At 46.7% G+C, this 57,246-nt stretch overlaps 5 protein-coding genes and 3 pseudogenes across 7 annotated transcripts in view; 4 read left to right on the forward strand and 4 right to left on the reverse strand.

Moving 5' to 3' along the window:
- LOC101700590 (uncharacterized) overlaps positions 1-8,121 on the forward strand; it is an 8,440-nt gene extending 319 nt beyond the window's left edge. The window contains exons 2-3 of the mRNA XM_087198766.1: positions 1-42; positions 1,629-8,121. The exon at positions 1-42 is cut by the window's left edge and continues 19 nt beyond it. Of these exons, the coding sequence (XP_087054892.1) occupies positions 1-42; positions 1,629-3,870 (2,284 nt within the window). The 3' untranslated portion in view covers positions 3,871-8,121. The remainder of the gene's footprint in view (positions 43-1,628) is intronic.
- A 5,166-nt stretch (positions 8,122-13,287) lies between these two features.
- Positions 13,288-14,947, reverse strand: LOC147821914 (ubiquitin carboxyl-terminal hydrolase 17-like protein 13). The gene has a single exon (XM_087198774.1). It carries the CDS (start codon positions 14,945-14,947, stop codon positions 13,994-13,996), a length of 954 nt encoding a protein of 317 aa, XP_087054900.1. The 3' UTR covers positions 13,288-13,993.
- On the forward strand, positions 14,939-25,609 carry LOC147821915 (ubiquitin carboxyl-terminal hydrolase 17-like protein 6). Of its 3 annotated transcripts, none has more exons than XM_087198768.1 (4): positions 14,939-16,673; positions 17,240-17,300; positions 23,447-24,934; positions 25,076-25,609. In XM_087198768.1, exons 2-3 carry the CDS (start codon positions 17,273-17,275, stop codon positions 24,901-24,903), a joined length of 1,485 nt encoding a protein of 494 aa, XP_087054894.1. In that variant the 5' UTR covers positions 14,939-16,673; positions 17,240-17,272; the 3' UTR covers positions 24,904-24,934; positions 25,076-25,609. The 3 variants fall into 3 exon arrangements, with proteins under 3 accessions (XP_087054894.1, XP_087054895.1, XP_087054893.1); XM_087198769.1 differs by having other exon boundaries at positions 14,939-15,792; XM_087198767.1 differs by having other exon boundaries at positions 14,939-17,300.
- LOC147821916 (RNA-binding protein 25 pseudogene) lies at positions 20,366-22,950 on the reverse strand (annotated as a pseudogene).
- A 556-nt stretch (positions 25,610-26,165) lies between the features above and the next one.
- On the forward strand, positions 26,166-38,105 carry LOC147821917 (ubiquitin carboxyl-terminal hydrolase 17-like protein 6). The gene is made up of 3 exons (XM_087198770.1): positions 26,166-29,793; positions 35,943-37,430; positions 37,572-38,105. The coding sequence occupies exons 1-2, from the start codon at positions 29,658-29,660 to the stop codon at positions 37,397-37,399; spliced, it is 1,593 nt and encodes a 530-aa protein (XP_087054896.1). The 5' UTR covers positions 26,166-29,657; the 3' UTR covers positions 37,400-37,430; positions 37,572-38,105.
- On the reverse strand, positions 32,860-35,647 carry LOC147821918 (RNA-binding protein 25-like; annotated as a pseudogene).
- Positions 38,106-41,688: 3,583 nt separating the features above from the next.
- Positions 41,689-50,597, forward strand: LOC147821919 (ubiquitin carboxyl-terminal hydrolase 17-like protein 6). Its single transcript, XM_087198771.1, has 3 exons — positions 41,689-42,289; positions 48,435-49,922; positions 50,064-50,597. Exons 1-2 carry the CDS (start codon positions 42,154-42,156, stop codon positions 49,889-49,891), a joined length of 1,593 nt encoding a protein of 530 aa, XP_087054897.1. The 5' UTR covers positions 41,689-42,153; the 3' UTR covers positions 49,892-49,922; positions 50,064-50,597.
- Positions 45,356-48,118, reverse strand: LOC147821920 (RNA-binding protein 25 pseudogene; annotated as a pseudogene).
- Positions 50,598-57,246: the final 6,649 nt, after the last annotated feature.

The raw sequence follows: 57,246 nt of genomic DNA on the forward strand, positions 1-57,246 counted from the left end.
GAAAATTGAAGATGAGTTCAAAAACTGCAGGAGAAATCTAAGGTAATTTATACTCACAAGAAGAATGTTCCTTAAGAGTCAAAAATATGAAAACCAAGCAAACTATACAAATGAAGCTATGTTACAACTTCTTTTTCTCACAATATTTCTCCAAAGATCCATACATGTTGAGTACCTGTAGTATGATAGTTGAATACTTGAAATATTACAATATTTGAAATGTAGGCAGTACTGACATTATGACATGACACAGGTGACATTATTTAATGTAAAAGAATAAGCAAATTATTTTCCATTGTCAAGATTATAGTTTTTGTATGAAATTGCATTTAGGCATTGACTATAGGAGTATATTAAACAAATTTTGTGTTTAGACTGAGAGCCAAATTCAGGATATCTAATTATATATAATATATCTTTAAAAGACTACATTCATGTCAAACATTATGTAAGGAATGCTGTATGTATTTAAATGTGCTATATACATTCAGTATTTGCAAAATTGTTGTCCTTGTGAACATTTTGAAAATCCAAATTCATGCCACTATTTTGATAATAGTTATTTTCAAGCAATCCTCCAAATCATTCAGTCCATTCATGTAACAAAATATTAGAAGGCACCCCATTCCATAATGTTTGTTGGAGTGTCATTTGTAGTATACCATCCATAGAAATATAGAGAGAGAAATCTCTTCTTGGCCTTTTGCTAAGATCAAGTGTAGAAATGTATATAGAGATTCATCAAAAAAAATAAAAACAGAAATTCCATTTTATCCAGCCATACTTTTGCTGAGTATATTCCCTCTGAAAGTAAAGTAATCATATTACAGTAATGCATGCGCACCTTTCTTTGTGGCAGCACAACTTACAAAAGCTAAATTGGAGAAACAGCCTAGATGCCCATTTGCAGATGAGTTGATCAAGGAAATAAGGGATAGCCTGTGAATGATGGTGCTTGTGTGGAATCATAGCACTCTAGAAAGCTGAGGCAAGAAGATAATACATTCATGCTCATACTGGACAACTTAATGATTAATGAGACTATTTTAAAATACAAAGTAAAAAAGGCTGGGGATGTAGTTCAATGCTAAAAGCCTGGGGTAAATCTCCAGCACTGAAAAAATTATAGTGTGTATATGTAAAGAAGAATGAAATTATGCCAATTGCCAAAAAATGAAGGATCTGGAGTCAATAATGTTGTTATATAATTATATAGACACAGAAATTTCAATATAATGTATTATATTTTTATGAGAAACCCAGAGTATTAATTAGGTAATAAAATAAAGGAGAGATAGAAGAAGAGAGGCAGACATTTTGGAGTGTGTGAAGAGACAGTGGAAGGGGGAGGGCATAGATTCAGGGAAGATAGGGTATGAAATATAATCAAAATATGGACTACTTATGTCCCAATTCCTCAAAATGAAAGTGTTATGTATTCAAATGTCAGTTATACCAAATAAATATTACTCTTTTGGTAAAAGTTGTTTTGAAGCCATGATCCAGAGTGTATAGTAAACTCATGATCAAATATCCTTTGGGGGCATCAAACCAGATCTCCTTCCAATACACCATTTATAAAAAGATACTTTTAAATGTGATTTGTTGTTTATTTTATTCCTTTACAGCAGTGAAGAGGTAGCAAAATGCTATGAATATGAATTATGGTATCAACATGGAGAAATGATTTTCTGGACTACAGATGATAATGTGAACACAAAACCAGTTGATACAAAACCAGGTGAAAACCTTGGCTCTAGAAATCCCCTGATTGGTCATTCATCACCAAATGTGCACATCATAGCTAACACTGAAGTCAAATTATATGAATATCAGGGTTTTGAAGAGAAGCTGTCTGGCTGTAACAGATTTGGGAAAACCTGCACTGACTTCCAGTCCTCTCACAAGCATGCAAAGGCAAATCCTGGAGAGAAACTTTATGAATATAAGCAGTGTGGAAAATTGTACTCCGATTGCACTGAAGGAACCAACACTAAAGGGAAGCCCTTTCTATATGAGCACAATGTGAAAGCCCTCAATATAGCCAACTATGTTCAAATCTGGGAAAGAAATCACAGTGAAGTGAATATTTATATATGTTCAGAATGTGGAAAAGGTTTTACTCCTCACCATTTTATTCAGATACATGAAAGAGTTCACACTGACAAAAAACTGTATGTATGTAAACACTGTGGGAAATCCTTCACTAATAACACTTCATTTGGTAATCATCAAAGAACTCACATTGGGGAAAAACCCTGTGTATTTAAGCAACATGGAAAAGATTTTAGCACACACAGTGATTTTCAAAGGCATGAAAGAACTCACACTTGGGAGAAACCTTATGAATGTAAACAATGTGGGAAAGCTTTCAAGACACACAGTGATTGTCAAAGACATGAACGGACTCACACTGGGGAGAGACCCTATGAATGTAAGCAATGTGGGAAAGCTTTCAGCACATACAGTAATTGTCGAATACATGAAAAAATTCACACTGGGGAGAAACCTTATGTATGTAGGCATTGTGGAAAAGCATTCAGCAGACAGAGTAATTGTCAAATACATGAACAAATTCACACTGGGGAGAAACCCTATCAATGTAAGCAATGCGGGAAAGCTTTCAGTAAACCCAGTGTCTGTCAAAGACATGAAAGAACTCACACTGAGGAGAAACCCTATGAATGTAAGCAATGTAGGAAAGCTTTCAGGACACAGAGTGATTGTCAAAGACATGAACGAACTCACACTGGAGAGAAGCCCTATGAATGTAAGCAATGTGGGAAAGCTTTCAGCACACAGAGTAATTGTCAAATACATGAAAGAATTCACACTGGAGAGAAACCCTATGTATGCAAGCAATGTGGGAAAGCATTCAGCAGGCGCAGTAATTGTCAAGTACATGAACGAACTCACACTGGGGAGAAACCCTATGTATGTAAGCAGTGTGGGAAAGGTTTCAGCAGACATGGTGCTTGTAAAATACATGAAAGAACTCATACTGGGGAAAGGCTCTATGTATGTAACCAATGTGGGAAAGGTTTCAGCAGACATAGTCAATGTCAAATACATGAAAGAACTCATATTGGCGAGATATCCTATCTATGTAAGCAGTGTGGGAAAGCTTTTGGCACACACAGTGATTGGCAAAGACATGAAAGAGCTCACAATGAGGAGAAGCTCTGTGTATGTAAGCAGTGTGGAAAAGCTTTCAGGACACACAGTGATTGTCAAAGACATGAAAGAATTCACACTGGGGAGAAACCCTATGTATGTAAGCAATGTGGGAAAGCATTTAGCAGACATAGTAATTGTCAAACACATGAACGAATTCACACTGGGGAGAAACCCTATGTATGTAAGCAGTGTGGGAAAGGTTTTAGCAGGCACAGTGCTTGTCAAATACACGAAAGAACTCATACTGGAGAGAAACCCTACATATGTAAGCAATGTGGGAAAAGTTTCAGCAGACACAGTCATTGTCACATACACGAAAGAACTCACATTGGGGAGAAACCCTATGAATGTGAACAATGTGGGAAAGCTTTCAGCACACACAGTCATTGTCGAATACATGAAAGAACTCACACTGGGGAGAGACCCTATGTATGTAAGCAGTGTGGGAAAGCTTTCAGCACACAAAGTAATTGTCAAGTTCATGAAAGAATTCATACTGGGGTGAAACCCTATGTGTGTAAGCAATGTGGGAAAGCTTTCAGCACACGAAGTAGTTGTCAAAAACATGAAAGAACTCACAGTAGGGTGAAACCATATGTATGTAAGCAGTGTGGGAAAGGTTTCACAACACAGAGGTATTGTCGAATACATGAAAGAACTCACATTGGGCAGAAATCCTATGTATGTAAGTAATGTGGGAAAGCTTTCAGCAAACAGCAATTGAGAAACCCATAAAAGAACACATGGGAGAAAATCTATGTAAGCAGTGTAGAATAACTTGTAGCACAGTGTTTGTCAAAGACATGAAAGAATTCATTGGGGATATATCCTGTGTTTATAAGCAATAAGGAAAAACTTTCAGTACATACTGGTATTGGCAAATACACGAGTCATTTAGGATATAAATGTGTATGTAAGCAACATGGAAAAACATTCAATTATGCTAGGAATGATCATAGACATTAAAAAACTTAGAGAAAGTGACATTTGAATATATAAAGTGACTTGCATTGACCTGACCAATGGAGAGAAATCCCTTCTTTGTAAACAATATGAAAAATTTAACCCTAACCTTAACTTCACTAACCTCTCAGGCCAGGCTTCTTTTTTGTTTTTTTTTAACTCAGGATATTTGGTTGAGAGTTGTGCTGTAATCTACCTGAGTCCTCAGTTATGGGATTAATATTCCTGTGTATGTTATGTTGGTTTTCTTCGTCATACCTTCACAAATGTGAACATAAAACCACTCCTCTCAAGAATAGCATAGGATTTTACATAATAAGTAGGATAACTGCTCATTTGTTAGCTTGTATGCCTGTGTTTTCTTTCTCTGGGTGTCTAATCTACTCTTCTGATGCCCAGCGGGTAGACCACTGCTTGTTGGATGTCTAGAGGCCTGGTGATTGCAGTTGTGCTGCTGTTTACCATGCCCATACTGAAAATGTTCTCATTTTTTTCTGTTAGAATGTGGACAAACATACATAAATCCACAGTGACTTTCCACATGGTAATTTAGTATTTAAATATTTTTCAATAAATTTATTTTCAAAAAAGTTTCTGGTAATAATAATAATATCGTGGGAACACAAACTTATAACTGGGCCTTGGACAGTAGTTAAGAATAGCCAGGTGAAATCCTATTGGACTTACCCTTGTCTTCTCCTTGGATTACCACTCTATTGCTATTTTTCCTAAGTTACCATGTGTTATTGTCTTTGTGCAGTATTCTTTCAGTTTTGACCTACTGAAATGCTCATTGAGTAATATAGAAATTATGCAGACAGATTTTATGTGGATTCTTTGTCTCACTGTAGTTCATATGTGCTCATGTCTGAGGTCCAAATGCTTTCTCATCCATTACAATGGTTACATGGTTGAAGCTTTTTCAAGTTTATATTTTATAGATGTGGTTTTCTTTTTTTAAAGAATCACATTTGTCTTCAGAAACAACAGCACAACATATTTTCTGAACATTGGAATAAAATCACTGGTCTGTAGATTTTGTTCCCCAAAGTATAGGATATGACTGTGGAGTGTGTCATTTGATCATTTATTCTTTCTTAAGTCTACTTCCTAGTAGACTCCACCATTCCATTTCCTTTGGCTATATCCTCAACCAAGGTCATGGATCTTGTTTATATTTAGTGTTTTCTCGAATTATATGTTTTATTTTTCTTATGTGTTCATTGGTTTACCCACTACACATATTCTTTTTATTGTATAAAGTGCAAATATATATATTTTTATTGTCTCTTTTACCTCTCTCAATTCATATAGATTTAAATTTCTCCCTGTAATTCTGATGGCTTCATGATTTTCTAATGGAGAAACATTTTTTTTCACATCCCAAAGTTATTTGACTAAATTCTCAAAGTATTTAAGTTTATTGTTAGCATTCCAAAATGTAACTTAATTATACATGGACTATGAAGAACAAAGTGCATGTTTTAGTGTATGTACCTGCTTGTCCCTGCCTCCTATATTAAACAGATGGTTATTTCTGCCATTTTGTACAGTAAGAGCTCTACCATGAATCAATACTTACATGTAAGCCCATCAAAGATTGTCTTCCTCTTCATTCTCACTTCTAATAGATTTTGAATCTCATATATATTAACCAATGTGTCACCTTCTTTACTGGTTATTGAACATTGTAAAACATTTGTTATATTGAACAGTTCTAGTTATTTTTGCCAAATCAAAGGTGAGATTTGGATGTGACAAAAATTTGTCTACAATTTTTCCTATTATTAGTGCTTATTAGTTTAAAATATTGGTGTTCGTTACATATATATTTTGATCACATCCAATCCCCTATTTCTCTCCTTTATGGCACCTTATAAATGTTTTATATCTGTGACATGTGACCTGTCTTTGTCCTTGAGCTATAAGATCATGTGTCTTCCTTGGTCTAATTTAATTGTTCTTAGACATTCTGTAATTAAAACTAATATTTTTAACAGTTTAAAATATCATTCATTAATTTTCCTTAGTATTCAATTAAGGTTTTGCTTTGCAACCAGGTTCAAGTTTCAAAATTCTATCTAAATGCAGTCTGGGAAGTAAGGGATCAGTTCCTAAATAGTTGAGAAAAGACATTTTCTATGATGTCAGAGCCATCCATTATGTATTTTTCTACTTGAGTTTTTTACTTAGATGCCAATCACATCTCCCTCTATGAACCATGCTGTATAAACAGTAGGTGTAGAAAACTGAGGTTAACCAGCAGGAGAAACAGTTGTGCCATTCTGCTCTTGCTTTAGCAATGAATTCTAATGTAGCACCAAATCCCTGTGTGAGATTATGTTTGATGACCAAGACATGAAGTAAATATTTGGAGGAATCTGCCTCATTTCAGCTTGTGAGTAGATGTGAGATGTTTCAGATGAGTCTTGATCATCTTCCTGGATATTTATGTCTGCTGATTTAGGAGGCACTGACCTGTGAGGATGTGGCCCTGAACTTCACCATGGAGAAGTGGGCTTCCCTGGATCCATCTCAAAATAAGTTCTAAAGAGATGTGATGTGGGAAACCTTTAGGAATGTGTCTTCAGTAGGTAAGGATGATTTTCTTTTTTCATTTATGCAAGCATTGGTTATTTTGGGGAAGCATTGGCATTGTTCATCAGTGCAGTTTCCTTAAGTGGAATATGGAAACATTTCTATGTACGGTCACATGTTCCTTAAATAGAACTTGAATCTCTTAATTTTTATGTAATGGAGTAATTCATCATTATATTTCTGTTTCTATACTTTAGAAAGAAACTGGGATGATGGCCACATTGAAGATGAGTACAAAAAATGCAGTAGACATCTAAGGCAATTTGCAGCCACAACAAAAATACTTCCTCAATAGTATGTGAATAAAAACATTAAAACCAAACTATACAGGGCCGGGGATGTAGCTCAGTGGCACTGCACCTGTCTGGCAAGTGCAAGGTCCTGAGTTCAATCCCTGATACTGAAAAAAAACCTACAAATTAGGCCATGTTCAGATTTCTTCAGTCTTACAGTATTTCTCCAAAGATGCACAGATGTTGAGTATCTACAACCTGAAAATATTTGAAATATTCCAACATTTGAAATATAGGAGTGCTGATATGACACAAATGACATTATCTATTGTATCCGAATAAACATTTTCCAAGCTCAAGATTATAAAAATGTCTAAATTTCATTTAGACATTGAGTATATGTGTGTATAATATATTTTTTGGCTAGGAGCCAAGGTAGGGATATATAATTATATAAATTTAAGTATTTTCTAAAAGCCACTTTATGAAAGACCACATCTATGAAAATACTATAAAGACTACATCTATGCAAATATCAATTTATGTAAAGAATAGTATATGTATTTAAATGTATAGCAAGTTCCTGACTTATGAATGACTTCCTTTCCAGGAAAATGTTCATAAGTCAGATTCATTTATAAGTCTGACAGTGAATCTTATGTACCTTTGACACAAATATACAAGGTAAGGCATTAAAAAACCAAACACCATAAATACAGTAAGTCCCTAACTGTACTATACTACTGTGCGCTATCATACTGTGCAGTAAGCACACAGCACAACTGTCACAATGTTTGAGAGACACGTGAGCTACTTCTGCAATTTGTTTGGATCTGGGAATGTTCATAATGCAAGGTCCATTTGTATCTCTGAATATTTGCAACTTGAATGTTTTAAGTTGGGGACTTACTATACACAATCAGTATTTGCAAAATTGTTAACCTTATGGGAGTATTCAGAATCCAAGTGAATGCCACCATTTTGATAATAACTATTCAAATAATCTTCCAGGACTTTCAATTCTTTCATATTCCAAAATATTAGAATGCACCTTCCTATATTGTTGCTGTGAAGATCATTCTGTCATAGCATCTGTAAAAATGTGAACACACTTTCCTCAAACAATAAAAATAGAAATTCCTTTTTGTCAGCTAAATGGCTAAATTCCTCCCCACCTTTAAAGTTTTTGTATTAAAGTGATAGGTGAATACTCATCTTTTTAGCAGATGTGGAAGCAGGATAGATACCAATTCATGGATGTCAACTTTCTCCCTGTGATCAAAAGGCAAATGCACATGGACACTACCTAGATAGTATGGAAACAGGCCATTCAGGCAACACGGTGGGGAGAGACCCAGAAGGTAAGGAGTAGAAGAAGTGAGCAAGACATTGTACACACATGGATCCAGTGCTGAACTGAATGGATTCCTCATGTTGAACACATGCACTCACAAAATTTTAACAGAAAGTTGCCAAATGCACAGGTTGAGAGAGCCTCCACATACCCTGGGCCAGGATGCCAGGGTTCTGCCCTGAATCTTTCCTGGCAGAAAGATGCTTCCCTCTCTCACAGACTCTTGCACTGTGCACAACTTCTATCCTCCATCCTAGAGTCAGCACATCCACTCAAGACAACACTTTCAACTCCTGGGAGAAATACTTTCTGTGACTTAGGGAACAGAGGGTGTGGTCATCCAAATTTCCAGTGAGTCCTTCCACCAGTTTCGATTGAAAAACACCTGAAGCCCATTGGAAGATGAAGATTTTCAAGATGAGAGTGGAAGAGGAACCACCTCCTCGGTGGGCATACATATACACAGATGGCACACCCATGCAAAGGATGGCAAGAAGCCACCCAAGAAAATGTGAAGTGCTCTTCAGGAAGGAGTCTTTGTTCATGAGGGCTCTCAGCTTCAACACTGTCAAGAGCAACATAAAATAATCGAGAAACAGCAGTTGATTCCATTGAGGATTCTGAGGGGCATCTGGGGAACAAGATGAGGACAAGATAGTGGGTTAGGAATGAGAAGCCAGGATCAAGATATGCTGTCTCTGTATCATGAGCCCAAACTGAATGGAATCATCATGTGTCCACACATGTGCTGCAAATCATTAAAAGGAGAAGGTTGCTGAATGGAGACTCACCTCCCCTGTTGGCTGCCTTGGCCTTCATGTATCCCACAGCAAAGAACCAAAGCTCTGTGTTCTGAAAGATCAACAGAAGAAAGACGCTTCTTTGAGGTGGGCTTCTGATGGCAGGAAGTCCCACCCACTCTATCCCTCATAAATAAACCCATCCACCTCTCCACCCAACTCCTGGCTTCCACCACTCATGAAAATTACATTAGAGCTTGGGCATCATAAGCTGAAAGAGGAAATTCAGTCACTCCAAAGCCAGCTAGAAAAGTTAGTGTCATCTGTTCAATACAAATTCTGGGGACAAATGAGCAGAACAGTTCCCCAAACCCTGTATCAGAACATCTCATAAAAATTCAAGTAGCTTTTCCACAGCAGTGTGCTATGGCTTGTATCTACAAGTACCTCCAAAGCCTCATGTGTTCATAAGTGTGGCTTTCCAGAACAGGCTGGAACTATGGATGATGCCCACAGAGATCAAGGAGGTGACAGTGGGATGGATACATGCAATCCTGAGATTAAGGGCACTAGGATAAAGGGTGTGGGTGGCATACACCCCAGAGGCAATAGAGTGTGGATGAAGTGGAAGGGAGAGAGAGAAGGCTGCCAATGTGGCCTTTGCAGCCTGGTTTGCTTTTGCTGTTTCCTGCCTACCATGGACAGTTTCTCCTCTGTCATGCCCCTCCATGATGTCAGCCTGCCTTACGACTAGGCCATTATGGGCTAAAAGTTATAGGAACTGGGAGAAACTTTTCCTCCAGGAAGTCTGGCTGTTGCGGATTTTATCTCAGCCAGAAAAAGGACCTAAGAGAGATGACCCACATGTGAAGCTCACATAAGCAGGGGATGATATAAATCTCAGAGTCCAAACTGACCATTACCAGCCTGTATTGTTTGCACAGTGGCCCAAGCTCACACTCTACTCTTTACTTCTCTGCTTATTTGACTTGCTCCAAACTTGATCTTCAAGGCCCACATCCTTTCCAACCTTTAAGAGGCCCCTGCTACATTTTGTGCTTCTCTTGACCAAATCTTTGCTCAGCATAGGAAATACCTGGAAACCATCCACAGAGGGAGACTGGAGTACACCAAAACCCGAAAACGAGGGTGTGCTCACCCTATTTCACAAGGAGTCTGGGGGACTCCTTTCCCCCGTTTCTAAGCATAAAACCACTGAGGCATATTCAAATAGAAAATGTGCAGAGAGGGCTTTTGGAAAGTTATGGTGTTGGGGTGGATATGGATCCATTGTTTCTAGGTCAATCCCAAATGAGGAAGGAACCACCAAGTGTAAGGGGAATTGCTCCTCCAGAACTTGCCTTCCTTTACCATCACTTCAACATAGACATTCATGTGCGGAGTCCGTTGCCCTTGGGACTCACAGGATATTGCCATTCAAAGGAACTCTTCCGTAGGAAACTCTGTGTGGTGACAGCCCACGTTTTGACAGTTCCCGAACTCCACTGATTTTCTTGAGTCTGTTCATCAGGTGGTATTCCAAAGCAAACATTTGAGACTGAAGGTTTCATCCATTGCCAAGATGGGATCTTCACTCGGGTGATTGTTTCCCTTCAAGAGCAGAGTCTGTGGCATGATGAATTTTTAGGGCTAGACACTCGCTATGGATGTAGTTCAGGCTCATCTTCCACTCACGATGTGGTCCAACCTGGCCAGGAAGGCACAGCCAGCTCAGTTCCTCAGGCTCCTGAGGGCAAGCGTGGGAGATGTGTGCTGCCTCTCACAGCAGGAAGTGCAAACACTGTGGGAATCCTGTGATGCCCCCCATCTGTCTATTCTTGGGGTGTGGTTGTGGCTGACTGTGGTGTGCTTCTAGATTTCTTAGAGCACAGAAAAATCTGGTCGCTCATCCCAGCCACTGGAAATGCCTCCCCTAGACTTTCACCTGGGAGTGTTCATCTTCCAGAGCGTACCGTGAGGGTTTTCAGCAACGGACAGTGGAAAATTTGAGTTGCTCTTTTGTGAGCTCTGACTACAGCCTTGCCCAATGTGACAGGCATTTTGACCCCAAAGAACACTCTCCTTGTGAGATGGGGTGCTTGGGAGAAGCTGGAGACAAATTGGCCCCGAGCTGTAGCCCCTGGAGGTGCCTGGACGTGTTTTCTGTACCATCATGTGATTCGTGGTAATGTGATCCTGTATTATTTTGGAACAAGGTAGAAGTTGCCTTGGTATAGAACAGGAAACCATTGAAATATGTCTCTCTTTCAAATGACCGATATGACCCCTATCATCCATCATCCTCCAGAGTCTGGCCAGCTCCCTAGCCTTCTGCAGGTGCCGGGCTCAGACCCGGGTCCTGCGACTTTCAAGCCTCTCTCAGGCTGTGGCCACATGGGTGGTGCCTCATCCCTGGAGATTTTGAGGCCACGTACACCTTTCTCCCTCAAATGTGGGCACCAAACTGCTCCCTGCCTTCCTTCCCATCAGCCTCACAGAACCTGCGTGTCCCTTCCACCACTTGAGCCCCGGTTCACACTTAAGCAAGGGAAACTCAAGGAGGCCTGGCTTCACCCGGGCTGCTTTCCTCTTCCCCTCTCTCCACCTGAGGGGTGTTCTCACTGCTCCATTTCTGTATGTTTTATAGTTTTTAATAAAGTACACTTGGTTTTTATTGCTTTCAAGAAGAATCTGAGGACTGATGGTTTTGACAAGATGCTTTCCGAGTTTTACACTCAGTTAGAATAGGATGCTGCCTCTGTGTTTTCCAACGTAGGTAGCTGTTCTGTCTCAATGTCTCAGTGTCTTTCTCTTGAAGGCGCTCTTCACCTTTGATGGGTTATTCAGATAGAAAGGTGAAGATCTTCTCACATTTTTAGCACTGCTACCCCTTCAAAGTATAATACATCACAGTTTTGCATGTATTTGAGAATCCTTCATTCCTAAAATAATGGTGACTTCCTGACAGTGTATGATGTGCCCAGTGTATGTCTAAGTTTCTTTGTGAGGTTTTCTTAAGAGGTTTTATTCACTCTTCTGTGAGGATACTATTTCTTCCACTCAACTATGACTTTATGTGGAGGTGATATTGGGCTCGGCCAATGATTTTGTGTCTAATGTCATTTCCAAGACATTTACTTCTCTCAGGTAAAGTTATTTTAAAGAAAACATAATTCTCTTGACTCTATCTATCTTTCTATCTTTCTGTCTGTCTGTCTGTCTATCTATCCATCTATCTATCTATCTATCTATCTATCTATCTGTCTATCTATCTATCATCTATCTACCTATGCATGTATCTGAGCCAAATAACAGTACACTTTTTTTCTCTGGTCCATTTCATTAGTCTACATTCAGAAATAAAAATGTGTCTGATGCCTGTCTTCCCATTCTAAGTGAGAAGAGTGTCTCTATGAAATCAAGCTTAAGACACATTTCTGTGTTGTATGCCTGTGAAACGCATAGGTATGATTCGTGCTTGTTTCCTGTCTCTCCAATGACACATTCTCTTGCATCTGCTTCTCTTCTATTTTGCCACCGTGAATGAATGAACCTAGATATGTGAGGTTGCAGTGTGATTTCTGCCCTGTCATGGCTTGTGTTTCACTGGCACCCAGACCCTCGTTTGGAGGAGGTGGGGCTTTCCCTCTCAGAGGTGGCTGAGTGATTCTTTTGGCACCACTCCAATCGCCATAGTTTGGATGGGATCAAAGGGGCAGGAAGAGGCTGTTATGGCCCCTTGTTGCTTTTGCTCCCTTCTGCCCCCATGAGCAGTTGCTTCTCTGCCACTCTGCCTTGGGGTCAGCCAATTATGGTCTCCTACCTCTCCAAACTTGAAGCCAAATCAACCTTGCCCCCTTTCATGTTGGGTGCCACATATTCTGTCTGAGCAAGGAGACAAGGGGAAACATAAAGGATACATGGCTCCACTGTACTTAGGGTGAATTTCTGCATTTTTCTCCCTGCACACATCCCCCGAGAAGATTCACCCAAACTCCCTTCATGCTTTTTGCACCATGCATGCTCCCAGAACCCAAGTGTCATCAGAAGTGATCCCCCCGGGTCCATTTGTGAAGTTTATGGTTTGGAAGGCTCCTATGGTAGGCTGAGCGACCCGATGCTGGGGTGAGCAAGTCAGCATAGCTGCACCCCAGCCATGGCCATTAGGAATAAAAGCAGCAGAAATGCGAGACATTTCAAGGAAACAGCGCACATGGTGGAATATCGTCAATGATTGATTTATTATGAATGTCACAGTATAAAGGTTTACAGGCACCACTGTGGCAAGCTACCACACTCAAGAGCCCCTGGCTGTTTCAGGAGCTCTGACACTCAGGCCGGGTGAGCAGTTGCATTTCTTTGACTCTAAGTTGATCAGCGTCTTCTCATAATCCACTGAGCATCACAACCCATTTGATCTACAGCTCCACATCCCTGGAAATGTGGAATCCTCTGATGCACGAACCCTGTCATGTTGCTTTTCTCTCATGTCACCAAGACTCATGTGAAACTGTTCCGATTTCTCAACTTCTCCTTTGCAGAGAACCTTGTAGAGCCGACCATGCAAAACCCCCGTCTTGTGTCAGTGTTCTACACAGAAGTGTTGCTGAAACGTGGCCCTGTCCATGTGCCTGCCCCAATAGCATTCACTTGGACAGAGGCATAAAGAGTTCTGGAATGCTGATTGCTCTGCGGGTTTCACTTCATCTGCCTCTGTTGAGCGTCTGATACACTGGGTGGAGGTTGCAACACTTTCCTGAGAGTAGAAAAGAAGCCCGTGAGGATTGTGAGCAACATTCTTGTCAACCCGAAAAGGCAAGGAAAGAATGGAATGCCTCCAATGGCATTCTCACTCACGGTGTCCCATATCTCAAACCCACCACATGAGCTCACTCACCTGCACACAGCCTGATATTGATGCGCGAGGACTACAACACCAGCACGGTTCTCTTGCCCTGCTTGTTCTTCTTCTTCTTCTTCCTCTTGGAATCTCTGGCACTTCCTCCTAGAAATGGAGCCTGCTCAGCGTTCGTGGCCTCTTGAGCTGTCAGGACCCTGGCCGAATTGGGGGGGAAGCAATTCTCTTGCTCTGGGTGAGTCGCTCGCAACTCCACTGTGTATTTCGACCGGTGGATCACGACTGCATCGGCTGGAAGGTTACTTTCGACTTGCCTGAGGTTCAGTGCGGTCTTGGTTCGGTTTTGTTCTCGGAGGGATTCCCACTCCTCGAAAGTGCTCTGCTCCATTTGTGTTTCCTCTCTCTGCACCCCTAGCTTGCTATGTTCTCTGCAGGCTTCCGTCGAGAGCTCCCTTGGGCTGGCTCTCCTGTGCTCGGCCTCAGAGCCCAGAGGTTTTGCTTCCGTGCCAGCTGGTGGAGCACCGCTGTCCTTTGGGAGGTTAGTCTTGCGGACGTAGAAGAGGACATAGGCATCTTGCGCCAGGACACAACGTGTGTCACAGGCAGTGACTTTGTTGTCATTCATCTGGTACCAACGGCCATCCCCGGCTTTGACGTAAGAAAAGTAATGTCCACTGTGACAAGTCGAGCCAGCGTGGATCAGCACCGCATACAGGGTGTACAGCAGTGGCCCCCTGTTCTGCTCCGACATATATGGCTGCATGTCAAGGCACTCGGAGTACTGCACGTGCTTAGCAAACTTCTCCCCCGTGAAGTCCGAGAAACGTTTCAGCACCAGGATGAGGACCTCGGAGGAAGTGTGTAAGGACATGGTCTTGGTAGCAGGCATCTTTTGGAGACACACGCTGCAGTGGTAAGCATTGTCCCCGCTCAGTTCCTCGGGTGCTATGGATCGGGTCAGAGCTTGCTTCACACTCTGAGCTGCCTTGATGTCCAGAGTGATGTCCAGATAGGGATCAAACATTGAAAGTTCAAAGTATTATATTTTGAGTGGGTGTGATGATTGTATGTGGGAGGGTGATAGAGGTTTTGCAAAGTGGAAGTGTTTGTCAGATTGGGGAGCATCTTTCCACCAGATAAAATTTAGGGCAGAACCCTTTTAGTCTTTCAATGTGGTGAGTATACAGAGTTTCTGTAGCTTTATTTATTGTAATTCTTAGGATGAGGCACTGTGTTTGAATTATGGGGATTCCATTCACTTCAGCTCCAGATCCATTGAGTATCACATCTGGTTCATTTCTTCTCCTGCTTACCCTATGGGTTTCTCCTGTTCGCTGGATGGCCTGTTTCCCCAGTATAGAGGTAGGGTCCAGGGAGTTTAACCGACAGCCTTTGGGATCACAAGGGAAATACTGACATGCAGGGACTTCTGGGAAGTGTTTTTGAAAGAGCTCCAGAGGGTTGAGACTCGGTACACTCTATGTGGGGCCTTTTGCTCCTTAAGGGCACTGTTCTTCTTATGGTCTTCCAGGAACTCTATTAGTTACTTTTTTGGAAACTGAGAAAAAATGCTCCATGCCCTAAGTGAAGGGATATCACAGTGGGTGGAGTTTTCAGGCCTTAATGGGCCAGCTCCAAGACAGGACGGCATGTTAGAGGAGAAAAAGTTCATGGGGAAGGGAAGGCAGCAGAGCAAGGAGTCACATGGCAAGCCTCTTTCTCTCCATTGTATGATACCCAGTCTACCAGGATTACGGTGGTGCCAGGGCCATCAGTGGACCAGCTTAGTCACCTGCCCTTAATCCCAGGACAAAGATCTTTGATTCTTTGCTCCAGGACACATGGAGGCTGAGTCAGCCTACAGGGCAGGTGAGTCTCCATTCAGCAACCTTCTGTTTTTCAGGACTTGTTTCTTTTCAGGGAATGTGTGGGATACATGATCATTCCATTCATCTTGGCCTTGTGATCCACCCACAGCACATTTTGATACTGGCTCCTCATCACTAGCCCCTGTCTTGCTCGCATCCTGTTCCCCAGATACCCACAGAATTTTACACAGAATCGATGGCTGTTTTTTGACTGAGATATTCTTTGGCTCTTGATAGTGTTGAAGCTTACAGCCCTCACAAACAAATACTCATTCGTGAAGAGTACTTCACATTTTCTTGGGTGGCTTCTTGCCATCATTTGCGTGGGTGTGCCATCTATGTATGTGTATGCCCGCCGAGGAGGTGGTTTCTCTTCCACTCTCACCTTGAAAATATTCATCTTCCAATGGGCTTCAGGTGTATCTCAATGGAAACAGGGGAAAGGACTCACTGGAAATTGGAATATCCACACACACTGTTCCCTAAGGCATGGAAAGGATTTCTCCCGGGAGTAGAAAGTGTTCTGTCTTGAGTGGATGTGCTCATACTAAGGAGGGGGGAGAGAGAAGTTGTGCACAGTAGAAGAGACTGGGAGAAAGGGAAGCATCTTTCTGCCAGGAAAGATTCAGGGCAGTTAGCTGGCATAGAGACCCAGGGTATGTGGAGGCTCTTTCAGCCTTCCAATGTGGTGAGATTTTATAGGTTCAGGAGCTTTCCTGGTTGAAATTCTTAGGATGAGAGACTGTGTTTGGAGCATGGGGATTCTGTTCACTTCAGCATCACATCCATGCACTAGGGTCCAGGTGAACTGAGTCAATGGCCTTTGGGATCACAAGGATGAAGCTGACACACAGGGACCCCTGGGATGTCTTTTCATAAGAGGTATACTGGGTTGAGACTCGGGACATTCTATGTGGGTCATTTTGCTCCTTGAGGGGACTATTGTTTTACGGGTTTCCAGAAATTATCTTACTTACTGTTTTGGATGCTGAGACAAAATATTCCATCCCCAAAGTGAACAGAACTCACAGTGGCTTCTCTGGGAACAATCGCTAGGCCTAGCCACTTCTGAAAAGCCCCACCTATGAACACACGAGGCTTTGGAGGCACTCGTAGATGCAAGCCATAGCACACGCCTGTGGAAAAGCTACTTGGCTTTTCTGGAGAAGTTCCAATGTAGGGCTCAGGGACCTGTTCTGCCCATGTGTCCAGGGATTTTGTAGTGAACACATGACACCAACTCTCCTAGCTGGCTTTGGAGAGGTTGAATTTCCTGGTTCAGCCTCTGCTGCCCAGGCTCTGATGTAGCTTCACCTGATTGGTGGGAGCCAGGAGTAGGGCGGGGAGGTGGGTGGGTTTGGGTATGAGAGGAAATGAGTGGGCGGGACTTCCTGTCATTGGAAGCCCACCTCAGACAAGGAAGGATCCTTGTGCTCTTGATCTTCCAGAACACACAGCTTCGGATCTCTGCTCCAGGACACATGGAGGCTGAGGCAGCCTACAGGGCAGGTGAGTCTCCATTCAGCAACCTTCTGTTTTTCGGGATTTGTTTCTTTTCAGCGCACGTGAGGCATCCATGATGATTCCACTCATCTTGGCCTTGTGATCCACGCACAGCACATCTTGATCCTGCTTCCTCATCCCTAGCCCCTGTCCTGCCCTCACCCTGTTCCTTAGATCCCCCTCAGAATTCTACATGGACTCGATGGCTGTTTCTCAACTGAGATTTTCTTTGGCTCTTGCCAGTGTTGAAGCTTAGAGCCCTCACAAACAAAGAGTCCTTCCTGAAGAGCACTTCACATTTTCTTGGGTGGCTTCTTGCCGTCCTTTGCATGGGTGTGCTGTCTGTGTGTGTGTATGCCCGCCGAGGAGGTGGTTCCTCTTCCACTCTCATCTTCAAACTCTTCATCTTCCGATGGGCTTCAGGTGTTTTTCAATCGAAACAGGGGAAAGGACTTACTGGAAATTCAGATGGCCACAGCCTCTGTGCCCTAAGCCATGGAAAGGATTTCTCCCGGGAGTTGAAAGTGTTCTGTCTTGAGTGGATGTGCTGATTCTAGGAGGGAGGAGGACAGAAGTTGTGCACAGTGGAAGTCTGTGAGAGAGGGAAGCATCTTTCCGCCAGGAAAGATTCAGGGCAGATCCCTGGCATCCTGCCCCAGGGTATGTGGAGGCTCTTTCAGCCTTCCAATGTGCTGAGATTGCATGGGTCCAGGAGCTTTCTTTGTTGAAAGTCTTAGGATGAGGGACTGTGTTTGGAGCATGGGAATTCCGTTCACTTCAGCACCAGATCCATGCAGTATCGCATCTGGCTCATTTCTTCTCCTGCTTCCCCTCCGGGTTTCTCCTCAGCCTGTCCCCTGGATGGCCTGTGTTTCCCCAGTATGGAGGTAGGGTCCAGGTGAACTGAGCCAGTGGCCTCTGGGATCACAAGGAGAAAGCTGACATGCAGGGAGTTCTGGGAAGTGTTTTTGTAAGAGCTCTGGAGGGTTGAGCCTCGGCACACACTACGTGGGGCCTTTTGCTCCTTGAGGGGACTGTTGTTCTTACAGGCTTCCTGAAACTCTCTTAGTTACTATTCTGGATGCTGAGACAAAATGCTCCATCCCCAAAGTGAAGAGAGCTCAAAGTGGCTGGAGTTTTCAGCCCTTTGTGGCCTGGCCCCAAGGCAAGATAGTATGGGAGAGGAGAAACACTTCATGGGGAAGGGAAGGGAGCAGAGCCAGGAGGCCCAAGGCAAGCCCCTTCCTCTCCCTTCTGTGATAGCTAGGCTACCAGGACTAGGGCGGTGCCAGGCCCATCAGTTTACCAGCTTAGTCACCCGCCCTTAATCCCAGCAACCTTAATCCTAGCATTGCACCTCCAGCCAGTCACACACCCTAGCTGCAGCCACCTCTGAAAAAAGCCATCCTAGGACCTTATGGGCTGAGCGGGGAGCATGTAGACCCAAGCTAGAACAAACCCCTACATTTGGTTGAGATGAATTTATCTTCCTGCATAATTCTTTGTGAAACCTTGATAGTCATTCCTGTGCAGGTGAACATGTGTCCACAACGTCACTGTCTGGGGCTCCGACTTCAAGTCTCTGCCCTGCTTTAGCTCTCCCGAAGATTAGTTGTTCTGTGCTAACCTTTCATCATTTCTTCTATGTTGACCGTAGCTTTCTTGATGGGGATCAATAGGTGTCTCTCCTTGTTGGGCTGCATGGATGTGCCTGGGTTTCCGGCACCAGTTGCTAAGGGGTGTCCCTTTCACCCAGTGGGTTTTCGGCCTTTTGTGAAAGATGAGATGGCCGAGTGTGCCTGTGGACATCTCTTCCTTCTACTTTCTGTTGCATCAGTGCACCTGTGAGCCTCTGTGCTCTCAGCCAGCTGCTTCCCAGCCCTGTGGCTTTGGAATGTGTCTTGAAATGTGGGATCCTCGTGGCTCGACTTGGATCCGGTTGCCCAGGATTGCTTTGGCTCTTCTGGGTCTCTACTGGTCCAGAAGACTTTTAGGATGGATTTCTTCAGTTTTCTGAGGAATGTTATTGATGGTTCAATGGGAATGGCACTCAACCTAACTAGCGGTTTGGAAGGCAGGTCATTCTGTCTCTATTGTGTCTGCTCAGTGAAGAACAGGTGAGCTCTTGCCATTTACTGATGTCCCCCCTGGTGTGTTTCGGCAGAGTGCCTTGGCGTCAAAGCAGGCACCCTCTCCTTCCGTGGTTAGCATCGTGTCCAGCTACTGACATTGTGTCCGTGGCGTGGTAAAGGGTATTGTCTTCCCGATTTTCCTCTTGGTGAGTTTCTCACTGGTGTAAAGGAACAAAATTGATATTTTTGTGGATTTTTCATTTGCCACATTGCTGAATTAGGCTATTAATTCCGGCAGTGTTTGGGTGGAAGAGTTAGGTTCCTCCATCTACAGAGTGCTCTCATCTTCCAAGAGTGATTCCTTGAATTTCTTCTGTCCCACACGCATCCCTTCTGTTCCTCTCCCTTGCCTGCTGGCGGGGGCCTAATCGTGGAGAACTCGGTTGAATAGAAGTGTGGAGAGGGAACGTGCTTTTCTTGTTTGGATCACAGGGCAAATGCTTCTGGCTTTACCCCACTTCAGAGGAGGCTGCCAGTAGGATGGTCATAAATGCCATTCACCTTGTGGAGCTCATGTTCTCTGTATGCATTTCCTTCAGAGTTTTTCTTAGGAATGGTGACAGATTTGGTGAAAGGCTCTTTTCCTGTCTATTGAGATAATCCTATGATTTGTGCTTTGCGCTTTTTTTGGGGGGGAGTCATTTTAATATTTACAAGGAACAAATCAGCAGAACAAGATTATATCAGATAGGCTGTGTGCAGTAGCTGCAGCTTATAAAACATACCAGTAATTTGTACCTGGTGAGTATAAAGAGAACCAAGGATTCAGGTGACTTTACACCCAAGGGAGTACATAAGTCATTAACAAATTAGAAGACCAAAAAAGAATTTCACATTTTCTACATTAAAATAAATTACAGATCTCACAAATGTCTTTGAAGACAAAGAAAAATTCAAAGTCCTTTAAAGGATGAGAAATAAGATAAATGAAATGGAATCCTAAGTGTAAAAAGAGTTTTACTTCACAAGACCAATTTTCCTGGCTTCTGTTTCATATATCAATAATCTCCACATTTTTACTATAAAACTTCTGCTTCTTCATCAAGTACCATGGCAACATCATCTAAAATGCTCTGAGGTGAACTATGAGCCATAACCTTTGAACAAACAAAATCAACTAATGTAGCTTCTTCTTCACCTATATATTCTATGATTTTATTAATCCATGGTCTAATTCGTCCATCCATCAGTATAGAATCCACAATAGACCAGTCCAGAGGATAAGCAAAGAGCTCGGGTTTGGCTGTTGGGATCTTCTTAATGTGACTCTTTATAGGTTTGCGCTTTTCTTCAGTGTTCACAGTGCCTTTGGCAGCATTTTTATCATCTCCACCGTAATCCAATGGAACCAGTTTCCTTTTGCGTGGCACATCATCACTGTCTTCATCGTCAAATTTGTTAAATACACTATCTACAGGTAGCCTCTTCCTTTTCACAGAATTAGGCTGACCAGGACTATTAGAAGCACCCAGTTTAAGACTTAATCCTATTTTTGGCCTGTGTTCCTCAGGTTGCTGTTGATCTGGTGAGTTTTCACGAGGAATTATAATACCACAGGGAGACTCGTTCCCCAGGAGTGTTGGGTGTTGCATTGCCACTGGCAGAGGAAACAGATAGGGCGGAGCTGGTGGGCCTCAGAGTGGGTTTCAGACAAGGCTTTTGCTCAGGCTCCTCTTCCTCTTCTATAGGTTCTTCTCGTTTTTCTTCCTTTTCTTGCTTTTCTTCTTCTTCTTCCTCTGAGTCTGGCTCTTGCTTTATTTGTGGTTGTCTGCACCTCTCAGCCTCTTGTTCCATCCTCTGGAGCTCTGCATCCGGATCTGGGTGCCCTTCTGCCAGAAGGCATTGGCCGATTTCCTCAAGCTCTCCCTTTTCTCTCTTCCTATCTCATTCATCCGCTTCCATTTCCTTTTCCCTATCACGCAACCTTTTCTGAAGAGCACTCCCCCTGTAATATCTGGGATCATCTCTATCATCATCATAATCTTCTAAGAATTCTTTTAGTCGTTTATCCTCTTTAGCCATTTCTCTTCTTTCTTCTTCTCTTTCAGCCTCTTTCTCATATTCCCGAGGTTTTTTTCATTCTCTGATTTGCCAATTTTTAAGTCGCTCTTGATAAGCAGCTTCTTTCTCTCGGAGTTTTCTTTCAAGTTTTCTTCGTTCATAGGCATCTTCTTCATCTTCTTCACCATCTCGTTTCTTGTCTTTCTCTCTTTCGCGTTCCCGTTCCCTCTCGTGCTCTCTCTCACGCTCACGTTCTCTCTCCCGTTCCCTTTCTCACTCTCTCTCTCTTTCCCGCTCCCATTCCCTTTCATGGTCTCTGCTCTTTTCTCTTGACCGACTCCGATCCTTATTTCGATCTGAGCTCCTTTCTGGATCCCGGTCCCGATCTCTCTCTCTCTCTCTCTCTCTCTGTCTCTCTCTCTCTCTCTCTCTCTCTCTCTCTCTCTCTCTCTCTCTCTGTCTCTCTCGATCTCGGTCCCGATCTCTCTCCTTTGTCCGGTCTCGGTTCCTGTCCTGTTCCTTCTCCTTATCTTGTTCACATTCTCGTTCCCTTTCTCCTTCTCGTTCACGCTCCCTCTCTCTTTCTCTCCGTTTTTTCTCAATTTCCTGTCTTTCTTTTTCCTTTTTGCCTTTCTCTTCTTCCAGTTTCTTGTGTGTATCTCTGAATTTGCTGATCTCTCGAGATATCAGGTCTCTTTTGTCTTCTTCCATTTCTATAGCATTTATATCCTCCTTAGCGATGAGCGGATAAGGGATCAGTGGGGCCACTGGAAATCTGCGGAAAATGTCCTCCTTCTTTTCCTTTTTCTTCTTCCTGGGATGAGAGTCAGACTCTTGTGAGGGGGCATTTAGCTCACTGGAGTATTCTCGTATTAAAACTTCAATGGCCCCCTTAATCATCTGATCTCTTCTTTTTGTCTCTTCATCTAAAGCTTCTTCATCATCATTAGTGACAGTTTCGGGCCTGGCATTCCCATTAGAAGCTTTCTTCTTTGCCTTCCATTCATCTAGCTGTGCCTTTGTTTTGGCATCAAGTTTAACAAGCAACTTCTTCTCTCCAATCTGCAGGTCATGTAATAATCGGAGTGCACGGAGGGTAGATTCAGGCTCCTTATATTCACAGAATCCAAAGGCTTGAAGTTTTCCAGAAGCACCTTGTACTCTCTTCCAGCTCAAAACCAAACCACATTTAGCTAAGAGCTGTCGTATAAGCATGTCTGAGGCTTTCTCATAAATGTTTCCAACAAACTCTGTGGTAGTAGGACCACAATTTTCATCATTTTCTTTAGCCTTTAAACCCAGATGATCCTTTCTTGCTCCCAAATGCTTTCCAACCATGGATACAGTGGGTACTAAGACAGTTGGAGCAGGAGCCATAATGCTCATTGGTACAGGAATCATTGGGGTCCCTGGAGGCACTGGTGGAGGAAAGCCTGGGAACTGGGGAACTGTGGGGGTGGGATCCCTGGTGGGAGTGCTGGGATTCCCATGGGAGGGCGATTCAAATGAGGGGGGAAAGACATTCTTACGGCAGAAGTCGGCCGCTGAGAAAATGGTACTGTCTTCGCTGCCTTGTAGAGGCTCCAGGTTACAGCAGCCTTATCAGTTCGAGGATTCTGCTCGGCGCCCGCCCGGGAGACGGGTCCCAGTGCGCCTTTTCGCACAGGCCGCACACAGCTGCGCTGCATGGGGAGCTTCCGGAGGTCTTCCCGTGCTTTGCTTTTGTGTTTGTGGTACACTATGTGTGTGGATTGTCATAGGCTGACCTGGCCTTGGGTATCCCGAAGGCCGCCGACTGGGTCATGATGGGTGATCTCTTGGTAGGTGTGTACTATTCTGATGGCTGGAATCCTGCTGAGTATATTGGTGCCCACGTTCCTGTCAGAGATGAGCTCGTCCTTTTCTTTAAAAGCTTGGGTCCTTGCCTGCTTTACCCTTAGCCTCTTGCTCTGGAGTTCCCCGTTCCTCTGTGAGATTCTCCCTGTGCTCCTTCTCACCGTGTCTCTTCTTTTCCTGCAGACTCCCTGCTGTCCCGATGGACCGATGACGGCCAGTGTGAGGAGGTGACTCCTGTGGCAAGAGAGCGGAATCCGAGAGAGATGATATCCCTGAGCTGGAAGAGGCCTCATGGAGTAGGAGCGGGTCTCTGGAACCTGGGCAACACTTGCTACGTGAATGCAACCCTGCAGTGCCTGACCTACACACCGCCTCTTGCCAACTATATGCTGTCCCGGGAGCACAAGCCAACCTGTCCCTCTCTGACTGGCTGCATGCTGTGTGCTCTGCAACGTCACGTCACTCACGCCCTCCGCCATCCCGGACGTGTCATCCAGCCTTTGCACACGTTGATTGCTGCCTTCCACAGGCAGAAGCAGGAAGATGCGCACGAGTTTCTCATGTTCATCGTGGATGCCATGCAGCAGGCAGAGCTGCACTCTGAGGACAGGGAGCTCATGCACCACATCTTTGGCGGCTACTGGAGATCTCAAATCAAGTGTCTCCACTGCGGAAGCACTTCAGACACGTTTGATCCCTATCTGGACATCACTCTGGACATCAAGGCAGCTCAGAGTGTGAAGCAAGCTCTGACCCGATCCATAGCACCCGAGGAACTGAGCGGGGACAATGCTTACCACTGCAGCGTGTGTCTCCAAAAGATGCCTGCTACCAAGACCATGTCCTTACACACTTCCTCCGAGGTCCTCATCCTGGTGCTGAAACGTTTCTCGGACTTCACGGGGGAGAAGTTTGCTAAGCACGTGCAGTACTCCGAGTGCCTTGACATGCAGCCATATATGTCGGAGCAGAACAGGGGGCCACTGCTGTACACCCTGTATGCGGTGCTGATCCACGCTGGCTCGACTTGTCACAGTGGACATTACTTTTCTTACGTCAAAGCCGGGGATGGCCGTTGGTACCAGATGAATGACAACAAAGTCACTGCCTGTGACACACGTTGTGTCCTGGCGCAAGATGCCTATGTCCTCTTCTACGTCCGCAAGACTAACCTCCCAAAGGACAGCGGTGCTCCACCAGCTGGCACGGAAGCAAAACCTCTGGGCTCTGAGGCCGAGCACAGGAGAGCCAGCCCAAGGGAGCTCTCGACGGAAGCCTGCAGAGAACATAGCAAGCTAGGGGTGCAGAGAGAGGAAACACAAATGGAGCAGAGCACTTTCGAGGAGTGGGAATCCCTCCGAGAACAAAACCGAACCAAGACCGCACTGAACCTCAGGCAAGTCGAAAGTAACCTTCCAGCCGATGCAGTCGTGATCCACCGGTCGAAATACACAGTGGAGTTGCGAGCGACTCACCCAGAGCAAGAGAATTGCTTCCCCCCCAATTCGGCCAGGGTCCTGACAGCTCAAGAGGCCACGAACGCTGAGCAGGCTCCATTTCTAGGAGGAAGTGCCAGAGATTCCAAGAGGAAGAAGAAGAAGAAGAACAAGCAGGGCAAGAGAACCGTGCTGGTGTTGTAGTCCTCGCGCATCAATATCGGGCTGTGTGCAGGTGAGTGAGCTCATGTGGTGGGTTTGAGATATGGGACACCGTGAGTGAGAATGCCATTGGAGGCATTCCATTCTTTCCTTGCCTTTTCGGGTTGACAAGAATGTTGCTCACAATCCTCACGGGCTTCTTTTCTACTCTCAGGAAAGTGTTGCAACCTCCACCCAGTGTATCAGACGCTCAACAGAGGCAGATGAAGTGAAACCCGCAGAGCAATCAGCATTCCAGAACTCTTTATGCCTCGGTCCAAGTGAATGCTATTGGGGCAGGCACATGGACAGGGCCACGTTTCAGCAACACTTCTGTGTAGAACACTGACACAAGACGGGGGTTTTGCATGGTCGGCTCTACAAGGTTCTCTGCAAAGGAGAAGTTGAGAAATCGGAACAGTTTCACATGAGTCTTGGTGACATGAGAGAAAAGCAACATGACAGGGTTCGTGCATCAGAGGATTCCACATTTCCAGGGATGTGGAGCTGTAGATCAAATGGGTTGTGATGCTCAGTGGATTATGAGAAGACGCTGATCAACTTAGAGTCAAAGAAATGCAACTGCTCACCCGGCCTGAGTGTCAGAGCTCCTGAAACAGCCAGGGGCTCTTGAGTGTGGTAGCTTGCCACAGTGGTGCCTGTAAACCTTTATACTGTGACATTCATAATAAATCAATCATTGACGATATTCCACCATGTGCGCTGTTTTCTTGAAATGTCTCGCATTTCTGCTGCTTTTATTCCTAATGGCCATGGCTGGGGTGCAGCTATGCTGACTTGCTCACCCCAGCATCGGGTCGCTCAGCCTACCATAGGAGCCTTCCAAACCATAAACTTCACAAATGGACCCGGGGGGATCACTTCTGATGACACTTGGGTTCTGGGAGCATGCATGGTGCAAAAAGCATGAAGGGAGTTTGGGTGAATCTTCTCGGGGGATGTGTGCAGGGAGAAAAATGCAGAAATTCACCCTAAGTACAGTGGAGCCATGTATCCTTTATGTTTCCCCTTGTCTCCTTGCTCAGACAGAATATGTGGCACCCAACATGAAAGGGGGCAAGGTTGATTTGGCTTCAAGTTTGGAGAGGTAGGAGACCATAATTGGCTGACCCCAAGGCAGAGTGGCAGAGAAGCAACTGCTCATGGGGGCAGAAGGGAGCAAAAGCAACAAGGGGCCATAACAGCCTCTTCCTGCCCCTTTGATCCCATCCAAGCTATGGCGATTGGAGTGGTGCCAAAAGAATCACTCAGCCACCTCTGAGAGGGAAAGCCCCACCTCCTCCAAACGAGGGCCTGGGTGCCAGTGAAACACAAGCCATGACAGGGCAGAAATCACACTGCAACCTCACATATCTAGGTTCATTCATTCACGGTGGCAAAATAGAAGAGAAGCAGATGCAAGAGAATGTGTCATTGGAGAGACAGGAAACAAGCACGAATCATACCTATGCGTTTCACAGGCATACAACACAGAAATGTGTCTTAAGCTTGATTTCATAGAGACACTCTTCTCACTTAGAATGGGAAGACAGGCATCAGACACATTTTTATTTCTGAATGTAGACTAATGAAATGGACCAGAGAAAAAAAGTGTACTGTTATTTGGCTCAGATACATGCATAGGTAGATAGATGATAGATAGATAGACAGACAGATAGATAGATAGATAGATGGATAGATAGACAGACAGACAGACAGAAAGATAGAAAGATAGATAGAGTCAAGAGAATTATGTTTTCTTTAAAATAACTTTACCTGAGAGAAGTAAATGTCTTGGAAATGACATTAGACACAAAATCATTGGCCGAGCCCAATATCACCTCCACATAAAGTCATAGTTGAGTGGAAGAAATAGTATCCTCACAGAAGAGTGAATAAAACCTCTTAAGAAAACCTCACAAAGAAACTTAGACATACACTGGGCACATCATACACTGTCAGGAAGTCACCATTATTTTAGGAATGAAGGATTCTCAAATACATGCAAAACTGTGATGTATTATACTTTGAAGGGGTAGCAGTGCTAAAAATGTGAGAAGATCTTCACCTTTCTATCTGAATAACCCATCAAAGGTGAAGAGCGCCTTCAAGAGAAAGACACTGAGACATTGAGACAGAACAGCTACCTACGTTGGAAAACACAGAGGCAGCATCCTATTCTAACTGAGTGTAAAACTCGGAAAGCATCTTGTCAAAACCATCAGTCCTCAGATTCTTCTTGAAAGCAATAAAAACCAAGTGTACTTTATTAAAAACTATAAAACATACAGAAATGGAGCAGTGAGAACACCCCTCAGGTGGAGAGAGGGGAAGAGGAAAGCAGCCCGGGTGAAGCCAGGCCTCCTTGAGTTTCCCTTGCTTAAGTGTGAACCGGGGCTCAAGTGGTGGAAGGGACACGCAGGTTCTGTGAGGCTGATGGGAAGGAAGGCAGGGAGCAGTTTGGTGCCCACATTTGAGGGAGAAAGGTGTACGTGGCCTCAAAATCTCCAGGGATGAGGCACCACCCATGTGGCCGCAGCCTGAGAGAGGCTTGAAAGTCGCAGGACCCGGGTCTGAGCCCGGCACCTGCAGAAGGCTAGGGAGCTGGCCAGACTCTGGAGGATGATGGATGATAGGGGTCATATCGGTCATTTGAAAGAGAGACATATTTCAATGGTTTCCTGTTCTATACCAAGGCAACTTCTACCTTGTTCCAAAATAATACAGGATCACATTACCACGAATCACATGATGGTACAGAAAACACGTCCAGGCACCTCCAGGGGCTACAGCTCGGGGCCATTTTGTCTCCAGCTTCTCCCAAGCACCCCATCTCACAAGGAGAGTGTTCTTTGGGGTCAAAATGCCTGTCACATTGGGCAAGGCTGTAGTCAGAGCTCACAAAAGAGCAACTCAAATTTTCCACTGTCCGTTGCTGAAAACCCTCACGGTACGCTCTGGAAGATGAACACTCCCAGGTGAAAGTCTAGGGGAGGCATTTCCAGTGGCTGGGATGAGCGACCAGATTTTTCTGTGCTCTAAGAAATCTAGAAGCACACCACAGTCAGCCACAACCACACCCCAAGAATAGACAGATGGGGGGCATCACAGGATTCCCACAGTGTTTGCACTTCCTGCTGTGAGAGGCAGCACACATCTCCCACGCTTGCCCCCAGGAGCCTGAGGAACTGAGCTGGCTGTGCCTTCCTGGCCAGGTTGGACCACATCGTGAGTGGAAGATGAGCCTGAACTACATCCATAGCGAGTGTCTAGCCCTAAAAATTCATCATGCCACAGACTCTGCTCTTGAAGGGAAACAATCACCCGAGTGAAGATCCCATCTTGGCAATGGATGAAACCTTCAGTCTCAAATGTTTGCTTTGGAATACCACCTGATGAACAGACTCAAGAAAATCGGTGGAGTTCGGGAACTGTCAAAACGTGGGCTGTCACCACACAGAGTTTCCTACGGAAGAGTTCCTTTGAATGGCAATATCCTGTGAGTCCTAAGGGCAACGGACTCCGCACATGAATGTCTATGTTGAAGTGATGGTAAAGGAAGGCAAGTTCTGGAGGAGCAATTCGCCTTACACTTGGTGGTTCCTTCCTCATTTGGGATTGACCTAGAAACAATGGATCCATATCCACCCCAACACCATAACTTTCCAAAAGCCCTCTCTGCACATTTTCTATTTGAATATGCCTCAGTGGTTTTATGCTTAGAAACGGGGGAAAGGAGTCCCCCAGACTCCTTGTGAAATAGGGTGAGCACACCCTCGTTTTCGGGTTTTGGTGTACTCCAGTCTCCCTCTGTGGATGGTTTCCAGGTATTTCCTATGCTGAGCAAAGATTTGGTCAAGAGAAGCACAAAATGTAGCAGGGGTTTCCTCAAGGTTGGAAATGGAGGGGGCCCTGAGAGCGAAGTGTGGGCCAAGTCAAATAAGCACAGAAGTACAGCCCAGGGTGTGAGCTTGGGCCACTGTGCAAGAGCAAGGCAGGCCGGCAATGGTCAGCGTGGACTCTGCTGTTTGTATCACCCCCTGCTAATGCGGGCTTCACATGTGCGCCCTCTGTCTTAGATCCTCTTTCTGTTGCTGAGGCAAACTCCCCAACAGCCAAACCTCCTGGAGGAAAAGTTTCTTTTGCCTCCCAGTTCCTACAACTTTCAGCCCATAATGGCCTGGCTGCAGGGCAGGCTGACATGACGGAGGGGCTTGACAGAGGAGAAACCGTCCATGGCAGGCAGGAGACAGCAAAAGCAAGCCAGGCAGCAAAGGCCATGTTGGCAGCCTTCCCTCTCTCCCCTCTACTTCATCCAGGCTCTACTGCCCTTGGGGTGGGTGGCACTCACACCCTTCATCCTAGTGCCCTTAGTCTCAGGATTGCAGCATGGATCCACCCTAGTGTCACCTCCTTGATCCCTGTGGCCACAATCCCTAGACCTAGCCACCTCTGAAAAGCCCCACCTATGAACACACGAGGCTTTGGAGGCACTCGTAGATGCAAGCCATAGCACACGCCTGTGGAAAAGCTACTTGGCTTTTCCGGAGAAGTTCCAATGTAGGGCTCAGGGACCTGTTCTGCCCATGTGTCCAGGGATTTTGTAGTGAACACATGACACCAACTCTCCTAGCTGGCTTTGGAGAGGTTGAATTTCCTGGTTCAGCCTCTGCTGCCCAGGCTCTGATGTAGCTTCACCTGATTGGTGGGAGCCAGGAGTAGGGCGGGGAGGTGGGTGGGTTTGGGTATGAGAGGAAATGAGTGGGCGGGACTTCCTGTCATTGGAAGCCCACCTCAGACAAGGAAGGATCCTTGTGCTCTTGATCTTCCAGAACACACAGCTTCGGATCTCTGCTCCAGGACACATGGAGGCTGAGGCAGCCTACAGGGCAGGTGAGTCTCCATTCAGCAACCTTCTGTTTTTCGGGATTTGTTTCTTTTCAGCGCACGTGAGGCATCCATGATGATTCCACTCATCTTGGCCTTGTGATCCACGCACAGCACATCTTGATCCTGCTTCCTCATCCCTAGCCCCTGTCCTGCCCTCACCCTGTTCCTCAGATCCCCCTCAGAATTCTACATGGACTCGATGGCTGTTTCTCAACTGAGATTTTCTTTGGCTCTTGCCAGTGTTGAAGCTTAGAGCCCTCACAAACAAAGAGTCCTTCCTGAAGAGCACTTCACATTTTCTTGGGTGGCTTCTTGCCGTCCTTTGCATGGGTGTGCTGTCTGTGTGTGTGTATGCCCGCCGAGGAGGTGGTTCCTCTTCCACTCTCATCTTCAAACTCTTCATCTTCCGATGGGCTTCAGGTGTTTTTCAATCGAAACAGGGGAAAGGACTTACTGGAAATTCAGATGGCCACAGCCTCTGTGCCCTAAGCCATGGAAAGGATTTCTCCCGGGAGTTGAAAGTGTTCTGTCTTGAGTGGATGTGCTGATTCTAGGAGGGAGGAGGACAGAAGTTGTGCACAGTGGAAGTCTGTGAGAGAGGGAAGCATCTTTCCGCCAGGAAAGATTCAGGGCAGATCCCTGGCATCCTGCCCCAGGGTATGTGGAGGCTCTTTCAGCCTTCCAATGTGCTGAGATTGCATGGGTCCAGGAGCTTTCTTTGTTGAAAGTCTTAGGATGAGGGACTGTGTTTGGAGCATGGGAATTCCGTTCACTTCAGCACCAGATCCATGCAGTATCGCATCTGGCTCATTTCTTCTCCTGCTTCCCCTCCGGGTTTCTCCTCAGCCTGTCCCCTGGATGGCCTGTGTTTCCCCAGTATGGAGGTAGGGTCCAGGTGAACTGAGCCAGTGGCCTCTGGGATCACAAGGAGAAAGCTGACACGCAGGGAGTTCTGGGAAGTGTTTTTGTAAGAGCTCTGGAGGGTTGAGCCTCGGCACACACTACGTGGGGCCTTTTGCTCCTTGAGGGGACTGTTGTTCTTACAGGCTTCCTGAAACTCTCTTAGTTACTATTCTGGATGCTGAGACAAAATGCTCCATCCCCAAAGTGAAGAGAGCTCAAAGTGGCTGGAGTTTTCAGCCCTTCGTGGCCTGGCCCCAAGGCAAGATAGTATGGGAGAGGAGAAACACTTCATGGGGAAGGGAAGGGAGCAGAGCCAGGAGGCCCAAGGCAAGCCCCTTCCTCTCCCTTCTGTGATAGCTAGGCTACCAGGACTAGGGCGGTGCCAGGCCCATCAGTTTACCAGCTTAGTCACCCGCCCTTAATCCCAGCAACCTTAATCCTAGCATTGCACCTCCAGCCAGTCACACACCCTAGCTGCAGCCACCTCTGAAAAAAGCCATCCTAGGACCTTATGGGCTGAGCGGGGAGCATGTAGACCCAAGCTAGAACAAACCCCTACATTTGGTTGAGATGAATTTATCTTCCTGCATAATTCTTTGTGAAACCTTGATAGTCATTCCTGTGCAGGTGAACATGTGTCCACAACGTCACTGTCTGGGGCTCCGACTTCAAGTCTCTGCCCTGCTTTAGCTCTCCCGCAGATTAGTTGTTCTGTGCTAACCTTTCATCATTTCTTCTATGTTGACCGTAGCTTTCTTGATGGGGATCAATAGGTGTCTCTCCTTGTTGGGCTGCATGGATGTGCCTGGGTTTCCGGCACCAGTTGCTAAGGGGTGTCCCTTTCACCCAGTGGGTTTTCGGCCTTTTGTGAAAGATGAGATGGCCGAGTGTGCCTGTGGACATCTCTTCCTTCTACTTTCTGTTGCATCAGTGCACCTGTGAGCCTCTGTGCTCTCAGCCAGCTGCTTCCCAGCCCTGTGGCTTTGGAATGTGTCTTGAAATGTGGGATCCTCGTGGCTCGACTTGGATCCGGTTGCCCAGGATTGCTTTGGCTCTTCTGGGTCTCTACTGGTCCAGAAGACTTTTAGGATGGATTTCTTCAGTTTTCTGAGGAATGTTATTGATGGTTCAATGGGAATGGCACTCAACCTAACTAGCGGTTTGGAAGGCAGGTCATTCTGTCTCTATTGTGTCTGCTCAGTGAAGAACAGGTGAGCTCTTGCCATTTACTGATGTCCCCCCTGGTGTGTTTCGGCAGAGTGCCTTGGCGTCAAAGCAGGCACCCTCTCCTTCCGTGGTTAGCATCGTGTCCAGCTACTGACATTGTGTCCGTGGCGTGGTAAAGGGTATTGTCTTCCCGATTTTCCTCTTGGTGAGTTTCTCACTGGTGTAAAGGAACAAAATTGATATTTTTGTGGATTTTTCATTTGCCACATTGCTGAATTAGGCTATTAATTCCGGCAGTGTTTGGGTGGAAGAGTTAGGTTCCTCCATCTACAGAGTGCTCTCATCTTCCAAGAGTGATTCCTTGAATTTCTTCTGTCCCACACGCATCCCTTCTGTTCCTCTCCCTTGCCTGCTGGCGGGGGCCTAATCGTGGAGAACTCGGTTGAATAGAAGTGTGGAGAGGGAACGTGCTTTTCTTGTTTGGATCACAGGGCAAATGCTTCTGGCTTTACCCCACTTCAGAGGAGGCTGCCAGTAGGATGGTCATAAATGCCATTCACCTTGTGGAGCTCATGTTCTCTGTATGCATTTCCTTCAGAGTTTTTCTTAGGAATGGTGACAGATTTGGTGAAAGGCTCTTTTCCTGTCTATTGAGATAATCCTATGATTTGTGCTTTGCGCTTTTTTGGGGGGGGGAGTCATTTTAATATTTACAAGGAACAAATCAGCAGAACAAGATTATATCAGATAGGCTGTGTGCAGTAGCTGCAGCTTATAAAACATACCAGTAATTTGTACCTGGTGAGTATAAAGAGAACCAAGGATTCAGGTGACTTTACACCCAAGGGAGTACATAAGTCATTAACAAATTAGAAGACCAAAAAAGAATTTCACATTTTCTACATTAAAATAAATTACAGATCTCACAAATGTCTTTGAAGACAAAGAAAAATTCAAAGTCCTTTAAAGGATGAGAAATAAGATAAATGAAATGGAATCCTAAGTGTAAAAAGAGTTTTACTTCACAAGACCAATTTTCCTGGCTTCTGTTTCATATATCAATAATCTCCACATTTTTACTATAAAACTTCTGCTTCTTCATCAAGTACCATGGCAACATCATCTAAAATGCTCTGAGGTGAACTATGAGCCATAACCTTTGAACAAACAAAATCAACTAATGTAGCTTCTTCTTCACCTATATATTCTATGATTTTATTAATCCATGGTCTAATTCGTCCATCCATCAGTATAGAATCCACAATAGACCAGTCCAGAGGATAAGCAAAGAGCTCGGGTTTGGCTGTTGGGATCTTCTTAATGTGACTCTTTATAGGTTTGCGCTTTTCTTCAGTGTTCACAGTGCCTTTGGCAGCATTTTTATCATCTCCACCGTAATCCAATGGAACCAGTTTCCTTTTGCGTGGCACATCATCACTGTCTTCATCGTCAAATTTGTTAAATACACTATCTACAGGTAGCCTCTTCCTTTTCACAGAATTAGGCTGACCAGGACTATTAGAAGCACCCAGTTTAAGACTTAATCCTATTTTTGGCCTGTGTTCCTCAGGTTGCTGTTGATCTGGTGAGTTTTCACGAGGAATTATAATACCACAGGGAGACTCGTTCCCCAGGAGTGTTGGGTGTTGCATTGCCACTGGCAGAGGAAACAGATAGGGCGGAGCTGGTGGGCCTCAGAGTGGGTTTCAGACAAGGCTTTTGCTCAGGCTCCTCTTCCTCTTCTATAGGTTCTTCTCGTTTTTCTTCCTTTTCTTGCTTTTCTTCTTCTTCTTCCTCTGAGTCTGGCTCTTGCTTTATTTGTGGTTGTCTGCACCTCTCAGCCTCTTGTTCCATCCTCTGGAGCTCTGCATCCGGATCTGGGTGCCCTTCTGCCAGAAGGCATTGGCCGATTTCCTCAAGCTCTCCCTTTTCTCTCTTCCTATCTCATTCATCCGCTTCCATTTCCTTTTCCCTATCACGCAACCTTTTCTGAAGAGCACTCCCCCTGTAATATCTGGGATCATCTCTATCATCATCATAATCTTCTAAGAATTCTTTTAGTCGTTTATCCTCTTTAGCCATTTCTCTTCTTTCTTCTTCTCTTTCAGCCTCTTTCTCATATTCCCGAGGTTTTTTTCATTCTCTGATTTGCCAATTTTTAAGTCGCTCTTGATAAGCAGCTTCTTTCTCTCGGAGTTTTCTTTCAAGTTTTCTTCGTTCATAGGCATCTTCTTCATCTTCTTCACCATCTCGTTTCTTGTCTTTCTCTCTTTCGCGTTCCCGTTCCCTCTCGTGCTCTCTCTCACGCTCACGTTCTCTCTCCCGTTCCCTTTCTCACTCTCTCTCTCTTTCCCGCTCCCATTCCCTTTCATGGTCTCTGCTCTTTTCTCTTGACCGACTCCGATCCTTATTTCGATCTGAGCTCCTTTCTGGATCCCGGTCCCGATCTCTCTCTCTCTCTCTCTCTCTGTCTCTCTCTCTCTCTCTCTCTCTCTCTCTCTCTCTCTCTCTCTCTCTCTCTGTCTCTCTCGATCTCGGTCCCGATCTCTCTCCTTTGTCCGGTCTCGGTTCCTGTCCTGTTCCTTCTCCTTATCTTGTTCACATTCTCGTTCCCTTTCTCCTTCTCGTTCACGCTCCCTCTCTCTTTCTCTCCGTTTTTTCTCAATTTCCTGTCTTTCTTTTTCCTTTTTGCCTTTCTCTTCTTCCAGTTTCTTGTGTGTATCTCTGAATTTGCTGATCTCTCGAGATATCAGGTCTCTTTTGTCTTCTTCCATTTCTATAGCATTTATATCCTCCTTAGCGATGAGCGGATAAGGGATCAGTGGGGCCACTGGAAATCTGCGGAAAATGTCCTCCTTCTTTTCCTTTTTCTTCTTCCTGGGATGAGAGTCAGACTCTTGTGAGGGGGCATTTAGCTCACTGGAGTATTCTCGTATTAAAACTTCAATGGCCCCCTTAATCATCTGATCTCTTCTTTTTGTCTCTTCATCTAAAGCTTCTTCATCATCATTAGTGACAGTTTCGGGCCTGGCATTCCCATTAGAAGCTTTCTTCTTTGCCTTCCATTCATCTAGCTGTGCCTTTGTTTTGGCATCAAGTTTAACAAGCAACTTCTTCTCTCCAATCTGCAGGTCATGTAATAATCGGAGTGCACGGAGGGTAGATTCAGGCTCCTTATATTCACAGAATCCAAAGGCTTGAAGTTTTCCAGAAGCACCTTGTACTCTCTTCCAGCTCAAAACCAAACCACATTTAGCTAAGAGCTGTCGTATAAGCATGTCTGAGGCTTTCTCATAAATGTTTCCAACAAACTCTGTGGTAGTAGGACCACAATTTTCATCATTTTCTTTAGCCTTTAAACCCAGATGATCCTTTCTTGCTCCCAAATGCTTTCCAACCATGGATACAGTGGGTACTAAGACAGTTGGAGCAGGAGCCATAATGCTCATTGGTACAGGAATCATTGGGGTCCCTGGAGGCACTGGTGGAGGAAAGCCTGGGAACTGGGGAACTGTGGGGGTGGGATCCCTGGTGGGAGTGCTGGGATTCCCATGGGAGGGCGATTCAAATGAGGGGGGAAAGACATTCTTACTGCAGAAGTCGGCCGCTGAGAAAATGGTACTGTCTTCGCTGCCTTGTAGAGGCTCCAGGTTACAGCAGCCTTATCAGTTCGAGGATTCTGCTCGGCGCCCGCCCGGGAGACGGGTCCCAGTGCGCCTTTTCGCACAGGCCGCACACAGCTGCGCTGCATGGGGAGCTTCCGGAGGTCTTCCCGTGCTTTGCTTTTGTGTTTGTGGTACACTATGTGTGTGGATTGTTATAGGCTGACCTGGCCTTGGGTATCCCGAAGGCCGCCGACTGGGTCATGATGGGTGATCTCTTGGAAGGTGTGTACTATTCTGATGGCTGGAATCCTGCTGAGTATATTGGTGCCCACGTTCCTGTCAGAGATGAGCTCATCCTTTTCTTTAAAAGCTTGGGTCCTTGCCTGCTTTACCCTTAGCCTCTTGCTCTGGAGTTCCCCGTTCCTCTGTGAGATTCTCCCTGTGCTCCTTCTCACCGTGTCTCTTCTTTTCCTGCAGACTCCCTGCTGTCCCGATGGACCGATGACGGCCAGTGTGAGGAGGTGACTCCTGTGGCAAGAGAGCGGAATCCGAGAGAGATGATATCCCTGAGCTGGAAGAGGCCTCATGGAGTAGGAGCGGGTCTCTGGAACCTGGGCAACACTTGCTACGTGAATGCAACCCTGCAGTGCCTGACCTACACACCGCCTCTTGCCAACTATATGCTGTCCCGGGAGCACAAGCCAACCTGTCCCTCTCTGACTGGCTGCATGCTGTGTGCTCTGCAACGTCACGTCACTCACGCCCTCCGCCATCCCGGACGTGTCATCCAGCCTTTGCACACGTTGATTGCTGCCTTCCACAGGCAGAAGCAGGAAGATGCGCACGAGTTTCTCATGTTCATCGTGGATGCCATGCAGCAGGCAGAGCTGCACTCTGAGGACAGGGAGCTCATGCACCACATCTTTGGCGGCTACTGGAGATCTCAAATCAAGTGTCTCCACTGCGGAAGCACTTCAGACACGTTTGATCCCTATCTGGACATCACTCTGGACATCAAGGCAGCTCAGAGTGTGAAGCAAGCTCTGACCCGATCCATAGCACCCGAGGAACTGAGCGGGGACAATGCTTACCACTGCAGCGTGTGTCTCCAAAAGATGCCTGCTACCAAGACCATGTCCTTACACACTTCCTCCGAGGTCCTCATCCTGGTGCTGAAACGTTTCTCGGACTTCACGGGGGAGAAGTTTGCTAAGCACGTGCAGTACTCCGAGTGCCTTGACATGCAGCCATATATGTCGGAGCAGAACAGGGGGCCACTGCTGTACACCCTGTATGCGGTGCTGATCCACGCTGGCTCGACTTGTCACAGTGGACATTACTTTTCTTACGTCAAAGCCGGGGATGGCCGTTGGTACCAGATGAATGACAACAAAGTCACTGCCTGTGACACACGTTGTGTCCTGGCGCAAGATGCCTATGTCCTCTTCTACGTCCGCAAGACTAACCTCCCAAAGGACAGCGGTGCTCCACCAGCTGGCACGGAAGCAAAACCTCTGGGCTCTGAGGCCGAGCACAGGAGAGCCAGCCCAAGGGAGCTCTCGACGGAAGCCTGCAGAGAACATAGCAAGCTAGGGGTGCAGAGAGAGGAAACACAAATGGAGCAGAGCACTTTCGAGGAGTGGGAATCCCTCCGAGAACAAAACCGAACCAAGACCGCACTGAACCTCAGGCAAGTCGAAAGTAACCTTCCAGCCGATGCAGTCGTGATCCACCGGTCGAAATACACAGTGGAGTTGCGAGCGACTCACCCAGAGCAAGAGAATTGCTTCCCCCCCAATTCGGCCAGGGTCCTGACAGCTCAAGAGGCCACGAACGCTGAGCAGGCTCCATTTCTAGGAGGAAGTGCCAGAGATTCCAAGAGGAAGAAGAAGAAGAAGAACAAGCAGGGCAAGAGAACCGTGCTGGTGTTGTAGTCCTCGCGCATCAATATCGGGCTGTGTGCAGGTGAGTGAGCTCATGTGGTGGGTTTGAGATATGGGACACCGTGAGTGAGAATGCCATTGGAGGCATTCCATTCTTTCCTTGCCTTTTCGGGTTGACAAGAATGTTGCTCACAATCCTCACGGGCTTCTTTTCTACTCTCAGGAAAGTGTTGCAACCTCCACCCAGTGTATCAGACGCTCAACAGAGGCAGATGAAGTGAAACCCGCAGAGCAATCAGCATTCCAGAACTCTTTATGCCTCGGTCCAAGTGAATGCTATTGGGGCAGGCACATGGACAGGGCCACGTTTCAGCAACACTTCTGTGTAGAACACTGACACAAGACGGGGGTTTTGCATGGTCGGCTCTACAAGGTTCTCTGCAAAGGAGAAGTTGAGAAATCGGAACAGTTTCACATGAGTCTTGGTGACATGAGAGAAAAGCAACATGACAGGGTTCGTGCATCAGAGGATTCCACATTTCCAGGGATGTGGAGCTGTAGATCAAATGGGTTGTGATGCTCAGTGGATTATGAGAAGACGCTGATCAACTTAGAGTCAAAGAAATGCAACTGCTCACCCGGCCTGAGTGTCAGAGCTCCTGAAACAGCCAGGGGCTCTTGAGTGTGGTAGCTTGCCACAGTGGTGCCTGTAAACCTTTATACTGTGACATTCATAATAAATCAATCATTGACGATATTCCACCATGTGCGCTGTTTTCTTGAAATGTCTCGCATTTCTGCTGCTTTTATTCCTAATGGCCATGGCTGGGGTGCAGCTATGCTGACTTGCTCACCCCAGCATCGGGTCGCTCAGCCTACCATAGGAGCCTTCCAAACCATAAACTTCACAAATGGACCCGGGGGGATCACTTCTGATGACACTTGGGTTCTGGGAGCATGCATGGTGCAAAAAGCATGAAGGGAGTTTGGGTGAATCTTCTCGGGGGATGTGTGCAGGGAGAAAAATGCAGAAATTCACCCTAAGTACAGTGGAGCCATGTATCCTTTATGTTTCCCCTTGTCTCCTTGCTCAGACAGAATATGTGGCACCCAACATGAAAGGGGGCAAGGTTGATTTGGCTTCAAGTTTGGAGAGGTAGGAGACCATAATTGGCTGACCCCAAGGCAGAGTGGCAGAGAAGCAACTGCTCATGGGGGCAGAAGGGAGCAAAAGCAACAAGGGGCCATAACAGCCTCTTCCTGCCCCTTTGATCCCATCCAAGCTATGGCGATTGGAGTGGTGCCAAAAGAATCACTCAGCCACCTCTGAGAGGGAAAGCCCCACCTCCTCCAAACGAGGGCCTGGGTGCCAGTGAAACACAAGCCATGACAGGGCAGAAATCACACTGCAACCTCACATATCTAGGTTCATTCATTCACGGTGGCAAAATAGAAGAGAAGCAGATGCAAGAGAATGTGTCATTGGAGAGACAGGAAACAAGCACGAATCATACCTATGCGTTTCACAGGCATACAACACAGAAATGTGTCTTAAGCTTGATTTCATAGAGACACTCTTCTCACTTAGAATGGGAAGACAGGCATCAGACACATTTTTATTTCTGAATGTAGACTAATGAAATGGACCAGAGAAAAAAAGTGTACTGTTATTTGGCTCAGATACATGCATAGGTAGATAGATGATAGATAGATAGACAGACAGATAGATAGATAGATAGATGGATAGATAGACAGACAGACAGACAGAAAGATAGAAAGATAGATAGAGTCAAGAGAATTATGTTTTCTTTAAAATAACTTTACCTGAGAGAAGTAAATGTCTTGGAAATGACATTAGACACAAAATCATTGGCCGAGCCCAATATCACCTCCACATAAAGTCATAGTTGAGTGGAAGAAATAGTATCCTCACAGAAGAGTGAATAAAACCTCTTAAGAAAACCTCACAAAGAAACTTAGACATACACTGGGCACATCATACACTGTCAGGAAGTCACCATTATTTTAGGAATGAAGGATTCTCAAATACATGCAAAACTGTGATGTATTATACTTTGAAGGGGTAGCAGTGCTAAAAATGTGAGAAGATCTTCACCTTTCTATCTGAATAACCCATCAAAGGTGAAGAGCGCCTTCAAGAGAAAGACACTGAGACATTGAGACAGAACAGCTACCTACGTTGGAAAACACAGAGGCAGCATCCTATTCTAACTGAGTGTAAAACTCGGAAAGCATCTTGTCAAAACCATCAGTCCTCAGATTCTTCTTGAAAGCAATAAAAACCAAGTGTACTTTATTAAAAACTATAAAACATACAGAAATGGAGCAGTGAGAACACCCCTCAGGTGGAGAGAGGGGAAGAGGAAAGCAGCCCGGGTGAAGCCAGGCCTCCTTGAGTTTCCCTTGCTTAAGTGTGAACCGGGGCTCAAGTGGTGGAAGGGACACGCAGGTTCTGTGAGGCTGATGGGAAGGAAGGCAGGGAGCAGTTTGGTGCCCACATTTGAGGGAGAAAGGTGTACGTGGCCTCAAAATCTCCAGGGATGAGGCACCACCCATGTGGCCGCAGCCTGAGAGAGGCTTGAAAGTCGCAGGACCCGGGTCTGAGCCCGGCACCTGCAGAAGGCTAGGGAGCTGGCCAGACTCTGGAGGATGATGGATGATAGGGGTCATATCGGTCATTTGAAAGAGAGACATATTTCAATGGTTTCCTGTTCTATACCAAGGCAACTTCTACCTTGTTCCAAAATAATACAGGATCACATTACCACGAATCACATGATGGTACAGAAAACACGTCCAGGCACCTCCAGGGGCTACAGCTCGGGGCCATTTTGTCTCCAGCTTCTCCCAAGCACCCCATCTCACAAGGAGAGTGTTCTTTGGGGTCAAAATGCCTGTCACATTGGGCAAGGCTGTAGTCAGAGCTCACAAAAGAGCAACTCAAATTTTCCACTGTCCGTTGCTGAAAACCCTCACGGTACGCTCTGGAAGATGAACACTCCCAGGTGAAAGTCTAGGGGAGGCATTTCCAGTGGCTGGGATGAGCGACCAGATTTTTCTGTGCTCTAAGAAATCTAGAAGCACACCACAGTCAGCCACAACCACACCCCAAGAATAGACAGATGGGGGGCATCACAGGATTCCCACAGTGTTTGCACTTCCTGCTGTGAGAGGCAGCACACATCTCCCACGCTTGCCCCCAGGAGCCTGAGGAACTGAGCTGGCTGTGCCTTCCTGGCCAGGTTGGACCACATCGTGAGTGGAAGATGAGCCTGAACTACATCCATAGCGAGTGTCTAGCCCTAAAAATTCATCATGCCACAGACTCTGCTCTTGAAGGGAAACAATCACCCGAGTGAAGATCCCATCTTGGCAATGGATGAAACCTTCAGTCTCAAATGTTTGCTTTGGAATACCACCTGATGAACAGACTCAAGAAAATCGGTGGAGTTCGGGAACTGTCAAAACGTGGGCTGTCACCACACAGAGTTTCCTACGGAAGAGTTCCTTTGAATGGCAATATCCTGTGAGTCCTAAGGGCAACGGACTCCGCACATGAATGTCTATGTTGAAGTGATGGTAAAGGAAGGCAAGTTCTGGAGGAGCAATTCGCCTTACACTTGGTGGTTCCTTCCTCATTTGGGATTGACCTAGAAACAATGGATCCATATCCACCCCAACACCATAACTTTCCAAAAGCCCTCTCTGCACATTTTCTATTTGAATATGCCTCAGTGGTTTTATGCTTAGAAACGGGGGAAAGGAGTCCCCCAGACTCCTTGTGAAATAGGGTGAGCACACCCTCGTTTTCGGGTTTTGGTGTACTCCAGTCTCCCTCTGTGGATGGTTTCCAGGTATTTCCTATGCTGAGCAAAGATTTGGTCAAGAGAAGCACAAAATGTAGCAGGGGTTTCCTCAAGGTTGGAAATGGAGGGGGCCCTGAGAGCGAAGTGTGGGCCAAGTCAAATAAGCACAGAAGTACAGCCCAGGGTGTGAGCTTGGGCCACTGTGCAAGAGCAAGGCAGGCCGGCAATGGTCAGCGTGGACTCTGCTGTTTGTATCACCCCCTGCTAATGCGGGCTTCACATGTGCGCCCTCTGTCTTAGATCCTCTTTCTGTTGCTGAGGCAAACTCCCCAACAGCCAAACCTCCTGGAGGAAAAGTTTCTTTTGCCTCCCAGTTCCTACAACTTTCAGCCCATAATGGCCTGGCTGCAGGGCAGGCTGACATGACGGAGGGGCATGACAGAGGAGAAACCGTCCATGGCAGGCAGGAGACAGCAAAAGCAAGCCAGGCAGCAAAGGCCATGTTGGCAGCCTTCCCTCTCTCCCCTCTACTTCATCCAGGCTCTACTGCCCTTGGGGTGGGTGGCACTCACACCCTTCATCCTAGTGCCCTTAGTCTCAGGATTGCAGCATGGATCCACCCTAGTGTCACCTCCTTGATCCCTGTGGCCACAATCCCTAGACCTAGCCACCTCTGAAAAGCCCCACCTATGAACACACGAGGCTTTGGAGGCACTCGTAGATGCAAGCCATAGCACACGCCTGTGGAAAAGCTACTTGGCTTTTCCGGAGAAGTTCCAATGTAGGGCTCAGGGACCTGTTCTGCCCATGTGTCCAGGGATTTTGTAGTGAACACATGACACCAACTCTCCTAGCTGGCTTTGGAGAGGTTGAATTTCCTGGTTCAGCCTCTGCTGCCCAGGCTCTGATGTAGCTTCACCTGATTGGTGGGAGCCAGGAGTAGGGCGGGGAGGTGGGTGGGTTTGGGTATGAGAGGAAATGAGTGGGCGGGACTTCCTGTCATTGGAAGCCCACCTCAGACAAGGAAGGATCCTTGTGCTCTTGATCTTCCAGAACACACAGCTTCGGATCTCTGCTCCAGGACACATGGAGGCTGAGGCAGCCTACAGGGCAGGTGAGTCTCCATTCAGCAACCTTCTGTTTTTCGGGATTTGTTTCTTTTCAGCGCACGTGAGGCATCCATGATGATTCCACTCATCTTGGCCTTGTGATCCACGCACAGCACATCTTGATCCTGCTTCCTCATCCCTAGCCCCTGTCCTGCCCTCACCCTGTTCCTCAGATCCCCCTCAGAATTCTACATGGACTCGATGGCTGTTTCTCAACTGAGATTTTCTTTGGCTCTTGCCAGTGTTGAAGCTTAGAGCCCTCACAAACAAAGAGTCCTTCCTGAAGAGCACTTCACATTTTCTTGGGTGGCTTCTTGCCGTCCTTTGCATGGGTGTGCTGTCTGTGTGTGTGTATGCCCGCCGAGGAGGTGGTTCCTCTTCCACTCTCATCTTCAAACTCTTCATCTTCCGATGGGCTTCAGGTGTTTTTCAATCGAAACAGGGGAAAGGACTTACTGGAAATTCAGATGGCCACAGCCTCTGTGCCCTAAGCCATGGAAAGGATTTCTCCCGGGAGTTGAAAGTGTTCTGTCTTGAGTGGATGTGCTGATTCTAGGAGGGAGGAGGACAGAAGTTGTGCACAGTGGAAGTCTGTGAGAGAGGGAAGCATCTTTCCGCCAGGAAAGATTCAGGGCAGATCCCTGGCATCCTGCCCCAGGGTATGTGGAGGCTCTTTCAGCCTTCCAATGTGCTGAGATTGCATGGGTCCAGGAGCTTTCTTTGTTGAAAGTCTTAGGATGAGGGACTGTGTTTGGAGCATGGGAATTCCGTTCACTTCAGCACCAGATCCATGCAGTATCGCATCTGGCTCATTTCTTCTCCTGCTTCCCCTCCGGGTTTCTCCTCAGCCTGTCCCCTGGATGGCCTGTGTTTCCCCAGTATGGAGGTAGGGTCCAGGTGAACTGAGCCAGTGGCCTCTGGGATCACAAGGAGAAAGCTGACACGCAGGGAGTTCTGGGAAGTGTTTTTGTAAGAGCTCTGGAGGGTTGAGCCTCGGCACACACTACGTGGGGCCTTTTGCTCCTTGAGGGGACTGTTGTTCTTACAGGCTTCCTGAAACTCTCTTAGTTACTATTCTGGATGCTGAGACAAAATGCTCCATCCCCAAAGTGAAGAGAGCTCAAAGTGGCTGGAGTTTTCAGCCCTTCGTGGCCTGGCCCCAAGGCAAGATAGTATGGGAGAGGAGAAACACTTCATGGGGAAGGGAAGGGAGCAGAGCCAGGAGGCCCAAGGCAAGCCCCTTCCTCTCCCTTCTGTGATAGCTAGGCTACCAGGACTAGGGCGGTGCCAGGCCCATCAGTTTACCAGCTTAGTCACCCGCCCTTAATCCCAGCAACCTTAATCCTAGCATTGCACCTCCAGCCAGTCACACACCCTAGCTGCAGCCACCTCTGAAAAAAGCCATCCTAGGACCTTATGGGCTGAGCGGGGAGCATGTAGACCCAAGCTAGAACAAACCCCTACATTTGGTTGAGATGAATTTATCTTCCTGCATAATTCTTTGTGAAACCTTGATAGTCATTCCTGTGCAGGTGAACATGTGTCCACAACGTCACTGTCTGGGGCTCCGACTTCAAGTCTCTGCCCTGCTTTAGCTCTCCCGCAGATTAGTTGTTCTGTGCTAACCTTTCATCATTTCTTCTATGTTGACCGTAGCTTTCTTGATGGGGATCAATAGGTGTCTCTCCTTGTTGGGCTGCATGGATGTGCCTGGGTTTCCGGCACCAGTTGCTAAGGGGTGTCCCTTTCACCCAGTGGGTTTTCGGCCTTTTGTGAAAGATGAGATGGCCGAGTGTGCCTGTGGACATCTCTTCCTTCTACTTTCTGTTGCATCAGTGCACCTGTGAGCCTCTGTGCTCTCAGCCAGCTGCTTCCCAGCCCTGTGGCTTTGGAATGTGTCTTGAAATGTGGGATCCTCGTGGCTCGACTTGGATCCGGTTGCCCAGGATTGCTTTGGCTCTTCTGGGTCTCTACTGGTCCAGAAGACTTTTAGGATGGATTTCTTCAGTTTTCTGAGGAATGTTATTGATGGTTCAATGGGAATGGCACTCAACCTAACTAGCGGTTTGGAAGGCAGGTCATTCTGTCTCTATTGTGTCTGCTCAGTGAAGAACAGGTGAGCTCTTGCCATTTACTGATGTCCCCCCTGGTGTGTTTCGGCAGAGTGCCTTGGCGTCAAAGCAGGCACCCTCTCCTTCCGTGGTTAGCATCGTGTCCAGCTACTGACATTGTGTCCGTGGCGTGGTAAAGGGTATTGTCTTCCCGATTTTCCTCTTGGTGAGTTTCTCACTGGTGTAAAGGAACAAAATTGATATTTTTGTGGATTTTTCATTTGCCACATTGCTGAATTAGGCTATTAATTCCGGCAGTGTTTGGGTGGAAGAGTTAGGTTCCTCCATCTACAGAGTGCTCTCATCTTCCAAGAGTGATTCCTTGAATTTCTTCTGTCCCACACGCATCCCTTCTGTTCCTCTCCCTTGCCTGCTGGCGGGGGCCTAATCGTGGAGAACTCGGTTGAATAGAAGTGTGGAGAGGGAACGTGCTTTTCTTGTTTGGATCACAGGGCAAATGCTTCTGGCTTTACCCCACTTCAGAGGAGGCTGCCAGTAGGATGGTCATAAATGCCATTCACCTTGTGGAGCTCATGTTCTCTGTATGCATTTCCTTCAGAGTTTTTCTTAGGAATGGTGACAGATTTGGTGAAAGGCTCTTTTCCTGTCTATTGAGATAATCCTATGATTTGTGCTTTGCGCTTTTTTTGGGGGGGGAGTCATTTTAATATTTACAAGGAACAAATCAGCAGAACAAGATTATATCAGATAGGCTGTGTGCAGTAGCTGCAGCTTATAAAACATACCAGTAATTTGTACCTGGTGAGTATAAAGAGAACCAAGGATTCAGGTGACTTTACACCCAAGGGAGTACATAAGTCATTAACAAATTAGAAGACCAAAAAAGAATTTCACATTTTCTACATTAAAATAAATTACAGATCTCACAAATGTCTTTGAAGACAAAGAAAAATTCAAAGTCCTTTAAAGGATGAGAAATAAGATAAATGAAATGGAATCCTAAGTGTAAAAAGAGTTTTACTTCACAAGACCAATTTTCCTGGCTTCTGTTTCATATATCAATAATCTCCACATTTTTACTATAAAACTTCTGCTTCTTCATCAAGTACCATGGCAACATCATCTAAAATGCTCTGAGGTGAACTATGAGCCATAACCTTTGAACAAACAAAATCAACTAATGTAGCTTCTTCTTCACCTATATATTCTATGATTTTATTAATCCATGGTCTAATTCGTCCATCCATCAGTATAGAATCCACAATAGACCAGTCCAGAGGATAAGCAAAGAGCTCGGGTTTGGCTGTTGGGATCTTCTTAATGTGACTCTTTATAGGTTTGCGCTTTTCTTCAGTGTTCACAGTGCCTTTGGCAGCATTTTTATCATCTCCACCGTAATCCAATGGAACCAGTTTCCTTTTGCGTGGCACATCATCACTGTCTTCATCGTCAAATTTGTTAAATACACTATCTACAGGTAGCCTCTTCCTTTTCACAGAATTAGGCTGACCAGGACTATTAGAAGCACCCAGTTTAAGACTTAATCCTATTTTTGGCCTGTGTTCCTCAGGTTGCTGTTGATCTGGTGAGTTTTCACGAGGAATTATAATACCACAGGGAGACTCGTTCCCCAGGAGTGTTGGGTGTTGCATTGCCACTGGCAGAGGAAACAGATAGGGCGGAGCTGGTGGGCCTCAGAGTGGGTTTCAGACAAGGCTTTTGCTCAGGCTCCTCTTCCTCTTCTATAGGTTCTTCTCGTTTTTCTTCCTTTTCTTGCTTTTCTTCTTCTTCTTCCTCTGAGTCTGGCTCTTGCTTTATTTGTGGTTGTCTGCACCTCTCAGCCTCTTGTTCCATCCTCTGGAGCTCTGCATCCGGATCTGGGTGCCCTTCTGCCAGAAGGCATTGGCCGATTTCCTCAAGCTCTCCCTTTTCTCTCTTCCTATCTCATTCATCCGCTTCCATTTCCTTTTCCCTATCACGCAACCTTTTCTGAAGAGCACTCCCCCTGTAATATCTGGGATCATCTCTATCATCATCATAATCTTCTAAGAATTCTTTTAGTCGTTTATCCTCTTTAGCCATTTCTCTTCTTTCTTCTTCTCTTTCAGCCTCTTTCTCATATTCCCGAGGTTTTTTTCATTCTCTGATTTGCCAATTTTTAAGTCGCTCTTGATAAGCAGCTTCTTTCTCTCGGAGTTTTCTTTCAAGTTTTCTTCGTTCATAGGCATCTTCTTCATCTTCTTCACCATCTCGTTTCTTGTCTTTCTCTCTTTCGCGTTCCCGTTCCCTCTCGTGCTCTCTCTCACGCTCACGTTCTCTCTCCCGTTCCCTTTCTCACTCTCTCTCTCTTTCCCGCTCCCATTCCCTTTCATGGTCTCTGCTCTTTTCTCTTGACCGACTCCGATCCTTATTTCGATCTGAGCTCCTTTCTGGATCCCGGTCCCGATCTCTCTCTCTCTCTCTCTCTCTCTGTCTCTCTCTCTCTCTCTCTCTCTCTCTCTCTCTCTCTCTCTCTCTGTCTCTCTCGATCTCGGTCCCGATCTCTCTCCTTTGTCCGGTCTCGGTTCCTGTCCTGTTCCTTCTCCTTATCTTGTTCACATTCTCGTTCCCTTTCTCCTTCTCGTTCACGCTCCCTCTCTCTTTCTCTCCGTTTTTTCTCAATTTCCTGTCTTTCTTTTTCCTTTTTGCCTTTCTCTTCTTCCAGTTTCTTGTGTGTATCTCTGAATTTGCTGATCTCTCGAGATATCAGGTCTCTTTTGTCTTCTTCCATTTCTATAGCATTTATATCCTCCTTAGCGATGAGCGGATAAGGGATCAGTGGGGCCACTGGAAATCTGCGGAAAATGTCCTCCTTCTTTTCCTTTTTCTTCTTCCTGGGATGAGAGTCAGACTCTTGTGAGGGGGCATTTAGCTCACTGGAGTATTCTCGTATTAAAACTTCAATGGCCCCCTTAATCATCTGATCTCTTCTTTTTGTCTCTTCATCTAAAGCTTCTTCATCATCATTAGTGACAGTTTCGGGCCTGGCATTCCCATTAGAAGCTTTCTTCTTTGCCTTCCATTCATCTAGCTGTGCCTTTGTTTTGGCATCAAGTTTAACAAGCAACTTCTTCTCTCCAATCTGCAGGTCATGTAATAATCGGAGTGCACGGAGGGTAGATTCAGGCTCCTTATATTCACAGAATCCAAAGGCTTGAAGTTTTCCAGAAGCACCTTGTACTCTCTTCCAGCTCAAAACCAAACCACATTTAGCTAAGAGCTGTCGTATAAGCATGTCTGAGGCTTTCTCATAAATGTTTCCAACAAACTCTGTGGTAGTAGGACCACAATTTTCATCATTTTCTTTAGCCTTTAAACCCAGATGATCCTTTCTTGCTCCCAAATGCTTTCCAACCATGGATACAGTGGGTACTAAGACAGTTGGAGCAGGAGCCATAATGCTCATTGGTACAGGAATCATTGGGGTCCCTGGAGGCACTGGTGGAGGAAAGCCTGGGAACTGGGGAACTGTGGGGGTGGGATCCCTGGTGGGAGTGCTGGGATTCCCATGGGAGGGCGATTCAAATGAGGGGGGAAAGACATTCTTACTGCAGAAGTCGGCCGCTGAGAAAATGGTACTGTCTTCGCTGCCTTGTAGAGGCTCCAGGTTACAGCAGCCTTATCAGTTCGAGGATTCTGCTCGGCGCCCGCCCGGGAGACGGGTCCCAGTGCGCCTTTTCGCACAGGCCGCACACAGCTGCGCTGCATGGGGAGCTTCCGGAGGTCTTCCCGTGCTTTGCTTTTGTGTTTGTGGTACACTATGTGTGTGGATTGTCATAGGCTGACCTGGCCTTGGGTATCCCGAAGGCCGCCGACTGGGTCATGATGGGTGATCTCTTGGAAGGTGTGTACTATTCTGATGGCTGGAATCCTGCTGAGTATATTGGTGCCCACGTTCCTGTCAGAGATGAGCTCATCCTTTTCTTTAAAAGCTTGGGTCCTTGCCTGCTTTACCCTTAGCCTCTTGCTCTGGAGTTCCCCGTTCCTCTGTGAGATTCTCCCTGTGCTCCTTCTCACCGTGTCTCTTCTTTTCCTGCAGACTCCCTGCTGTCCCGATGGACCGATGACGGCCAGTGTGAGGAGGTGACTCCTGTGGCAAGAGAGCGGAATCCGAGAGAGATGATATCCCTGAGCTGGAAGAGGCCTCATGGAGTAGGAGCGGGTCTCTGGAACCTGGGCAACACTTGCTACGTGAATGCAACCCTGCAGTGCCTGACCTACACACCGCCTCTTGCCAACTATATGCTGTCCCGGGAGCACAAGCCAACCTGTCCCTCTCTGACTGGCTGCATGCTGTGTGCTCTGCAACGTCACGTCACTCACGCCCTCCGCCATCCCGGACGTGTCATCCAGCCTTTGCACACGTTGATTGCTGCCTTCCACAGGCAGAAGCAGGAAGATGCGCACGAGTTTCTCATGTTCATCGTGGATGCCATGCAGCAGGCAGAGCTGCACTCTGAGGACAGGGAGCTCATGCACCACATCTTTGGCGGCTACTGGAGATCTCAAATCAAGTGTCTCCACTGCGGAAGCACTTCAGACACGTTTGATCCCTATCTGGACATCACTCTGGACATCAAGGCAGCTCAGAGTGTGAAGCAAGCTCTGACCCGATCCATAGCACCCGAGGAACTGAGCGGGGACAATGCTTACCACTGCAGCGTGTGTCTCCAAAAGATGCCTGCTACCAAGACCATGTCCTTACACACTTCCTCCGAGGTCCTCATCCTGGTGCTGAAACGTTTCTCGGACTTCACGGGGGAGAAGTTTGCTAAGCACGTGCAGTACTCCGAGTGCCTTGACATGCAGCCATATATGTCGGAGCAGAACAGGGGGCCACTGCTGTACACCCTGTATGCGGTGCTGATCCACGCTGGCTCGACTTGTCACAGTGGACATTACTTTTCTTACGTCAAAGCCGGGGATGGCCGTTGGTACCAGATGAATGACAACAAAGTCACTGCCTGTGACACACGTTGTGTCCTGGCGCAAGATGCCTATGTCCTCTTCTACGTCCGCAAGACTAACCTCCCAAAGGACAGCGGTGCTCCACCAGCTGGCACGGAAGCAAAACCTCTGGGCTCTGAGGCCGAGCACAGGAGAGCCAGCCCAAGGGAGCTCTCGACGGAAGCCTGCAGAGAACATAGCAAGCTAGGGGTGCAGAGAGAGGAAACACAAATGGAGCAGAGCACTTTCGAGGAGTGGGAATCCCTCCGAGAACAAAACCGAACCAAGACCGCACTGAACCTCAGGCAAGTCGAAAGTAACCTTCCAGCCGATGCAGTCGTGATCCACCGGTCGAAATACACAGTGGAGTTGCGAGCGACTCACCCAGAGCAAGAGAATTGCTTCCCCCCCAATTCGGCCAGGGTCCTGACAGCTCAAGAGGCCACGAACGCTGAGCAGGCTCCATTTCTAGGAGGAAGTGCCAGAGATTCCAAGAGGAAGAAGAAGAAGAAGAACAAGCAGGGCAAGAGAACCGTGCTGGTGTTGTAGTCCTCGCGCATCAATATCGGGCTGTGTGCAGGTGAGTGAGCTCATGTGGTGGGTTTGAGATATGGGACACCGTGAGTGAGAATGCCATTGGAGGCATTCCATTCTTTCCTTGCCTTTTCGGGTTGACAAGAATGTTGCTCACAATCCTCACGGGCTTCTTTTCTACTCTCAGGAAAGTGTTGCAACCTCCACCCAGTGTATCAGACGCTCAACAGAGGCAGATGAAGTGAAACCCGCAGAGCAATCAGCATTCCAGAACTCTTTATGCCTCGGTCCAAGTGAATGCTATTGGGGCAGGCACATGGACAGGGCCACGTTTCAGCAACACTTCTGTGTAGAACACTGACACAAGACGGGGGTTTTGCATGGTCGGCTCTACAAGGTTCTCTGCAAAGGAGAAGTTGAGAAATCGGAACAGTTTCACATGAGTCTTGGTGACATGAGAGAAAAGCAACATGACAGGGTTCGTGCATCAGAGGATTCCACATTTCCAGGGATGTGGAGCTGTAGATCAAATGGGTTGTGATGCTCAGTGGATTATGAGAAGACGCTGATCAACTTAGAGTCAAAGAAATGCAACTGCTCACCCGGCCTGAGTGTCAGAGCTCCTGAAACAGCCAGGGGCTCTTGAGTGTGGTAGCTTGCCACAGTGGTGCCTGTAAACCTTTATACTGTGACATTCATAATAAATCAATCATTGACGATATTCCACCATGTGCGCTGTTTTCTTGAAATGTCTCGCATTTCTGCTGCTTTTATTCCTAATGGCCATGGCTGGGGTGCAGCTATGCTGACTTGCTCACCCCAGCATCGGGTCGCTCAGCCTACCATAGGAGCCTTCCAAACCATAAACTTCACAAATGGACCCGGGGGGATCACTTCTGATGACACTTGGGTTCTGGGAGCATGCATGGTGCAAAAAGCATGAAGGGAGTTTGGGTGAATCTTCTCGGGGGATGTGTGCAGGGAGAAAAATGCAGAAATTCACCCTAAGTACAGTGGAGCCATGTATCCTTTATGTTTCCCCTTGTCTCCTTGCTCAGACAGAATATGTGGCACCCAACATGAAAGGGGGCAAGGTTGATTTGGCTTCAAGTTTGGAGAGGTAGGAGACCATAATTGGCTGACCCCAAGGCAGAGTGGCAGAGAAGCAACTGCTCATGGGGGCAGAAGGGAGCAAAAGCAACAAGGGGCCATAACAGCCTCTTCCTGCCCCTTTGATCCCATCCAAGCTATGGCGATTGGAGTGGTGCCAAAAGAATCACTCAGCCACCTCTGAGAGGGAAAGCCCCACCTCCTCCAAACGAGGGCCTGGGTGCCAGTGAAACACAAGCCATGACAGGGCAGAAATCACACTGCAACCTCACATATCTAGGTTCATTCATTCACGGTGGCAAAATAGAAGAGAAGCAGATGCAAGAGAATGTGTCATTGGAGAGACAGGAAACAAGCACGAATCATACCTATGCGTTTCACAGGCATACAACACAGAAATGTGTCTTAAGCTTGATTTCATAGAGACACTCTTCTCACTTAGAATGGGAAGACAGGCATCAGACACATTTTTATTTCTGAATGTAGACTAATGAAATGGACCAGAGAAAAAAAGTGTACTGTTATTTGGCTCAGATACATGCATAGGTAGATAGATGATAGATAGATAGACAGACAGATAGATAGATAGATAGATGGATAGATAGACAGACAGACAGACAGAAAGATAGAAAGATAGATAGAGTCAAGAGAATTATGTTTTCTTTAAAATAACTTTACCTGAGAGAAGTAAATGTCTTGGAAATGACATTAGACACAAAATCATTGGCCGAGCCCAATATCACCTCCACATAAAGTCATAGTTGAGTGGAAGAAATAGTATCCTCACAGAAGAGTGAATAAAACCTCTTAAGAAAACCTCACAAAGAAACTTAGACATACACTGGGCACATCATACACTGTCAGGAAGTCACCATTATTTTAGGAATGAAGGATTCTCAAATACATGCAAAACTGTGATGTATTATACTTTGAAGGGGTAGCAGTGCTAAAAATGTGAGAAGATCTTCACCTTTCTATCTGAATAACCCATCAAAGGTGAAGAGCGCCTTCAAGAGAAAGACACTGAGACATTGAGACAGAACAGCTACCTACGTTGGAAAACACAGAGGCAGCATCCTATTCTAACTGAGTGTAAAACTCGGAAAGCATCTTGTCAAAACCATCAGTCCTCAGATTCTTCTTGAAAGCAATAAAAACCAAGTGTACTTTATTAAAAACTATAAAACATACAGAAATGGAGCAGTGAGAACACCCCTCAGGTGGAGAGAGGGGAAGAGGAAAGCAGCCCGGGTGAAGCCAGGCCTCCTTGAGTTTCCCTTGCTTAAGTGTGAACCGGGGCTCAAGTGGTGGAAGGGACACGCAGGTTCTGTGAGGCTGATGGGAAGGAAGGCAGGGAGCAGTTTGGTGCCCACATTTGAGGGAGAAAGGTGTACGTGGCCTCAAAATCTCCAGGGATGAGGCACCACCCATGTGGCCGCAGCCTGAGAGAGGCTTGAAAGTCGCAGGACCCGGGTCTGAGCCCGGCACCTGCAGAAGGCTAGGGAGCTGGCCAGACTCTGGAGGATGATGGATGATAGGGGTCATATCGGTCATTTGAAAGAGAGACATATTTCAATGGTTTCCTGTTCTATACCAAGGCAACTTCTACCTTGTTCCAAAATAATACAGGATCACATTACCACGAATCACATGATGGTACAGAAAACACGTCCAGGCACCTCCAGGGGCTACAGCTCGGGGCCATTTTGTCTCCAGCTTCTCCCAAGCACCCCATCTCACAAGGAGAGTGTTCTTTGGGGTCAAAATGCCTGTCACATTGGGCAAGGCTGTAGTCAGAGCTCACAAAAGAGCAACTCAAATTTTCCACTGTCCGTTGCTGAAAACCCTCACGGTACGCTCTGGAAGATGAACACTCCCAGGTGAAAGTCTAGGGGAGGCATTTCCAGTGGCTGGGATGAGCGACCAGATTTTTCTGTGCTCTAAGAAATCTAGAAGCACACCACAGTCAGCCACAACCACACCCCAAGAATAGACAGATGGGGGGCATCACAGGATTCCCACAGTGTTTGCACTTCCTGCTGTGAGAGGCAGCACACATCTCCCACGCTTGCCCCCAGGAGCCTGAGGAACTGAGCTGGCTGTGCCTTCCTGGCCAGGTTGGACCACATCGTGAGTGGAAGATGAGCCTGAACTACATCCATAGCGAGTGTCTAGCCCTAAAAATTCATCATGCCACAGACTCTGCTCTTGAAGGGAAACAATCACCCGAGTGAAGATCCCATCTTGGCAATGGATGAAACCTTCAGTCTCAAATGTTTGCTTTGGAATACCACCTGATGAACAGACTCAAGAAAATCGGTGGAGTTCGGGAACTGTCAAAACGTGGGCTGTCACCACACAGAGTTTCCTACGGAAGAGTTCCTTTGAATGGCAATATCCTGTGAGTCCTAAGGGCAACGGACTCCGCACATGAATGTCTATGTTGAAGTGATGGTAAAGGAAGGCAAGTTCTGGAGGAGCAATTCGCCTTACACTTGGTGGTTCCTTCCTCATTTGGGATTGACCTAGAAACAATGGATCCATATCCACCCCAACACCATAACTTTCCAAAAGCCCTCTCTGCACATTTTCTATTTGAATATGCCTCAGTGGTTTTATGCTTAGAAACGGGGGAAAGGAGTCCCCCAGACTCCTTGTGAAATAGGGTGAGCACACCCTCGTTTTCGGGTTTTGGTGTACTCCAGTCTCCCTCTGTGGATGGTTTCCAGGTATTTCCTATGCTGAGCAAAGATTTGGTCAAGAGAAGCACAAAATGTAGCAGGGGTTTCCTCAAGGTTGGAAATGGAGGGGGCCCTGAGAGCGAAGTGTGGGCCAAGTCAAATAAGCACAGAAGTACAGCCCAGGGTGTGAGCTTGGGCCACTGTGCAAGAGCAAGGCAGGCCGGCAATGGTCAGCGTGGACTCTGCTGTTTGTATCACCCCCTGCTAATGCGGGCTTCACATGTGCGCCCTCTGTCTTAGATCCTCTTTCTGTTGCTGAGGCAAACTCCCCAACAGCCAAACCTCCTGGAGGAAAAGTTTCTTTTGCCTCCCAGTTCCTACAACTTTCAGCCCATAATGGCCTGGCTGCAGGGCAGGCTGACATGACGGAGGGGCATGACAGAGGAGAAACCGTCCATGGCAGGCAGGAGACAGCAAAAGCAAGCCAGGCAGCAAAGGCCATGTTGGCAGCCTTCCCTCTCTCCCCTCTACTTCATCCAGGCTCTCCTGCCCTTGGGGTGGGTGGCACTCACACCCTTCATCCTAGTGCCCTTAGTCTCAGGATTGCAGCATGGATCCACCCTAGTGTCACCTCCTTGATCCCTGTGGCCACAATCCCTAGACCTAGCCACCTCTGAAAAGCCCCACCTATGAACACACGAGGCTTTGGAGGCACTCGTAGATGCAAGCCATAGCACACGCCTGTGGAAAAGCTACTTGGCTTTTCCGGAGAAGTTCCAATGTAGGGCTCAGGGACCTGTTCTGCCCATGTGTCCAGGGATTTTGTAGTGAACACATGACACCAACTCTCCTAGCTGGCTTTGGAGAGGTTGAATTTCCTGGTTCAGCCTCTGCTGCCCAGGCTCTGATGTAGCTTCACCTGATTGGTGGGAGCCAGGAGTAGGGCGGGGAGGTGGGTGGGTTTGGGTATGAGAGGAAATGAGTGGGCGGGACTTCCTGTCATTGGAAGCCCACCTCAGACAAGGAAGGATCCTTGTGCTCTTGATCTTCCAGAACACACAGCTTCGGATCTCTGCTCCAGGACACATGGAGGCTGAGGCAGCCTACAGGGCAGGTGAGTCTCCATTCAGCAACCTTCTGTTTTTCGGGATTTGTTTCTTTTCAGCGCACGTGAGGCATCCATGATGATTCCACTCATCTTGGCCTTGTGATCCACGCACAGCACATCTTGATCCTGCTTCCTCATCCCTAGCCCCTGTCCTGCCCTCACCCTGTTCCTCAGATCCCCCTCAGAATTCTACATGGACTCGATGGCTGTTTCTCAACTGAGATTTTCTTTGGCTCTTGCCAGTGTTGAAGCTTAGAGCCCTCACAAACAAAGAGTCCTTCCTGAAGAGCACTTCACATTTTCTTGGGTGGCTTCTTGCCGTCCTTTGCATGGGTGTGCTGTCTGTGTGTGTGTATGCCCGCCGAGGAGGTGGTTCCTCTTCCACTCTCATCTTCAAACTCTTCATCTTCCGATGGGCTTCAGGTGTTTTTCAATCGAAACAGGGGAAAGGACTTACTGGAAATTCAGATGGCCACAGCCTCTGTGCCCTAAGCCATGGAAAGGATTTCTCCCGGGAGTTGAAAGTGTTCTGTCTTGAGTGGATGTGCTGATTCTAGGAGGGAGGAGGACAGAAGTTGTGCACAGTGGAAGTCTGTGAGAGAGGGAAGCATCTTTCCGCCAGGAAAGATTCAGGGCAGATCCCTGGCATCCTGCCCCAGGGTATGTGGAGGCTCTTTCAGCCTTCCAATGTGCTGAGATTGCATGGGTCCAGGAGCTTTCTTTGTTGAAAGTCTTAGGATGAGGGACTGTGTTTGGAGCATGGGAATTCCGTTCACTTCAGCACCAGATCCATGCAGTATCGCATCTGGCTCATTTCTTCTCCTGCTTCCCCTCCGGGTTTCTCCTCAGCCTGTCCCCTGGATGGCCTGTGTTTCCCCAGTATGGAGGTAGGGTCCAGGTGAACTGAGCCAGTGGCCTCTGGGATCACAAGGAGAAAGCTGACACGCAGGGAGTTCTGGGAAGTGTTTTTGTAAGAGCTCTGGAGGGTTGAGCCTCGGCACACACTACGTGGGGCCTTTTGCTCCTTGAGGGGACTGTTGTTCTTACAGGCTTCCTGAAACTCTCTTAGTTACTATTCTGGATGCTGAGACAAAATGCTCCATCCCCAAAGTGAAGAGAGCTCAAAGTGGCTGGAGTTTTCAGCCCTTCGTGGCCTGGCCCCAAGGCAAGATAGTATGGGAGAGGAGAAACACTTCATGGGGAAGGGAAGGGAGCAGAGCCAGGAGGCCCAAGGCAAGCCCCTTCCTCTCCCTTCTGTGATAGCTAGGCTACCAGGACTAGGGCGGTGCCAGGCCCATCAGTTTACCAGCTTAGTCACCCGCCCTTAATCCCAGCAACCTTAATCCTAGCATTGCACCTCCAGCCAGTCACACACCCTAGCTGCAGCCACCTCTGAAAAAAGCCATCCTAGGACCTTATGGGCTGAGCGGGGAGCATGTAGACCCAAGCTAGAACAAACCCCTACATTTGGTTGAGATGAATTTATCTTCCTGCATAATTCTTTGTGAAACCTTGATAGTCATTCCTGTGCAGGTGAACATGTGTCCACAACGTCACTGTCTGGGGCTCCGACTTCAAGTCTCTGCCCTGCTTTAGCTCTCCCGCAGATTAGTTGTTCTGTGCTAACCTTTCATCATTTCTTCTATGTTGACCGTAGCTTTCTTGATGGGGATCAATAGGTGTCTCTCCTTGTTGGGCTGCATGGATGTGCCTGGGTTTCCGGCACCAGTTGCTAAGGGGTGTCCCTTTCACCCAGTGGGTTTTCGGCCTTTTGTGAAAGATGAGATGGCCGAGTGTGCCTGTGGACATCTCTTCCTTCTACTTTCTGTTGCATCAGTGCACCTGTGAGCCTCTGTGCTCTCAGCCAGCTGCTTCCCAGCCCTGTGGCTTTGGAATGTGTCTTGAAATGTGGGATCCTCGTGGCTCGACTTGGATCCGGTTGCCCAGGATTGCTTTGGCTCTTCTGGGTCTCTACTGGTCCAGAAGACTTTTAGGATGGATTTCTTCAGTTTTCTGAGGAATGTTATTGATGGTTCAATGGGAATGGCACTCAACCTAACTAGCGGTTTGGAAGGCAGGTCATTCTGTCTCTATTGTGTCTGCTCAGTGAAGAACAGGTGAGCTCTTGCCATTTACTGATGTCCCCCCTGGTGTGTTTCGGCAGAGTGCCTTGGCGTCAAAGCAGGCACCCTCTCCTTCCGTGGTTAGCATCGTGTCCAGCTACTGACATTGTGTCCGTGGCGTGGTAAAGGGTATTGTCTTCCCGATTTTCCTCTTGGTGAGTTTCTCACTGGTGTAAAGGAACAAAATTGATATTTTTGTGGATTTTTCATTTGCCACATTGCTGAATTAGGCTATTAATTCCGGCAGTGTTTGGGTGGAAGAGTTAGGTTCCTCCATCTACAGAGTGCTCTCATCTTCCAAGAGTGATTCCTTGAATTTCTTCTGTCCCACACGCATCCCTTCTGTTC

This window comes from Heterocephalus glaber, unplaced genomic scaffold (genome assembly GCF_053883595.1).
Source record: "Heterocephalus glaber isolate CG9 unplaced genomic scaffold, H.glaber_assembly_v1.0 deba00001688, whole genome shotgun sequence".
In the NCBI taxonomy this organism is placed as follows: Eukaryota; Metazoa; Chordata; class Mammalia; order Rodentia; family Bathyergidae; genus Heterocephalus; species Heterocephalus glaber.

Coding starts and splice junctions, on each gene's coding strand:
- LOC147821914 (XM_087198774.1), bottom strand. CDS start 14,947: ATGTTTGATCCCTATCTGGACATCACTCTGGACATCAAGGCAGCTCAG.
- LOC147821915 (XM_087198767.1), top strand. CDS start 17,165: ATGAGTGGGCGGGACTTCCTGTCATTGGAAGCCCACCTCAGACAAGGA. Junction 17,301..23,446: donor TGAGGCAGCCTACAGGGCAG/GTGAGTCTCCAT, acceptor CTTTTCCTGCAG/ACTCCCTGCTGTCCCGATGG.
- LOC147821917 (XM_087198770.1), top strand. CDS start 29,658: ATGAGTGGGCGGGACTTCCTGTCATTGGAAGCCCACCTCAGACAAGGA. Junction 29,794..35,942: donor TGAGGCAGCCTACAGGGCAG/GTGAGTCTCCAT, acceptor CTTTTCCTGCAG/ACTCCCTGCTGTCCCGATGG.
- LOC147821919 (XM_087198771.1), top strand. CDS start 42,154: ATGAGTGGGCGGGACTTCCTGTCATTGGAAGCCCACCTCAGACAAGGA. Junction 42,290..48,434: donor TGAGGCAGCCTACAGGGCAG/GTGAGTCTCCAT, acceptor CTTTTCCTGCAG/ACTCCCTGCTGTCCCGATGG.